A 72,089-nucleotide genomic window follows, 5' to 3' on the forward strand; every position below is an offset into this window, starting at 1 on the left:
CGTTGCTACCAACACCTCTGCCGCCATTTTCACCACTACTACCCCCTTCACCACTACAGCCACTTCCCTCCACCACTACAGCCATCCCCTCCAAGACTACAGCCATCCCCTCCAACACTACAACCATCCTTTCCACCACTGCAACAACCTCATCCACCTCAGCAACCATCCCCTCTAACTACCACAACAATCATCCCCTCCAACCACTACAGTCACCCCATGAGATCGACACCATGCCCAGCCCTTCTAGGGTAGGGTAGGTGCCTGAGCCCGAGCCTTTAGCTCATAAGACTGTCATTCCCATTTGTCCCCTTGGGGCGGGGATGGCAGACCAGAAAGGCCTAGCTTGTGGCTAGGACTGGGGACAGTTGGTCCCAAAGATGAGGAGGTACTTGTGCCTCCTCCCATGGGAGACTTCGGTCTCAGACACTCCCTAAAGAGGGAGCCAAGGCCGGGCCACCACTTGGAAAAAGCCCGGGCCGGGAGAATACCGGTGAATCTTTAATAATAATAATAATAATAGTCACCCCATCTCAGGAAAGATCACTTCCAGCAAGACAGCATCACCATTTAATTAAACACTGTACTGTATACTGTATTGTGGTTCCACTGCTTAATTAATGTCCAAAAATTACTAATCATCTCATACTAGCATGCACTGCATGCTAGTATGTCAATACATTCTTTATACCGCACAAGGAAATAAAATGTTTGTTTAAATATTGAGTAGATAGTCTCAGTTAAAAATAAATGGAATTAGATATGAAATATTATGGATAACTGAGGCATCTGATTAAGTTAGATTAGGTTAAGTTAGGTTAGGTTAAGTTATGTTAAGTTAGGTTAGGTTGGGTTAGGTTAGGTTAAGTTAGGTTAGGTTAGGTTAGGTTAAGTTAGGTTAGGTTAGGTTAAGTTAGGTTGGGTTAGGTTAGGTTAAGTTAGGTTAGGTTAAGGTAGATTAGGCTGGGTTAGGTTACGTTAGGTTTGGTTAGGTAAGATTCGTCAGGAAAGACAAGTGTTTCCAGACTTGTTATATGTTATATGATGACCCGCCATTACGAATACAATACGGATAAATTTTTTTATTTATGCGGTACAAATAATGTAGTTTACATGTAAGACAGCACAAAAAAGGCATAAAAAAGGTCACTAATATGCAAAGCATTTGGAGCTTTTGGTCATACCTACCTGCCTGCAGGCAGGCTGGCAGGAATGACAATGGCCTTTCACTGGTATAACCAGTGTACGTCTTTAAAAAATTATATTCTCTAAGGCATCTAAATACTATAACATGTCTGGGAAAATATGGCTAATGTCGGGTTTAGTATGGGGCTCGAATTTTTTATATAAATTATTCAGTATTAAGTTGGTTATGCACTGGGGACAGTTATACTTTTTTTTGTTAACCCACAAATAAATGCAAACCAACCCAACCTTACCTAAAATTTACCTTTAAATCTACCTTAAATTGTTTGGTAATTTTTTTGGTCTACCAATGGAGGGGTCCTCCCATACCCACAAAATATAACTGTCTCCATTACACAGTTCACTTTAAGATTTTAGAATTTACATAACAGATTATCCCTAACTCATTGACGCTACCTGGGAGTTTAAAGTGTATTCCGTCTTTAATAATTTGTTCATCCTATATGTATATATATATATATTTTTTAATTTAAATGGTTGTAGCACTGACTACAGCCTCTTTTAATTCACTGACCTTCCATTCTGATTGCAAAGAATAATTTTCTGATATGTTTTCTGCTCCACGCTTTCTTCAGTTTCCAACTGCGGATTCTTATCTATATTGCTGTTATATTTTTTTATCTAATATTTTATGTCCTTTGATGACTGTGGAAATTTGCATTTATCTGTATGTATAATTATGTATATAACAATAAATGAGCATAGATAATTATTATTTATCAGTTAGACAAGTAGGAATTTGGGACACCTAGGTCGCAAAAAATGTCCCCTTCGATACCTACCACTGTCATAACCACGAGTTGCTCTGGACCTATTAATTAAATGAAATATACATACACCAGGAATACTGGTAAATATATAAATTTGTGGACTGTATATTAAAAATAATAAATGGTTATATATATACACAATTACATAACAGAAGGAAAATATATCTTAATATCACTCACCAATTTAACTGGATATTAATGTTGTATCATACTCAGAAAAACCTCACTAACTAAATTTATGAAAACACTGGCCAGAATTATACACAAATCTAGAGAGCTTATCTGAGGTTCCTGGAGCTGTCTTGTCCAGTCGTCTGATATCTCAAGTTATGCAGGAATGCATGTCCAACAATTTTGCCTCCTATTTGAGAGGTGTCAGCCCAATTTTAACCTCTAGAGCACGAAAATTCCTTCCCATTACACTAACGTTGTATCCAATTCAAAACCAAGATGGCGAGTCCCGTCTGCGCAGACGCAGGCTTTTCGTTTTCTATGACATAAATATTATTAAATACAGTATGGCCATCTATTTACATATAAATACTGAATTTCTGGAAAATATATACAGTATTTTCCACAATGACCTTATATAAGATTATCATGTCTCCTCTCATCATGGTATCAGCCAGTGTGGGCTCAAGTGCTTTCAGACTTTCATTATAACTTATATTCTTTTTCCCTCTAACAACTATGCTAGCCATAATAGAAGCCCTCTTTGCATTGCAACCCAACTATTGTAAATACAAAAACTCAATGTACTGTTTGCAAAGACATTAAATAAATAAATAAATAAATAAATAAATAAATAGCTCTTTTAGACATTCTAACTTATTCATGTTTTTTTCAGATGTGGGCACCACACCACCATTACATATTCTAGTTTTGGCTTAAAATATATGCTGGAAAGGCCTTTTTGAGCATTTCCCCATCCATATATTCGAAAACTATTTTATAACTTGCCTGAGTAGAATATAAGTATCTCATAATTTCAATTACATGATCTTTGGTGACATTTTTTTGTTATTAACTTCTGAAAACCCACGCATTCAATGGTTTGTTTGCAATTGTGTTATGATTTCGTGAGTCTCGCTGACAGTTTTAATATTGTATTATCACATGGTCTGTAGTCTTCCTGTGGATTACTTGCCTCGTGTATTCATTTCTAGCATGTTTATTTCTCTGATATTGCCCTGTTATTTTATTATTATTATTAAAGATTAGCCGGTATTCACCCGGCCCGGGCCTTTTCCAAGTGGTGGCCCGGCCTTGGCTCCCTCTTTAGGGAGTGTCTGAGACCTAAGTCTCCCATGGGAGGAGGCACAAGTACCTCCTCATCTTTGGGACCAACTGTCCCCAGGCCTAGCCACAAGCTAGGCCTCTCTGGTCTGCCATCCCCGCCCCAAGGGGGCAAATGGAAATGACAGTCTTATGAGCTAAAGGCTTGGGCTCAGGCACCTACCCTACCCTAGAAGGGTTAGGCATGGTGTCGATGTATTGCCCTGGATTAGCTTCCTTTCTATATTGTTTCCGAAATTCTTTGCATAACTATGGGCTTTCTGTATGCACAACTAAATGCCACCCATCTTCGTACGAACGTATTATGCTGAAATAAAATTATAATTATAATTATAATTATTATTATTATTATTATTATTATTATTATTATTATTATTATTATTATTATTATTATTATTATTATTATTATTATTGTCCTATTTTTCATAGCTCTGCAACATTTTCCATTGAGCCATTCTTTACTGTTTCTTTTATTACCTAACTTTGGAATAAACTTCACTGTAATACTAACTTCATAAATATTATAGAATTCTTTTTATACATTATTTTTATCAGTTTCTTGTAATTTGTAAGTTAATAGGGAATTGTTCCAGACATTGTATTCTAAGTAAGTTTATTCAGGCACAGGTACACCTAAGTACAATTATTATACATAGTGTAAATTACCTAAGATAACCCCAAAAAGGTCAGACAAAGTAACTTACTTACATTGGGGTCCTTGTTCCCTGGGCACAGATAGCGCCTAGATAGTGTTATTATTCTATACATGCTTTATGTATTACAAGTTAGTACATGTTAAGCTGTTAGGAGCAACATTACGCAGCCTAAATCTTAACACTTTAAGTATTTTTTTTTTTCACTTTAGGTGTTTGACATCACTGCAGCATCATGAGAGGACATTTTTCAGAGTGGAGATGAACTAACTGGGTTAATGGGGTCATTGTTAAGGAGTAGTCCAAGCAGAAGGTGCCTCACGCCATTCAGAGGTCTGAGGTTAGTTATTGCGTTTTGATACGAATTTATTTCACTGTGAGTGAATGACTTTTTTGTGTGGTAACAGCGAAGTTACATAGAAACAGTGAGTCAGGAAGTAATAAATAATTGATTTCTGTCTTTTTTTTTTGAGACAATGTGTATTATATATCTACCATATTAAGTTTAAATGTGTATCTTTGCATTGTGGAGGTACTAATTTCTTTTGCTGTTTTGTGGAAGGTACAGTAGAGTACATAAATCATTATTATAATGAAGGGAAGTGTTCAACCCATATGGATTTAGCACCACTTCATCCAAAAGAAGGGTAGCTCTAATTCTATGGATTAAAAGTCCTTTTCCAGCACGAACTATTCTGGAATGTACATCAGGAAATCTGAAGCCAACATTTTGTATTTATTAAGTTGAGGTATGAGAGGAGAGGTGCAAAATGCTGACCATTTGGAGAAGCTAAACTGATTCTCCTTCCTGCTGCTTTATAACGCTTCCTTTTGATTATAATAATATACAATCAAGGAATATTAAGATATTATTTTAGATTTACCAGAGTGATAGTACATAAATATTGTTAATTTTAATTAAAAAAAACTCATACTTGTGTGGTATTAAACTGTTTAAAGTTGCCTTATAACTATTATTATTATTATTATTATTATTATTATTATTATTATTATTATTATTATTATTATTATTATTATTATTATTATTATTATTATTATTATTATACGCTGATTTAATAATCTAAAAGGATTTTTTTAAATTTTCTAAGGAAATGCCTAATGGAAAAATGTAATTTTTAGTGATGGACTGTTGGAAACAAAACTTGGGTTGAAATTGCATAGCATTTTAGCAATATTAAAAAACTATGTGGTGTCTTTTAATCTCATTTGATTAACAAGTTTATTGAGAAGTTGTGTACAGACGGAAAATTTACTCAGGAAAAAAAAAAAAAGCCTTTGGCCTTTTTTTTGCAAGCTGGTAATTTAGTTCACAGTAAATTCTTCTATAAAGCTCCTCTATATAGTGTTTTTTTTTTTGTAAATCCAATTAATAAGATTACCTGGAGTTTACCTGGAGAGGGTTTCGGGAGTCAACGCCCCCGCGGCCCGGTCTGTGACCAGGCCTTATGGTGGATCAGGGTCTGATCAACCAGGCAAGATACATCCAAAACTGAAACAGCACTTACTATAGTAGAAAAATTTTCCACCCGCAATTAAATTTTGAGTACTTTTTCAATTTCTTTAAAAAATCGTACTATATAAATTATTATTATTATTATTATGGCAGGATTTAGTGCTATAAAAATTACCATAATTATTTTTTTGCTTCCTGACATGTCTTAATAACTCCCTTCAAGGTGGCTCCTTGACGTCAGTGAGGGGCTTTTCATCCAAGGAATTGGCGCTCCCCTTCATTGGATCCAGATCGCCTTCCGTTTTCCCAGGAACTGTATATGACACCTATAGGTTTGGTGTTTTCCCACTAAATATAATAATAATAGAGCACTCTGAAGTTGGTAGCAATTGAAAATGTGGATTCATCGCAAACATACGAGGCTGTTATTTTGCAAATAAATTTTATTTCATTATTTTGAAACATACAAGGCTATTATCTGGTAAATTTTATTTCACTTTTTTTTTTTCGCTGAAGACCTCGCATGGGTTTAACATTTTTCGTAAATACTGCATAATACATTGATAATACAGTAAGATGTCTTACGAAGTTACATCTGTATAGGGAACTTTTTCGTAAATGCAATTAAAAAGTATATCCAAAATTAAACAGCCCGCATTATGAAGGGATTTCGAGTCTTATTCAATTTTGGATGCACTTTTTTAATCGTATTTACAAAAAATCCTATATATAGGAGAGGATTATAATACTTTTTTTTAGTAATTAATCCACATTACAGCACTAGCTGTGTTGAGCCTTGAAAATATCTCTCACCCTATAGTCACGACCAGTATTCAGTAATGTGCGGTTTCATCCACCTGGTGTTCCTAAGGGTCATTAGCTGGTTCCCTCAGCCCTTGTTGATTGCTATTAGTCTCTCCATCTTGCAGTGTTCCACCTCCTTTTGCGAACAAGCGTCCAGGTCCCTTGTGTTCTTGTGTACCTGTCTCAGGTTGGGTGAGAGTTTCAGCAACACCAGGTAGCCACTGTCAGGAGAGTCCAGATGAGGAATGACCAGGTGGTACTCAGTGATAAGTGATTATTCGTGGTGATGGTCAGTGTTAGTAGAGGGTTGAGACTACTGATGATCAGTGTTAGTGAAGTGTTGAGATTATTGGTCAGTGTTAGTGTTGTTGGGGATGCAATAGATGAGGAAAGTAAACTAACATTAATGAGGGAGAAAAAAGACATAAATCATCACAGATAGAAAGCGAAGACAAACTATCACCAGAAGGAAAGAGAGAAACAAAAGAGGTAGAAAAGGAAGAGGAAGTGATATATCTATCTATATGTATGTATATATGTACATAAGTATGGAGGCACACTGTAGCAGACCTTCTGGTCATGCTACATTGTATACCAACCTGTCGCCACCAATAACGATGACTGGGTAGAAAGGGCTGAAAGCGATGCAGGAGGGGATGATGCGACGTCGTGGGGCGACATTTTGGACGCACAGGGGACGACACTGACGGAGAAAGAGGTCGTAGACATGGATCCTACACTCCTCCGTAACTGCCACCACCACCGTACTTGTGTATGGTGACCACGTGACCCCGGCCACAGGTCCTCCCAGGTCCAGCGTCACAAGCGGTGACCTGCAATATCAACGTCACCACAGGTCATGTAAGGATGAACCTGTATCATTCAAGGTATATAATACCGACATAGGAATGAAATAGCTCCTGGTGAGTAAAAGTGTCATAATAAAACTTTAAACGATGCAGAGGTGTCTTAATTTGAGAATAAACTTGCAGTAGCAAGAGGTCACTCTAAAGTCATGTGATCCTTACTGTGACTTATAACACCAGCCAGAACATATGTCAAACTGTATCCACGGTAACCTGAAGAACGTTAAATCTGTGATATAAAGAAGAATACCAATGAAATATTGACTAGCGTATAGTGCAGGAGTCTCGATCCTTCATCCAGGACGGAAGTAAAATGTTTGAATCACAGGCAGTGATAGAAGTGAGTTTTAAATAGGTATACGTTTGGGAACCGAGAAGTAGGTATATGGTCGTGTATCCCTATTTCCATCACTGATTGAACATAGAGTATAGAGTTGATTTTAAGAGAAAAAATCACATCTCCATTAGTAGAGTAATCGAATATTAAAAAAATGGAAAATGAGAATCAACCACACGCTGTGTACCCACATTTCCAACCCTGGACATAACAATACTATAAGCGTTTGCACAGATTACACTTACTGTAGACTGCACAGACTGCACTTACTATTAGTGTTTGCACAGACTACATTTACTGTTACTATTTGCACAGATTACACTTACTGTCATTGTTTGCACAGACTGCACTTACTATTAGTGTTTGCACAGACTACATTTACTGTTAGTATTTGCACAGATTACACTTACTGTCATTGTTTGCACAGACTACACTTAGTGCTTGCATAAACATTGAGCAATGCTTACTGTGACCGATGCAGCCAGACTTTGACATTCCAGTCCAGGGAGCAAGAGAGGAAGATCTTGTCATGGTGTGTGTTCCACAGAAGTCCCCTGATGGAGGAGGTGTGACCAGCGTAGCGGTAGAGGGAGTGTCTTAAGCAGAAGGTGGAACACTCATACACGTCCCCAGTGTCCACGCCCAGAAGCAGCACGCACTCATTGTCAGGACGGAAAGCTATGCTCGTGGCCACACCTGACAACATCAGAACGACGCCGGTACAAGTTATAAAGGTATGCAAACAGGCACATTCCCCAGTAGCTGGATTAAGCCCTGGTTCTTTCTCTCCCACAAGTGAAACTCCTCTCACAAAGCCTAATTTTATTTCTAACCCATCTTTCATGCTCAAAATAACTCTCCCCAAAGGATCGTTTCCTTACACAAAAGCAAACAGGACACAAATAAAGTGTACTGAGATCCATTATTGATTTTTGTCCACACAGTGGGCTCGGTGCTACGAAAATGTCAGTCAATAAAGGCTCCCACTGAACTGCATTTATACATTTCTATCACGTGGGTACTTTATAACATTTCTCTCTATAAAGATATGTTGGAAAGAGAAACAAAAATGCAAATACTAGGATATCTTATGTGGAAACGTTTCGGTGCTGGGAGTTACTTGAGGTCCAGAGGTACATAATACCGACATCCAGTAAGGGGGCCCCTTGATCCTAGAAAGCGGGAGGTAAGTCCAGTATAATTTTTACGGGTCTAGCGCTTCACCCTAATTAAAATAGAGTAACAATGCCGACAAATGAGAGACATGCGTGAGGTTTGATAAAGTTATTGGTGAAACGTTTCGCCCACCAGGGACTTTATAAAGCTAATGGAGTGCTAGTCCCTGAAAGCTTTCTTTAAGAATGAATTTAACTGTTTCTCTCTTGTATATATTATATCCGATGATATACCCAGCTACAGTACTGAGGTCTGGTACTTAATTGTATTTTCCTTGTTAATAAAATATGCTAATATTCTAGAAGCTTCAGTAAAGATAGGCTGCAGAATTGAGACACTTATGCAACATGTGGAAATCTTTATTGAAGAAACGTTTCGCCACACAGTGGCTTCATCAGTCCTATACAAAGCAGAAGGTATAAGGAGAGGAGGAGTTTGAGGTAATCAGTCCCTCAGCCTGGAGTCGATGTGTTCACTCCATCAGTCTTGTAGAAAGTACAGAACAGGGTTAGGTTAGGTTAGGTTAGGTTAGGTTAGGTAAGGTTCGTCAGGAAACAGGACAAGTGTTTCCTGATGCGGGCCTAAGGCAGATAATGACCCACCTTTGGAGCTTTTGGTCATTCAACCGAGGCCTTCCACTGGCTTACCGGTCCACCCCTTTAAAAATTATGGTCATTTATAACCATTGTTATTGTTACATTAATACAGAACAGGGCCGTAGCAGTGGCTTATATACTGCATTCAGGTGAGGCGAAGCAGGAGGAGGCGGGGTCATAGTGGTACCATCCACTAATCTAAGTATATATTCGTCTAAAGGTTGGACAAGTTTTGAATAATTCTTTGTATCAAGATCCCATGATGAAGCAGTGTCTGACAGATGTGATGAATGATTTTGAAAACCGACAAGTTGAAGAACTGAGACACTTATGCAATATATGGGAAACTTTATTGAAGAAACATTTTGCCACACAGTGACTTCATCAGTCCTATACAAAGCAGGTCAATGTGTGGTGAAACGTTTCTTCAATAAAGATTCCCATATGTTGCATAAGTGTCTTAATTCTACAACTTGTCGGTTTTCAAAACCATTCATCACAAGATAGGCTGTATTACGTATTTTGTATTTCGCTAGGCTTAAGCAGTACTGAATGACCCATGTGTGTTGAACATGCTCCATATACAGTATATAAAAATTATAAGATGTACGGCTATTGATTACACGACTCACGAAATCATAATGACAATTACACAAGTGTCACTAAGTTTACTTCATCTGGACATTAAACTGACGTCACACAATGTCTTTGCTACTAGGTTTAGTCCCGGCTTTTTTGCTTTACTGTATAGCCCTTCCTTCTCACCCCCTCCCTATTCATCTATCTCCACTTTACACTCATAGGTGAGAGAGTCGGCCAGTCTGTGGTTTGGATATGATCAATTTTACAGAGCCCATTTTACGTTAAGACACATGTGCAACATCTGGGTAGCTTTATTGTAGACGTTTTGCCATCCAATGGCTTTATCAATACAAATTCTAGGACATAACTAGAAGACAGTAGAACTATATACAGAAGATGAGGTAATCAGTCCCTCAGCCTTGGAGTTGGTGAAAAGAGCACCGTGGTTGTAGATATTCTGGATCACAGGCAAGGAGGCTGGCGCTTATATGGGCGTCAGTGAATAGGGATGTGTAGTAGACGAGGGCATAGTTACAGGTAGGCAGGATTCCCCAGTGGAAGTAGGTCATCTTGTCGGTATCGTATACTTTTCTTGCACAACTTGTCAGACACTGCAACATCATGGAATCTTGGTTCAGAGGACATCTACTTGATCTTCATGTCTACTACAACTGACCCGTCCCTTTGGGTTATGACCTACTTCCACAGCCTCCTTGCCTGTGATCCAGAATATCTACAACCACGGTGCTCTTTACACCAACTACAAGGCTGAGGGACTGATTACCTCATCTTTTGTGTATAGTTCTACTGTCTTCTAGTTATGTCCTAGAATTTGTATTGATAAAGCCACTGGATAATGAAACGTCTACAGTAATGATACCCAGATGTTGCACATGTGACTTAACTTTCATTTTGTATACCTTTCTTGCACAGCCCATTTTACGTTTGGCACTTCATGGCCCATGTGTGTTAAGTTTTTGTAAAGTTATCTTTACCAATGAGGTGTTTTACCATATCCTGAAGGGTTTACATGGAGGTGTGTCTGAAAGGTGGAATGTTTGTACACCGAGTGTTTCAATGTATGGCTCTGTCTCTAATTATCAGAAAATAAGGTAAGTTGACATAATTTACTCCAAGGTTTTTCACGATCTTCTTTCATTCTAGTTTTTTTTTTTTTTTTTTTTTTTTTTTTTTTTTTTTTTTTTTTTTTTTTTTTTTTTTTTTAATTGGGAGCGAATAGAGGGCAGCAATGTGTTACTTGACTTCTTCCCTCTTGAAATTTTGCTAATGAAAAAGCGAAATAAGTATGGAGTATTATACACGAATGAAACAACACATGAAAAACATGCTTATAATATGAGACGAGAAGAATCCAGCCTCCAGACAGAGAGCCTGAGATCCTACCTCCTAGGGTGACCCTGTCTAGGGCTGGAGAGCTGGTGTAGGACTCTCCCTGGCTGCCCAGGTCTAGGAGGTCAGTGTAGGTGAGGCGTCCACATCGCCTCACACGCCACTGTGTGAGGCGGCCGTCCAGTGATATAGAGAAGAAGCTCAGGTCTTCCCCTGGCGAGGTGTGCACCCACCGCACCTGCTGGTGATGGTGAAGCAGTGATGGTAGTGGTGATGGTGAGAGGTGATTAGGGTGGCAGTGGTGATGATAAAGTAATGCTCTTGGTAGTGGTGATGGTGAGAAGTGATGATAACGAGGTATAATGGTGGTAGTTGTAATTGGTGAGGTGGATGATGCTGGTGATAACGACGATGGGGGGGAGATAATGGTTGGCAGTGGCGACGCTAGTGGTAAGGGAAGAACGCTGGTAGTGGTGGTGATGCTAGTGCTAGAGGGTGAAGGGTAAAACATAGTAGCGCTGATGATGACTAGTGACTTAAAAATCTAAATATTGCTGTAACAATTGAGTATTTTTTCCTCTTACCAAGTGACTGTTAACCTCTTAACACCAGTTAAAGTGCCCCGACTCACGAAATCGCAATACCACGATTGCAAATAAATCACAGAAAGGGTGGCGCTGGAATCCATGGCAGGTGAGTCAGGCCAGTACGATATTAGAGCCATCTTGTCAAGTGGTTAACACACTGGCCTGTGAGTTTTAGGGCTCACCTGCCATGGATTCAGACCCCACCCGTTCTGTGATTTAAGGTGTCTTACCTGAGAGACGGAGAGGAGATGCTTGCCGTTGTCAGTGGTGGAGTGGACGATGGAGGCGGTGGAGTCTCTGGAGGATATATCATATACCACCACTGTACCATCACTGCAACCAGCTACCACCAGTCTTCCTACCTGTGACCACCAACACATGCACTTTACTCTCCTTCTTACATGATGCTACACATACAAATCTACTCAAAATTTTTGCTAGTGATAAAGTAAAGTCTAGTGTAAAATACAGTAGTCTATCTTATATAGCTCCTGTATATGTATATATATATATATATATATATATATATATATATATATATATATATATATATATATATATATATATATATATATATATATATATATATATATATATTATGTATATATATATATATTTTTATTTATTATCACACTGGCCGATTCCCACCAGGGCAGGGTGGCCCAAAAAAGAAAAACTTTCACCATCATTCACTCCATCACTGTCTTGCCAGAAGGGTGCTTTACACTACAGTTTTTAAACTGCAACATTAACACCCCTCCTTCAGAGTGCAGGCACTGTACTTCCCATCTCCAGGACTCAAGTCCGGCCTGCCGGTTTCCCTGAACCCCTTCATAAATGTTACTTTGCTCACACTCCAACAGCATGTCAAGTATTAAAAACCATTCGTCTCCATTCACTCCTATCAAACACGCTCACGCACGCCTGCTGGAAGTCCAAGCCTCTCGCACACAAAACCTCCTTTACCCCCTCCCTCCAACCTTTCCTAGGCTGACCCCTACCCCGCCTTCCTTCCACTACAGACTGATACACTCTTGAAGTCATTCTGTTTCGCTCCATTCTCTCTACATGTCCGAACCACCTCAACAACCCTTCCTCAGCCCTTTGGACAACAGTTTTGGTAATCCCGCACCTCCTCCTAACTTCCAAACTACGAATTCTCTGCATTATATTCACACCACACATTGCCCTCAGACATGACATCTCCACTGCCTCCAGCCTTCTCCTCGCTGCAACATTCATCACCCATGCTTCACACCCATATAAGAGTGTTGGTAAAACTATACTCTCATACATTCCCCTCCTTGCCTCCAAGGACAAAGTTCTTTGTCTCCACAGACTCCTAAGTGCACCACTCACCCTTTTCCTCTCATTAATTCTATGATTCACCTCATCCTTCATAGACCCATCCGCTGACACGTCCACTCCCAAATATCTGAATACACTCATCTCCTCCATACTCTCTCCCTCCAATCTGATATCCAATCTTTCATCACCTAATATTTTTGTTATCCTCATAACCTTACTCTTTCCTGTATTCACTTTTAATTTTCTTCTTTTGCACACCCTCCCAAATTCATCCACCAATCTCTGCAACTTCTCTTCAGAATCTCCCAAGAGCACAGTGTCATCAGCAAAGAGCAACTGTGACAACTCCCACTTTATGTGTGATTCTTTATCTTTTAACTCCACGCCTCTTGTCAAGACCCTCGCATTTACTTCTCTTAAAACCCCATCTATAAATATATTAAACAACCACGGTGACATCACACATCCTTGTCTAAGGCCTACTTTTACTGGGAAATAATTTCCCTCTTTCCTATGTACTCTAACTTGAGCCTCACTATCCTCGTAAAAACTCTTCACTGCTTTCAGTAACCTACCTCCTACACCATACACCTGCAACATCTGCCACATTGCCCCCCTATCCACCCTGTCATACGCCTTTTCCAAATCCATAAATGCCACAAAGACCTCTTTAGCCTTATCTAAATACTGTTCACTTGTATGTTTCACTGTAAACACCTGGTCCACACACCCCCTACATTTCCTAAAGCCTCCTTGTTCATCTGCTATCCTATTCTCAGTCTTACTTTTAATTCTTTCAATAATAACTCTACCATACACTTTACCAGGTATACTCAACAGACTTATCCCCCTATAATTTTTGCACTCTCTTTTGTCCCCTTTGCCTTTATACAAAGGAACTATGCATGCTCTCTGCCAATCCCTAGGTACCTTACCCTCTTCCATACATTTATTAAATAATTGCACCAACCACTCCAAAACTATATCCCCACCTGCTTTTAACATTTCTATCTTTATCCCATCAATCCCGGCTGCCTTACCCCCTTTCATTTTACCTACTGCCTCACGAACTTCCCCCACACTCACAACTGGCTCTTCCTCACTCCTACAAGATGTTATTCCTCCTTGCCCTATACACGAAATCACAGCTTCCCTATCTTCATCAACATTTAACAATTCCTCAAAATATTCCCTCCATCTTCCCAATACCTCTAACTCTCCATTTAATAACTCTCCTCTCCTATTTTTAACTGACAAATCCATTTGTTCTCTAGGCTTTCTTAACTTGTTAATCTCACTCCAAAACTTTTTCTTATTTTCAACAAAATTTGTTGATAACATCTCACTCACTCTCTCATTTGCTCTCTTTTTACATTGCTTCACCACTCTCTTAACCTCTCTCTTTTTCTCCATATATATATATATATATATATATATATATATATATATATATATATATATATATATATATATATATATATATATATATATATATATATATATATATATATATATAATATTTTTGTTATCCTCATAACCTTACTCTTTCCTGTATTCACTTTTAATTTTCTTCTTTTGCACACCCTACCAAATTCATCCACCAATCTCTGCAACTTCTCTTCAGAATCTCCCAAGAGCACAGTGTCATCAGCAAAGAGTTGTGACAAACCTCTACATCGGACCATTGCTTCTGTATCAGTGAAAGTGCAGTGTGCATGTTGGGATTTGGGAAGTAGCGGTGGTGAGGGGATCCTGGCAGTGGAGGTGTGGAGGAGGTTTTGTTTACATCTGTGATCGGCCGGGGTGGTGGGTTGGGGAAGGAAGTGGCCGCCCACGACACGGTCATTGGATGGCGAACAGAACACCTCGGTTAATAGTGTGAGCATGGTGATTAGTGTGCCAAATGGCGAGTGGTTTTTTCTAAATGGAACAATAAGTGTATAACAATTAGCAAAAGTTAGTCAGTGATGTGCGTCTTGAGCGAACACACAGGGCCACTCCCTCCCCCCTCCCCCATCCCAGATCCCCTCCCCTCATCCCAGCCTAGGCCCACTGACTTCCTGACCAAGGGTGTTGCCGTTTAGTGCCCCACCAATTACAAGTTCCGCCGCTCGCTACTCCCCCACCCTCATCCCCCATGCATCCATGCTGCCCTTCACCCGTCACCCCACAGCTGGCGCCCTCCCACCCCCACGATATCAGCAATGTCACAAGTAGTCGCGGGTTCCCAGGAATCTTCACGACAGAGCCAAAGCTGTCGTTCACGAGGCATCTGCCGGGTGTGTCACAGGGAATGTGCACTCAATCCCACATCTGGCAACATCTGTGCACACAATAGATGTCTAGGCTCCAGGAGAGCTCCAAATGAGAACAACCAACAGCTTCCCCCAGCAGACAGGGCTGACAGCTACCGTGACTTCACCTCTACAGTGGACCTCAAATCTGCAATCAAATTAACATCCACCAGGACTCTGACACACATCCCCAAAGCAGCTCGCCCTCAAGCTGCTAGCAAATTCACTGACCTTCTGAAGAAAGTCAACGATGCTCCTTCAAACAACAGATCCTGGCACAACTTGCTGCTTTTTGGCAATGCCTGTTTGGCATTGCAACACATGTTATTAGGGCAATAAATGCATTCCCAAGGGATGACAACCTCGTCCGTCTCCCCCCTAGGGCGACAAACACCCGCCGGGCAAATGCCAACAACAGGACACCCGACACCTCAAAAATCAGAGCCCAAATTAGCAAAAAAATAGAAGAGGGTAATACTATTGGAGCTTTGAGACTTATAACCAGTGAGGATACCATCGCTCCCAAGGACGTCAGCACGGCGCAAGCTCTGAAGGACAAACATCCACCCAGGGCTCCCAGTACCAACATTGACCTCCCTGACATTGCAGCAGGCGAAGAACATCTAACCTTACAGGATGCTGATGTGTATAAAGCTGCTATGTCATTTCCACAGGGTTCAGCAGGAGGTTTCACCGGTTTAAGGCCTCAACACTTAAAACAAATACTCAATCCAGCACTTGGTGAGGTTTCAGAGAGGCTGCTGTCTGAACTCACCAAATTTTCCAACCTGTGCCTGGCTGGCGGTGTCCCAGAGGCCATCAGACCCTTTTTCTTTGGTGCCTCATTGTGTGCCCTCCGGAAAAAGGATGGCGGAATCAGGCCCATTGCAGTGGGTAACATCCTTCGGCGCCTAGTCGCCAAGGCTGCAGTAAGAAGGGTGAGTCAAGAGGCTGCTGCAATGCTGAAACCAACTCAGCTCGGTTTTGGCGTTCAACAGGGTTGTGAAGCAGCTGCCCACGCAGCACGAGTATATATCAAAAACATGTCCTATGAAAAAGCCTTGGTCAAATTGGACTTTGCCAATGCTTTCAACTCAGTCAGAAGGGATGCTGCTCTCCAAGCAGTTTATAGAAACTTCCCTTCCCTTTATCCCTTCATAGAATCGTGTTATAGTGTGACTTCCAAACTATTGTTTGGGGACCATGAATTTGACTCGTGTGAGGGCGTGCAACAGGGGGACCCTCTCGCCCCCTTTCTATTTTGTTTAGTCATCAAGGAAGTCACGGAGGCACTCTCCAGCGAGCTCAATATCTGGTTCCTGGACGACGGTACCCTAGCTGGCACAACAGAATCTCTCCTGGAGGACATCAGTAAAATTAAAGACATGGGAGAAAGCCTGGGCCTTTCTTTAAACCCCACCAAATGTGAAATAGTTTCTACCAATCAACAGATGATCCAGAATATTAGTACTGTTTTACCAGGAGCACGAGCCATTGATCCAGCCAATAGCACTCTCCTCAGTGCTCCTCTTGGGTCCAATGCCATCGATCTGATCCTAGGAAAAAAAGTCTCAGACCTCCGGACGATGGAAAGTAGGATGAAAGACATTGACACACACGATGCCTTCTACCTACTCACCAGGTGCCTGTCAACCCCAAAACTTACCTATTTTCTGAGATGCTCCCCAGCCTTCAGCAGTCCAAAACTCAAGGAATATGACTCTCTCCTGAAGGCCATGCTAGAGAGTGTATTGAATCTTTCCCTTGACAATGGACAGTGGTTGCAAGCCTCACTTCCGGTCAGGCTTGGAGGGCTAGGAGTACGCAGATCCTCCCAGATTGCTCTACCAGCTTTCCTATCCTCTTCCATTGCATCGAACGAGTTGATAAGACAAATTCTTCCTGACACCCTCAGTGACTCAGCAGGAATAGAAGACCCTAGCTATGTCAGTGCCATCACCGAATGGGAGACTCTGGCTGCTCCAGCACCAAACCCTAGTGCAGCACTGGCTCACAAACAGTCAAGCTGGGATAGCCCAATTGCTGAAAAGGTGCTTGCCAACATGCTCAGGGCTGCAACATCAGATAGGGAGATTGCCCGTCTCCAGGCTGTGAGTGCACCTCACTCCGGGGACTTCCTCCAAACAGTTCCCATATCGGCAATGGGAACGCGACTCGACCCTAAGACCCTCCGTATTGCAGTGGCTCTGCGCCTTGCTGCCCCAATTCACACAGAATATATGTGTATTTGCGGCGAAGTGCAAGCAGACCAATACGGGCTACATGGTCTTAACTGTTCCAAAACCAAGGGCTGGCATGCAAGACACAATGAGGTCAACGACATCATTAAGAGAACCCTTGCTACAGTTGGATGCCCTGCCGAGAGGGAGCCACGATCACTTGCAGCAAACAATACCCACAACCCAGCAAACCGCCCCGACGGGATCACCATCTATCCTTGGAAGAATGGCAAGCTCTTAGCATGGGACTATACCTGTGTGTCCACACTGGCTGACACCTATATCCATCACAGTGTGGGGCGACAGGGAGGAGCTGCTGACCACAGGGAGGAGTACAAGATCAGCAAGTACAGGGACATTAGCCAACAGTATCAATTTGTCCCAGTGGGATCAGAGACCTTGGGATCATGGGGAAAAAATGCCACACGTTTCCTTAAAGAATTGGGTTCCAGACTCATCGACACCACCAGGGACCCAAGGGCAGCCACTTTCATGTTCCAGCGCCTCAGCGTCGCCATCCAGAGGGGAAATGCTTGCTGCATACTTGGCTCATGTCCAGCCTCGGAGGAGCTGGAGGAAATTCATCATCTTTGATACATTGTGCCATTGTATTCATGTTTATGTTTTTTTCTGTAAATGTATTTTGTTTATTAATAAATGTTCACATAGAATAAAATATATATAGGGGGTGGTAGGAGAAGAAAATATTCAAACAGCTCCGGGGAGAACCTTGAGTTTTCTCTGAGGTACGTTTATTGTCTTCTCTGAGGATGAGGGTCCCCATTCCAGCTATAGAGGTGGTACTTCCCTATATATAATATATACATATATATATATATTATATATATATATAATATATATATATATATATATACATATATATATATATCTATAAATATATATATTATGTATATATATATATATATATATATATATATATATATATATATATATATATATATATATATATATATATATATATATATTGAGGTGGTTTGGGTATTTAGAGAGGATGGAACAAAGTAGAATGACTTGGAGAGTGTATAAATCTCTAGGGAAAGGAAGGCGGGGTAGGGATCGTCCTAGGAGAGTTTGGAGGGAGGAGGTAAAGGAGGTTTTATGGGCGAGGGGCTTGGACTTCTAGCAAGCGTGCGTGAGTGTGTTAGATAGGAGTGAATGGAGACGAATGGTTTTTGGGATCTGACGAGCTGTTGGAGTGTGAGCAGGGTAATATTTTGTGAAGGGGATTCATGGAAACCGGTTAGCCGGACTAGAGTCCTGGAGGTGGGAAGTATGCCTGCACTTTAAAGGAGGGGTTTGGGATACTGGCTGTTTGGAGTAATATCTAAATTGTCGTATCTGAGCGCCTCTGCAAAGACAGTGATTATGTGTGAATGATAGTAAAAGTGTTGAGTGATGAAAGTTTTTTCTATTTGGTTTTTTATTTCTTTTTGGGTCACCCTGCCTTGGTGGGAAGTGGCCGACATGATTTTTTGTAACTGTGGTTGGAAAAATTATATCCAAAATAGAATAACACTGAAAAGGCCTTATTAATACATGGTGTCTGCTTTTTGAATGCGCCTCTTTTCAGTACAGGTTTACAAAGGGGTGCTCTTGCTTTACAAATTTACTAACCATTTACAAAGGGGCATTCTTGCCTTATGAATTTACCACATTTTTCAAACTGAGGTAATCGATGTAATAGACTGACATAAAGAATAAGATGTGTATAATGACACCAGTAAGGCTTTGGTAAAGTTCTACACAGAAGATTAAGTAGCGGAACATGGAATGGGGGAAATTATCTCTTGTGTCGAGGCATGACTGAATGATAGGCAACAAACAACTTGATAGCTCGATTAGTAGCGCACTCGGCTCACACGCTGAGGTCCAGGGATCGATCTCAGGTATGGGTGGAAATATTTGGATGTGTTTCCTTAAGATCCCTGCTGTCCTGTGTTTACCCGTCAGTAAAATAGATACCTGGGTGTTAGCTGACTAGTGCGAGTCGCATCCTGGCACAGAATTGACCTAATTTGCCCGAAATGCTCTGCATAACAAGAGTCTTACTATAGAGTAGTATGTCATAAATGTCAGCTAGGCTGTATACCTTGTAGATATAAATATTATTATTATTATTATTATTATTATTATTATTATTATTATTATTATTATTATTATTATTATTATTATTATTATTATTATAAGAATTAGACACCTGTGTAACATTTGGGTATCTCTTTTTTGTAGACGTTTTGCCATACAATAAAGATACTCGGATGTTGAATACGTGTTTAATTCTTCATATTGTCGGTATCGTATACTACATGAGCAACAAAGAAATCGGAATGGGGACCTATGACAGGTGGTGTGTAACAGGGGTCAGTGTTGGGACCCTTGTTCACAGTCCATATAAACGACACTGATTATGGTATAAATAGCAACATAAGTTTGTCGATGACACAAAAATAGGCAGTCAAATAATGAATTAAAAGGCACAGTACTGTGGCTAGAACAATACACAAATACCCGTACATAGGAAAATGAAATTTATGATGATGTTTTGGTCTTACTTGGACCAAAACATCATCATTGGATTAATTTCTGGCGAGGACACTAGAAGGCTACAGGATGACCTTGGTAAGTTGATGTGGTCGGGGAAGTGGTAAATGCATTTCATTGTAGATAAATGTAAGGTTCTAATCCTAGGAAAGGAAAAGATATGACGCAAACTAAATGTAGATCCCGTAGTACTCAGCTCACACACTAAGGTCCGGAGTTCGAATCTCTGGTGCTGCTGGGCAACATTAGGATGTGTTCCCTAATACACCTGCTGTCCATGTTTACCCATCAGTAAAATAGGTACCTGGGTGTTAGTGGACTGGTGTGGGTCACATCCTGGGACAAAACTGACCTAATTTGCCCGAAATGCTCTGCCGTGCCACCGTGTTCTTTCGTGTTTTTTCACGGTCTCTCTTGCGTACTAGAACTTTAAACTGTGCCAGTGAACTTATAAGATATATCCCTCCAGCACTTGGAACTAATCTTGCAGAAAATAATATCTACTGAGTCAAAAAAGGAGAATCAGTGTACAATAAGGCAGCATAACCATACTCTCAGAGGGGAACTTTAGGCCTAGTGTGCCAGTGAAAATAATGTTAGAACTTTTTTGTCAGAGGAAAGACAGTCTCCCTGATAATAGTGTTATACATAGTGTTGTAGTGTGTACCACAGTGGTACCCTAGTATATGGATAATAAATGATAAGGTGAAATTTAAAACTGAAGTGTTAGGCCCAAAGAGGCAGGTTCATGTTGTAAACAGTTGCCAGCAGTCGTCAGAACCTCCCACACAGGTCTGCTAGTGTACCTGACCTATAATTAGTGATACCAGGGAGTAAAACATTACTGTTGAAATACGAAGAGGTGCAAAATCTCCAGGAAATACGAAAGGTGTACAGTTTTGTAGAAATATGATAAACAGTGTATAGTTGTTAGTACTGTTAGTGCTGTCCTGGGAGACAGTAATGGTGAGGATGGAGGTGCTGTCCTGGGAGACAGTAATGGCGAGGATGGAGGTGCTGTCCTGGGAGACAGTAATGGTGAGGATGGAGGTGCTGTGTGGAAATTTATTTGGCCCCTAAAGTTCCACTGGACAGACACGGCGAACCAAGGGATCCCAGCATGGCTGTAATGGAACAGCTGAGCTGGGTGGGCCTTAAACCCACCCAAACAAAAAGCGTTCTCCCCGAACATAAACACATTTCTCTCCCCGAGTTGGCGTGGATGAAGGCACTATTTAATTTATAGATTTACCCTTCAGGGAAGGAGTAGGTAGTTTTACTGTTAGTATATTAATATTAGGTTTACTAAGGCAACTGTAGATAATAATAATGTAGACCTAAGACCTTAACATAGGTAGTAATAGGCCGATAATGTAGGCAAACACTAGGTTAAGTTAGCTAGGGAGAACTGGCAGCCCTAGCTTGAATGACGAGGCACGGGTCTCAAAGACACAATAGCGTCCTTCTTAAGACAGACACCAACTGGACAAGACGTGCCATGATCAGCAGACGACGCCCCCACGTGTCTTCACATTCGAGACCTGGGGAAATCTGGTAGAGGCACCTTGATGTACCGTAGATGACCTCCGTCAGGCCCATACAGTAAGACAAGACCTCCACTTTATCTCGTAGATTTCTGGCCAGTGTCTGGGGAGAATTGTGAGTGAGTTGATCTGTAGGCCCCTTTGCGCAGCAGGCAGTGCATGCCCAGTAAGTACCAGTGTCTCTTGTCAGTCTGGAAGCTAGTGTCCATGTCTGCATAGTTATACTAGGGGATACACACCCTCTTGGATATAGGAATTTCTGAGGTGCAGGCAGGTCACTAAAAATGATTGAATATTGCAGGAATTCAGGCTCCCAGTTGCACGTGGTTTCTGAGGGAAAGTCCAAAGGGGCTAAGGCTAAGCTTAGGGAAGTTGAAGATCAGGTATATGCTGTAACACCAAGTAAGTTAGTTCTTTATACGTGCATGCAGGTGAGTTTCTTGCAACATCAATCATTTGTGAAAATCTGTCCTATAAGCCACTTGTGAGGCTGAGGTACCCACCTCAGAGCTCGGTGTCAACAGAGTTTGCCAGGGTAGGCGACTCACTTGGAGGCAGTCCACACAAATTTTCACATGCTGTCCTGGGAGACAGTAATGGTGAGGATGAAGGTGCTGTCCTGGGAGACAGTAATGGTGAAGCTGGAAGTGCTGTCCTGGGAGACAGTAATGGTGAGGATGGAGGTGCTGTCCTGGGAGACAGTAATGGTGAGGATGGAGGTGCTGTCCTTGGAGACAGTAATGGTGAAGCTGGAGGTGCTGTCCTGGGAGACAGTAATGGTGAGGATGGAGGTGCTGTCCTGGGAGACAGTAATGGTGAGGATGGAGGTGCTGTCCTGGGAGACAGTAATGGTGAGGATGGAGTTGCTGTCCTGGGTGACAGTAATGGTGAGGATGGAGGTGCTGTCCTGGGAGACAGTAATGGTGAGGATGGAGGTGCTGTCCTGGGAGACAGTAATGGTGAGGATGGAGGTGCTGTCCTGGGAGACAGTAATGGTGAGGATAGAGGTGCTGTCCTGGGAGACAGTAATGGTGAGGATGGAGGTGCTGTCCTTGGTGACAGTAATGGTGAGGATGGAGATGCTGTCCTGAGTGACAGTAATGGTGAGGATGGATGTGCTGTCCTGAGTGACAGTAATGGTGAGGATGGAGGTGCTGTCCTGGGTGACAGTAATGGTGAGAATGGAGGTGCTGTCCTGGGTGACAGTAATGGTGAGGATGGAGGTGCTGTCCTGAGTGACAGTAATGGTGAGGATGGAGGTGCTGTCCTGGGTGACAGTAATGGTGAGAATGGAGGTGCTGTCCTGAGTGACAGTAATGGTGAGGATGGAGGTGCTGCCCAGGTAGTCAGTAAATGTACGCAGGAGGGAATGCATATAAATGACCTCGAGGGAGACAGGAGCTGTAGTGGGGAAACAAGTGTAGTCATGGACAAGATAAAACCAATATTACAAACTAGTAATACCACAGGAGATAGCAAACAAGGGGACGCCACTAGCAATAGTGAGGATATATTACCAGAAACAACTGGTGAGAGTTCCATTGTTAGTACTAGTGAGGATAGGAATGAGACAGGTAAACATGCACCAACAGGGAATACAGTCACAGAAACCCAAGGGAAACGGAAACCAAGTCTGTGCACATATTATGCTCTTGGTATTTGCAGTCATGGGAAATCTGGAAAAACAGATGGGACGTGCAACTTTGATCACCCTAGAAATTGCCGTGCCCATATGACAACAGGAAAATGCAAACTCACTTCCTGTAAGCTTTTTCACCCTGAAATGTGTACCTCTTCAGTACAGGAAAGACTGTGCTATAATTTAAATTGCCAGGCACACCATCTAAAGGGGACAAAAAGTTACAAAACATCCAGGCCATGGGAAAACCTGGGTAGCCACAGCCACACAAGAGGGAGAGGTTTTTTAGTGCCAGGAAGGAAAAACTGGCAGGAAATGGCAGAAATCGTACGCCAAATCCAGTCATTTCTGGAGTGGAACCACAGTCGATGGTCTCCACTCCAAACCAACAGATACAGATACTAGTGCCGGAAAAAAAGTTTCCCCCAGTACCACCAATACCACCAGTCCGATGGCATTCTTCTTTGCAAATATACAGGGTCTAAAGCCAGCAACGAACAACAAAGTATCTTTCGTCCGTGGACTGCTTGCAGAGGCAAATGCAATGTTTGCGGCTTTCACAGAGACCCACATAAAGGATCACTTGGACAATGAAATATGGATCCCAGGTTACACCCTATGCAGATGCGACAGAGTGAACAGGCAAAAGGGGGGGATGGGGTTGGCCTGTATATCGCAGAGTCACTTGTTTGCACAGAACTGCTTAATGCCTCAAATGATGTAGTGGAATTTTAGTAGTAAAGATCGAGAACCAAAACCTAGTCATTGTGGTAGTCTACAAGCCTCCGGATGCAACATCCCAGCAATTCCAGGAACAGCTGTTAAAAATTGACCACTGTCTGGAAACTCTGCCAGTTCCTGCCCCCAATATCTTGCTCCTGGGGGATTTCAACTTGAGGCACCTAAAATGGAGGAATATAGCAAATAATGTTGTTGCAGTGATAACACCAGGAGGCAGCTCTGACGAGAACTCACACATACACAAGCTTTTAAATCTCTGCACAGAATTCAACTTTAACCAGCAAATAACAGAGCCCTACTAGACTGGAGAATACACTAGACCTCATCTTCACTAACAATGATGATCTGATACGAAATGTCACCATATCAAAAACAATATACTCAGATCACAACATAATCGAGATTCAGACATGTATGTGCGGGGCCCCAGACCGACAAAATGAGATTAGTTACAAGGGAGCCTTCGCCAAATTCAACTTCAATAACAAAAATATAAAGTGGGACCAACTAAACCAAGTCCTAAACGATATAAGCTAGGAAGATAGACTAAGCAACACAGACCCCAACTTATGCCTAGAACAGATTAACTCAGTGGCACTCGATGTATGCTCAAGGCTTATTCTTTTAAGAAAAGGGAGTAGATGTAAAATAGAAAGAGACAGGCGCTCCCTTTACAGGCGACGGAAAAGAATAACAGAGCGGCTAAAAGAGGCCAATATATCTGAAATGCGTAGGGAGTCACTGGTCAGAGAAATAGTAAACATCGAACTTAAGCTAAAGGAATCTTATAGGAGTCAGGAATCGCGGGAAGAACTAAAAGCCATAAATGAAATCGAAAGAAACCCAAAGTATTTCTTTTCTTATGCCAAATCAAAGTCGAGAACAACATCCAGTATTGGGCCCCTACTTAAACAAGATGGGTCCTACACAGATGACAGCAAGGAAATGAGTGAGCTACTCAAGTCCCAATATGACTCCAGTTTTTAGCAAGCCGCTAACCAGACTGAGAGTCGAAGATCAAAATGATTTTTTTCATGAGAGAGCCACAGAATTTGGTTAACACAAGCCTATCTGATATTATCCTGATGCCAAATGACTTCGAACAGGCGATAAATGACATGCCCATGCACTCTGCCTCAGGGCCAGACTCATGGAACTCCGTGTTCATCAAGAACTGCAAGAAGCCCCTATCACGAGCTTTTACCATCCAGTGGAGGAGCATGGACACGGGGGTCGTCCCACAGTTACTAAAAACAATAGACATAGCCCCACTCCACAAAGGGGGCAGTAAAGCAATAGCAAAGAACTACAGACTGATAGCACTAACATCCCATATAATAAAAATCTTTGAAAGGGTCCTAAGAAGCAAGATCGCCACCCATCTAGATACCCGTCAATTACACAACCCAGGGCAACATGGGTTTAGAGCAGGTCGCTCCTGTCTGTCTCAGCTACTGGATCACTACGACAAGGTCCTAGATGCACTAGAAGACAAAAATAATGCAGATGTAATATATACAGACTTTGCAAAAGCCTTCGACAAGTGTGACCATGGCTTAATAGCGCACAAAATGCGTGATAAAGGAATAACAGGAAAAGTTGGTAGATGGATCTATAATTTCCTCACAAACAGAACACACAGAGTAGTAGTCAACAGAGTAAAGTCTGAGGCTATCATCTTGTTTCTCATATCTGACATAGAAGAGGATGTCAGCCACAGCACCATGTCTTCTTTTGCAGATGACACCCAAATCTGCATGACAGTGTCTTCCATTGCAGACACTGCAAGGCTCCAGTCGGATATCAACCAAATCTTTCAATGGGCTGCAGAAAACAATATGAAGTTCAACGATGAGAAATTTCAATTACTCCGATATGGTAAACATGAGGAAATTAAAACTTCATCTGAGTACAAAACAAATTCCTTCCGCAAAATAAAGTGAAAAACCAACGTCAAAGACCTGGGAGTCGGAGGATCTCACCTTCAAGGACCATAACATTGTATCAATCGCATCTGCTAGAAAAATGACAGGATGGATAATGAGAACCTTCAAAACTAGGGATGCCAAGCCCATGATGATACTCTTCAGGTCACTTGTTCTATCTAGGGTGGAATATTGCTGCACACTAACAGCACCTTTCAAGGCAGGTGAAATAGCTGACCTAGAAAATGTACAGAGAACCTTCACGGTGTGCATAACGGAGATAAAACACCTCAATTACTGGGAGAGCTTGAAGTTACTGAACCTGTACTCCCTGGAATGCAGGCGGGAGAGATACATGATTATATACACCTGGAAAATCCTAGAGGGACTAGTACCGAAGTTGCACACGAAAATCACTCACAATGAAAGTAAAAGACTCGGAAGACGATGCAACATCCCACCAATGAAAAGCAGGGGTGTCACTAGCACGTTAAGAGACCATACAATAAGTGTCAGGGGCCCGAGACTGTTCAACTGCCTCCCAGCATACATAAGGGGGATTACCAATAGACCTCTGGCTGTCTTCAAGCTGGCATTGGACAAGCATTTAAAGTCGGTACCTGACCAGCTGGGCTGTGGCCCGTACATTGGATTGCGTGCAGCCAGCAGTAACAACCTGGTTGATCAGGCTCTGATCCACCAGGAGGCCTGGTCACAGACCGGGCCGCGGGGGCGTTGACCCCCGGAACTCTCTCCAGGTAAACTCCAGGTAAACTTGTTGTGATGGAGTGACGTATACAGTGTGTGGTAAACCTGTAGTTAACAGTGTGTGGTAAACCTGTAGTTAACAGTGTGTGGTAAACCTGTAGTTAGCAGTGTGTGGTAAACCTGTAGTTAACAGTGTGTGGTAAACCTGTAGTTAACAGTGTGTGGTAAACCTGTAGTTAACAGTGTGGTAAACCTGTAGTTAACAGTGTGTGGTAAACCTGTAGTTAACAGTGTGGTAAACCTGTAGTTAACAGTGTGTGGTAAACCTGTAGTTAGCAGTGTGTGGTAAACCTGTAGTTAACAGTGTGTGGTAAACCTGTAGTTAGCAGTGTGTGGTAAACCTGTAGTTAACAGTGTGTGGTAAACCTGTAGTTAACAGTGTGTGGTAAACCTGTAGTTAACAGTGTGTGGTAAACCTGTAGTTAGCAGTGTGTGGTAAACCTGTAGTTAACAGTGTGTGGTAAACCTGTAGTTAACAGTGTGTGGTAAACCTGTAGTTAACAGTGTGTGGTAAACCTGTAGTTAACAGTGTGTGTTAAACCTGTAGTTAACAGTGTGTGGTTAACCTGTAGTTAGCAGTGTGTGGTAAACCTGTAGTTAACAGTGTGTGGTAAACCTGTAGTTAACAGTGTGTGGTAAACCTGTAGTGGCAGTGTGTGGTAAACCTGTAGTTAACAGTGTGTGGTAAACCTGTAGTTAACAGTGTGTGGTAAACCTGTAGTTAACAGTGTGTGGTAAACCTGTAGTTAACAGTGTGTGGTAAACCTGTAGTTAACAGTGTGTGGTAAACCTGTAGTTAACAGTGTGTGGTTAACCTGTAGTTAACAGTGTGTGCTAAACCTGTAGTTAACAGTGTGTGGTAAACCTGTAGTTAACAGTGTGTGGTTAACCTGTAGTTAGCAGTGTGTGGTAAACCTGTAGTTAACAGTGTGTGGTAAACCGGTAGTTAACAGTGTGTGGTCAACCTGTAGTTAACAGTGTGTGGTCAACCTGTAGTTAACAGTGTGTGGTAAACCTGTAGTTAACAGTGTGTGGTAAACCTGTAGTTAACAGTGTGTGGTAAACCTGTAGTTAACAGTGTGTGGTAAACCTGTAGTTAACAGTGTGTGGTAAACCTGTAGTGGCAGTGTGTGGTAAACCTGTAGTGGCAGTGTGTGGTAAACCTGTAGTTAACAGTGTGTGGTAAACCTGTAGTTAACAGTGTGTGGTAAACCTGTAGTTAACAGTGTGTGGTAAACCTGTAGTTAACAGTGTGTGGTAAACCTGTAGTTAACAGTGTGTGGTAAACCTGTAGTTAACAGTGTGTGGTTAACCTGTAGTTAACAGTGTGTGGTGAACCTGTAGTTAACAGTGTGTGGTAAACCTGTAGTTAACAGTGTGTGGTAAACCTGTAGTGGCAGTGTGTGGTAAACCTGTAGTGGCAGTGTGTGGTAAACCTGTAGTTAACAGTGTGTGGTAAACCTGTAGTTAACAGTGTGTGGTAAATCTGTAGTTAACAGTGTGTGGTAAACCTGTAGTTAACAGTGTGTGGTAAACCTGTAGTTAACAGTGTGTGGTAAACCTGTAGTTAACAGTGTGTGGTTAACCTGTAGTTAACAGTGTGTGGTGAACCTGTAGTTAGCAGTGTGTGGTGAACCTGTAGTTAACAGTGTGTGGTAAACCTGTAGTTAACAGTGTGTGGTAAACCTGTAGTTAACAGTGTGTGGTAAACCTGTAGTTAGCAGTGTGTGGTAAACCTGTAGTTAACAGTGTGTGTTAAACCTGTAGTTAACAGTGTGTGGTAAACCTGTAGTTAACAGTGTGTGGTTAACCTGTAGTTAGCAGCGGTCGCAATATACACAAGGAAAATCATTATTCCTGCAGTAATCTTCATATACTGAAGCCACCGGCGCCCAAACACGCAAGTTATACTTTCTCTATCAGACTGAACACATATTACTGTTTAATTTTTTTTTCCAGTAGTCCTTTCACGAGTTAGTCCAAAACCAACCAGTGAGCCTAATCTGATTCTGCCGGGATTCATCCAACGACCGGATTCAAACGGATTCGTTGATAACAATGTATCCTCTGACTGGTTTCACTAACTGACGCGCCCTATCAAACATTCAAACAGTAACTACAACAAATAGTTACAACACAGATAGACAGATCTGTTGTTAAGGAGCTTATTAGAAAAAATATATACAATGATCCACTAACTGGATTCTTCCAGTTTCACTGGATTCGGGAAGATTCAAACGGATTTCGCTGGATTTGGGCGGATTCAAACGCTTTTTCTGGAAATAAAGCCGGATTCGGGCGGATTCAAACGGTTTCATTGGAAATAAAGCCAAATCGGAAGAACTGTTACAAAAAAAATAAATACATCGGGGAATTATAGACTAGCTAGCTAGGAGAGTTTTCTAGTATTGTTAAGATGAACACTACCATGAAGATCTATGTAGTCTGCAGGAAGGGTAAGGGTCGAAGACAAGCCTGGATTGCTTAACAAATGTGTGGTCAGTTGTCCCATAGTATATGCACGGATTTTAAACTAGAGGCCACACTTGACATAAACTCAGATGTTTTTGGGTCTGCCCAAACGAGATAAACCTGTATGAGGAAATGACATCTATATTAAAAAACAAGAACACCAATCAAACATCCTTCTTTAAAGACATGTTACAAGACACACCAATCCTGGAGGAAACATCCTTCTTGAAAGACATGTCCTGGAGGACAATGCTGAGGGTGCTAGTGTTGTCCTGGAGGACAGTGCTGAGGGGGCTAGTGCTGTCCTGGAGGACAATGCTGAGGGGGCTAGTGCTGTCTTGGAGGACAGTATGGTCCTGGAGGACAATGCTGAGGGTGCTAGTGTTGTCCTGGAGGACAGTGCTGACAGTGCTGTCCTGGAGGACAATGCTGAGGGTGCTAGTGTTGTCCTGGAGGACAGTACTGAGGGTGCTAGTGCTGTCCTGGAGGACAGTGCTGAGGGTGCTAGTGTGTCCTGGAGGACAGTGCTGAGGGTGCTAGTGTTGTCCTGGAGGACAGTGCTGACAGTGTCCTGGAGGACAGTGCTGAGGGTGCTAGTGTTGTCCTGGAGGACAGTGCTGAGGGTGCTAGTGTTGTCCTGGAGGACAGTGCTGAGGGTGCTAGTGTTGTCCTGGAGGACAGTGCTGAGGGTGCTAGTGTTGTCCTGGAGGACAGTGCTGAGGGTGCTAGTGTTGTCCTGGAGGACAGTACTGAGGGTGCTAGTGCTGTCCTGGAGGACAGTGCTGAGGGTGCTAGTGTTGTCCTGGAGGACAGTGCTGAGGGTGCTAGTGTTGTCCTGGAGGACAGTGCTGAGGGTGCTAGTGTTGTCCTGGAGGACAGTGCTGAGGGTGCTAGTGCTGTCCTGGAGGAGAGTGCTGAGGGTGCTAGTGTTGTCCTGGAGGACAGCGCTGTGCTGAGGGTGCTAGCGTTGTCCTGGAGGACAGTGCTGAGGGTGCTAGTGTTGTCCTGGAGGACAGTGCTGAGGGTGCTAGTGTTGTCCTGGAGGACAGTGCTGAGGGTGCTAGTGCTGTCCTGGAGGACAGTGCTGAGGGTGCTAGTGTTGTCCTGGAGGACAGTATTGAGGGTGCTAGTGTTGTCCTGGAGGACAGTGCTGAGGGTGCTAGTGTTGTCCTGGAGGATCTTGCTGAGGGTGCTAGTGTTGCCCTGAAGGATAGTACTGAGGGTGCTAGTGCTGTCCTGGAGGATAGTGCTATCCTGGAGGATAGTGCTAAGGGTGCTTGTGCTGTCCTGGAGGACAGTGCTGAGGGTGCTAGTGCTGTCCTGGAGAACAGTGCTGAGGGTGCTAGCGTTGTCCTGGAGGATAGTACTGAGGGTGCTAGTGTTGTCCTGGAGGACAGTACTGAGGGTGCTAGTGCTGTCCTGGAGAACAGTGCTGAGCGTGCTAGTGTTGTCCTGGAGGACAGTGCTGAGGGTGCTAGTGCTGTCCTGGAGAACAGTGCTGAGCATGGTAGTCCTGTCCTGGAGGACAGTGCTGAGGGTGCTAGTGTTGTCCTGGAGAACAGTGCTGAGGGTGCTAGTGCTGTCCTGGAGGACAGTGCTCAGGGTGCTAGTGTTGTCTTGGAGGACAGTACTGAGGGGGCTAGTGCTGTCCTGGAGAACAGTGCTGAGGGTGCTAGTGTTGTCCTGGAGGAAAGTCCTCCTGAGGGGGCTAGTGCTGTCGTGGAGGACAGTGCTGAGGGTGCTATAGTGTTGTCCTGGAGGACAGTGCTGAGGGTGCTAGTGCTGTCCTGGAGGAAAGTGCTCCTGAGGGGGCTAGTGTTGTCCTGGAGGACAGTGCTGAGGGTGCTAGTGTTGTCCTGGAGGACAGTGCTGAGGGTCATAGTGCTGTCCTGGAGAACAGTGCTGAGCGTGTTAGTGCTGTCCTGGAGGACAGTGCTGAGGGTGCTAGTGTTGTCCTGGAGAACAGTGCTGAGGGTCATAGTGCTGTCCTGGAGGACAGTGCTGAGGGTGCTAGTGTTGTCCTGGAGGACGGTACTGAGGGGGCTAGTGCTGTCCTGGAGAACAGTGCTGAGGGTGCTAGTGTTGTCCTGGAGGAAAGTGCTCCAGAGGGGGCTAGTGCTGTCCTGGAGGACAGTGCTGAGGGTGCTAGTGTTGTCCTGGAGGACAGTGCTGAGGGTGCTAGTGTTGTCCTTGAGGACAGGCCTGAGGGTACTAGTGCTGTCCTGGAGGAAAGTGCTCCTGAAGGGGCTAGTGTTGTCCTGGAGGACAGTGCTGAGGGTGCTAGTGTTGTCCAGGAGGACAGTGCTGAAGGTGCTAGTGTTGTCCTGGAGGACAGTGCTGAGGGTGCTAGTGTTGTTCTGGAGGACAGTGCTGAGGGTGCTAGTGTTGTCCAGGAGGACAGTGCTGAAGGTGCTAGTGTTGTCCTGGAGGACAGTGCTGAGGGTGCTAGTGTTGTTCTGGAGGACAGTGCTGAGAGTGCTAGTGTTGTTCTGGAGGAAAGTGCTCCTGAGGGGGCTAGTGCTGTCCTGGAGGACAGTCTTGAGGGTGCTAGTGTTGTCCTGGAGGACAGTGCTGAGAGTGCTAGTGTTGTCCAGGAGGAAAGTGCTCCTGAGGGGGCTAGTGCTGTCCTGGAGGACAGTGCTGAGGGTGCTAGTGCTGTCCTGGAGAACAGTGCTGAGGGTGCTAGTGTTGTCCTGGAGGAAAGTGCTCCTGAGGGGGCTCGTGCTGTCCTGGAGGACAGTGCTGAGGGTGCTAGTGCTATCCTGGAGGAAAGTGCTCCTGAGGGTGCTAGTGCTGTTCTGGAGGACAGTGCTGAGGGTGCTAGTGTTGTCCTGGAGGACAGTGCTGAGGATGCTAGTGTTGTCCTGGAGGAAAGTGCTCCTGAGGGTGCTAGTGCTGTCCTGGAGGACAGTGCTGAGGGTGCTAGTGTTGTCCTGGAGGACAGTGCTAAGGGTGCTAGTGTTGTCCTGAAGGAAAGTGCTCCAAAGGATCCTAGTGATGTCTTAGAAGATAGAGCTCGTGAGGGTACTAGTGTTGTCCTGAAGGACACTGAAGACAATCTTATTCAGTCCACAGAGGTTCAAAATAGAGATACTGCTTGAGATAGATCAAAATGGGATGATGCCTCAGGGAATAGTGTCGACGCACTACCAGCAAAACCTGGTGGAAGCACCGATGTCCATACAGGAGTAAAAGATATTGAGGAAACAGGAAAAATATATGCACCAGCAGTGAAATCAGCTACAATAAATCCTAGCAAACAGAAGTACAATCTATGTAAATACTATGCCTTGGGTATCTGCAGGCACGGTGTATCTGGTAAAACAGGTGGGACATGCACCTTTGACCATCCCAAAAAATGCCGCACCCACATAACAGGAGAGTGCAACTTCCCTTCTTGCAGCTAATTTCACCCAGAAATGTGTCACTCATCTATCCATGAAAAAAATGCTACAATGCAAACTGCCAGGCGCATCATCTAAAGGGGACTAGAAGACACAGACCAGCCAGACTATGGGAAACAAAAGAGAGGAGCCACAACCTCTTCAGGGACAGAGGTTTTTTAGGACCAGAAGGGAAAAAAGACTGGCAGGAAATGAAATAGTCTTACACCACCTGAAAACACATCAGGAGCATTATTATTATTATTATAATCAGAAAGAAGCGTTAAGCCACAAGGGCTATTATACAGCGCTGCACTTCTGGAGCAGAGGCACGGACATTGGCGTCTACCCTAGAACAACAAATATTAGAGTCAGCAAATAAAACCTCCCTAAATTCCACCAATACAAACATACAGGGTCGAAAGCCGTCAAAAAACAACAAAATTCCTTACATCAAGGAACTGCTCACCGAGTCAAATGCAATGTTTGCAGCATTCACAGAGACCCGCATAAAGGATCATTATGGCAACGAAATATGGATCCCAGGTTATAACCTATTCCGATGCGACAGACTAAACAGGCAACAAGGGATGTTGGCCTGTGTGTCACAGAGTCGCTCATTTGCACAGAACTACTAAACACCTCAAATGATGTAGTTGAAGTTTTGGGGGTAAAGATCGAAAGCCAAAACCTTGTCATTGTGGTAGTATACAAGCCTCCAGATGCAACTTCCCAACAATTCCAGGAGCAGCTTGAGAAAATTGACCACTTTCTGGAAAATCTTCCAACTCCTGCGTCCTGCCCCAAACATCTTACCACTAGGAGATTTCAACCAGAGACACCTAAAATGGAGGAGTATAGCAAACAATGTTTTAGCAGAGATCACCCTGGGAGGCAGCTCAGATGAAAATTCACACACACACAAACAACTAAATCTCTGCAACAAATTCACCTTAAACCAGCAAATAGTAGAGCCTACAAGAATAGAAAATACGCTGAACCTCATCTTCACTAACAATGATGATCTGATACCTAATATATCTGTATCAAAGACAATTCACTCAGATCACAACATAATAGAGGTACAGACATGTATGCACAGGGCTTCAGACCAGCAAAATGTGAGCAGTCATGAAGGTCTCTTCACGAAATTCAATTTTAATAACAAAAACATACAATGGGACCAAGTAAACCATGTCCTAAATGTAACCAGCTGGGAAGATATCCTAAACAATATGGACCCGAACATCTGCCTTGAAAAAATGAATTCTGTGGTTCTTGAGATCTGCTCAAGACACATTTCATTAAGAAAAAGAAAGAGAAGATGTGAACTAGAAAGAGAGAGACATTCCCTATAAAGACGAAGGCGAAGAGTCACAGAGCTGCTGAGTGGGGTCAATATATCTGAAATACGAAGGGAAGCACTAGTCAATGAAATTGCAAATATTGAACTTAAGCTGAAGGACTCTTATAGGAGACAAGAATCACAGGAAGAATTAAAAGCCATAAAGGAAATTGAAAAACAAAACAAAATACTTCTTCTCTTATGCCAAATCTAAGGGAAAAACAACATCCTGTATTGGACCATTGCTTAGGCGGGATGGGACATACAGATATGATAGCCAAGAAATGAGTGAGATACTGAAGTCCCAGTATGACTCAGTGTTCAGCGATCCACTGCCCACTCTAAGGGTCGACAATCCAAATGAATTCTTTATGAGCGAAACCCAAAATCTGGTCATCCCAAAACTCTCGGATATTATTCTAACTCCACAAGATTTTGATGAGGCAATTAATGACATGCCCATGCACTCTGCCCCAGACCCAGACTCATGGAACTCCGTGTTCATCAAGAACTGCAAGAGGTCCCTATCGTGTGCCTTCAGCATTTTATGGAGAGGGAGCATGGACACAGGGGTCATCCCACACACACTAAAAACAACAGACATTGCCCCACTCCACAAAGGTGTCAGTAAAGCAATTGTAAAGAACTACAGACCGATAGCACTAACATCCCATATCATAAAATCTTTGAGAGGGTTCTAAGAAGCAAGATCGCTACCTACCTAGATAATCATCAGTTACACAACCCAGGACAACACGGGTTTAAAGCACGTCGCTCCTGCCTGTCCCAGCTAGTGGACCACTATGACAAGGTCCTGGATGCTGTAGAGGATAAACAAAATACAGATGTACTATACACAGACTTTGCAAAAGCTTTCGACAAGTATGACCATGGTGTAATAGCACACAAAATGCGGGGTAAAGGAATAACGGGAAAAGTTGCTAGATGGATCTATAACTTCCTGACAAATAGAACACAAAGAGTAATAGTAAACAGAGTAAAGTCCCTGGCAGCCTCGGTAAAAAACTCTGTTCCACAAGGCACAGTACTCGCTCCTATTCTATTCCTCATCCTCATTTCTGACATAGACAGAGATGTAAGCCATAGCTCAGTGTCTTCCTTTGTGGATGACACCCGGATCACCATGGCAGTGACCTCCATCGAAGACACTGCGAGACTCCAAGCGGACCTAACTAAATCTTCGAATGGGCCACTCAAAACAATATGAAGTTCAACTACTCACATATGGAAAACATGAAATTAAAAATGTGTCAGGGTATACCACAAATTATAACCATACAATAGAGCGGAAAAGTAATGTGAAGAACCTGGGAGTGATAATGTCAGAGGATCTCGCCTTCAAAGACCACAACAATGTATCCACCTCATCCACTAGGAAAATGATAGGATGGATAATGAGAACCTTCAAAACTAGGGATGCCAAGCTCATGATGAGTCTCTTCAAATCGCTTGTGCTCTCTAGGCTGGAATACTGCTGTGCACTAATGGCCCCCTTCAAGGCTGGCGACATTGCAGACCTGGAGAGTGTACAAAGAACTTTCAAGGCACACATAAGTACGATAAGGCACCTAAACTACTGGGAACGGTTGAAGGTCCTTGATCTGTATTCCCTCGAACGCAGGCGAGAGAGATACATGATAATATACACTTGGAAGGTACTGGAGGGATTGGTACCAAACCTGCACACGAAAATCACTCCATATGAAAGCAAAAGACTCGGCAGGAGATGCAACATTCCCCCGATGAAAAGCAGGGGCGCCACGAGTACACTGAGACAACACAATAAGTATCCTGTGCCCAAGACTGTTTAATTGCCTCCCAGCATACATAAGGGGGATTACCAATAGACCCCTGACTGTCTTCAAGAAGGCACTGGACAGGCACCTATAGTCAGTATCTTACCAACCGGGTTGTGGTTCGTACGTCAGCTTGCGTGCGGCCAGCAGTAACAGCCTGGTTGACCCTGATCCATGAGGCCTGGTCTCAGACCGGGCCGTGGGGGCGTTGACCCCCAAAACCCTCTCCAGGTAAACTCCAGGTAAACTCCAGGTAATAACAAGGGGCTTTCTATATAGTAGTATGTCATTAATGTCAGTTAGGCCCTGTATACCTTGTACATGTACTGGTAGTAAATGAAGATATTATTATTATTATTATTATTATTATTATTATTATTATTATTATTATTATTATTATTATTATTATTATTATTATTATTATTATCTTAGTCAAAGTGAATGTGAAAAAGATCTAGAAGTTCTGGTTAGCAAAACTTTAAAGACAAGAGAATAGTGCATTAATGTTTGCAATAAAACTAATATATTGAAATGTTGGCTTCATATTAAGAAGTATAAATAATAGAAGTCCTGTGTTACACCTCAGCTTTATACATATTCATAAATCTTTGCTCAGTTTTGGTCTCCATATTACAGAATGGACATAAATGTGCTAGAAAATATACAGAGAAAAGTGACGAAGTTGATTCCATGTATGAAAAACCTCTCGTACGAAAATAGGCACTGAACTTGCACTCTTTGGAATGGCGTAATATTAGGGGAAACTGATTGAAAATTTCAAATATAAAACGAATAAATAAAGGGGATATCAACAGAGCGTTGAAAATATCTAACCAGAACAAGACTTGCAGCAATGGATTCAGGTTGGAGAAATTTAGATTTAGAAAAGATATAGGGAGGTACTGGTTTGGCAAGAGTCGTAGATGAGTGGAACAAACTGCCAGGTAGCATCACTTAGGCAACAACTGTGAGTAGCTTTAAATATAGGTTGGACCGATACATGAGTAGGTGAGGGCAAATTGGGCCTTCCTAACATGGGAAAATAGGCCTGCTGCAATGTTCCTTCATTCTTGTTCTTTATAAGGGATTGACACAAACGGAACACAAAACACGGGCAAGATATGCGACAGGCAAGCACGCGCACGCACGCACACACACACACTTCATAAGGAAGTTATTAAATCAGCATTTATAGAAAAATAAGTGATCAAAGAAGCAAGGAACTAAATAAGTATGCAAGTCAATAAGTTAGTGCACAAGTAATTAAGGGACACCTCAGTTCCCGTTTTATAATGTTTTTTTTTTCCTATAATCTACCCTGTTCATAATTACTGTCGCATTTGCTTTGTCTGCTTTCGTGTTGCAGAAGTCGGAGCTTTGCTCAGGCTTCTGCAACACATTTGTCCTCAAAGATTTGTTAAGTTATACCATAAATTAATGAAAGATCCTGGACTTCACCTTACGAAATAGACAAAGCAAATGTGATAGTAATTATGGACAAGGTAGATTATAGGGAGGGAATAAACATGATATTAAGAGACTGGTTAAGTAATTAAATTAGTGCGCAAGTAATTAAATTAAGAGACCCAGACTTAAGTTAAGCGTGTAAGAAATAGTTACTGAGCAAGTTAAGAAAAACTTGAAAGAATGTAGGTTACCTGAGGATGGAAGTGTAATGTGTTGACACCGCTAGGCACCTGGAAGACTCTGTCTGGCGTGGCTGGGTTCTTCAGTGTGTACACACACACTAGACCAGCATTCTCTCCGTCATACACACCTCCTGCGTACGCAGTTAATACACCTTTAGCATAGTGTGTACACACAATAGACCAGTACATTCACACATACCTCCTGTGTACAGTGAGAACACTTACACACACACATACACGAGGAATTGATTTTACAAGGTGGACAGAGACAGGATGTTCCAGAGATGGGACACAGAAACAAGGGGTCACAATTGGAAGTTGAGGACTCGGATGAGTCAAAGAGATGTTAGGAAGTATTTCTTTGGCATAGAGTTGTCAGAAAGTGGAATAGTCTGGCAAGTGACATAGTGGAGGCAGGAACCTTATATAGTTTTAAGACGAAGTATGATAAAGCTCATGGAGCAGAGAGAGAGGATCCAGTAGCGATCAGTGAAGAGGCGGGGCCAGGACCTATGGATCAACCCCTGCAACCACAAATAGGTGAGCACACACAGGACCAGGAGCTATGACTCGACTCCTGCAACCACAAATAGGTGAGTAGTACACACACACACACACACACACACACACACACACACACACACACACACACACACACACACACACACTCGGGGCCAGGAGCTCGGACTCGACCCCCGCAACCTCAACTAGGTGAGTACATACACTCACATACACACACACATACACACACACATACACACATATACACACACACACACATACACACACACACACACACACACACATACACATACACACATACACACACACACACACACACACACACACACACACATACGTCATGAAATTAGAGAAAGTGCAAAGGTTTGCAACAAGACTAGTCCCAGAGCTACGGGGATTGTCCTACGAAAAAAGGTTGAGGGAAATCGGCCTGACGACACTGGAGGCCAGTAGGGTCAGGGGAGACATGATAACGACATATAAAATACTGCGCGGAATAGACAAGGTGGACAAAGACGGGAAGTTCCAGAGATGGGACACAGACACAAGAGGTCACAATTGGAAGTTGAAGACTCAGATGAATCAAAGGGATGTTAGGAAGTATTTCTTCAGTCATAGAGTAGTCAGGCCATGGAATAGCCTAGAAAGTGAAGTAGTGGAGGCGGGAACCATACATAGTTTTAAGGCGAGGTATGATAAAGCTCATGGAGCAGGGAGAGAGAGGACCTAGCAGCAATCAGCGAAGAGGTGGGGCCAGGAGCTATGAATCGACCCCTGCAACCACAAATAGGTGAGTACACACACACACACACAACACACACACACACACACACACACACACACACACACACACACACACACACACACACCTACACACCTACACACCTACACACCTACACACACACAACAGGCCTAGTGTCTAATCGACATGTGCCTAGGACAAAATGGTAACTAACACACACACACACACACACACACACACACACACACTAGACCAACATTCTCTCCCTCACACATGTTTAAACTGGTGTATTCACCTAATTGTGGTTCCAGGGGTGGATTCATAGCTCCTGGCCCCGCTTCTTCACTAGTCGCTACTACTATAAAAATAAATATATTTTTCGTAAATTTACACTTGGCGTTTTGGCAGCCATCATTGTTATATGATCTAAGCTCGTGGAATCTGTGGTAAAAGAACAATTTAACTACCTACGTGAACTAGGGTGAGAAAAACAATAAGAAAAGTAAAAGAAATGGTGTCTTGATGCTGGGGAGGGCGTTTGATCCAGTGAATTGGAACTACTCCCTCTTCCTCGGATCAAACTGATAATACATCCCATTCAGCATGCGCTATGACTTCCTGCGAGTTCAGCGTTTCCTCTTGAATTTAATTAGTAGCACAAGAGGAAAAAGATGTAGAAGAAAAAAGGAAATACTGACCGGTGGTGTAGGCGGCAGCAAAGATGTCTGGATGAACTGGACTCCAGGAGACGTCAGTGAGGGCGAGGCTGCGGGGGTAGTGTGTGTGTGGACGGAACCTCCAGAGAGGCAGTAAGGACCCCATCATCGGGTGGTACTCGTCACTCGCATCTTCCCAGTACCTGAAGTCTGTGACACCGAGAACAAGGTTATATTATCAGCAGATTACAAGTTGAAAAGTAAGATATAGGTTCAACACTTGGGGATGTTTATTGGGGACACGTTCCGCCTGTAAACAGACTTCTTCAGTCGAGTACAGGGGAATAGAATTACCTGGAGTTTACCTGGAGAGAGTTTCGGGGGTCAACGCCCCCGCGGCCCGGTCTGTGACCAGGCCTCCTGGTGGATCAGCGCCTGATCAACCAGGCTGTTGCTGCTGGCTGCACGCAAACCAACGTACGAGCCACAGCCCGGCTGATCAGGAACTGACTTTAGTTGCTTGTCCAGTGCCAGCTTGAAGACTGCCAGGGGTCTGTTGGTAATCCCCCTTATGTGTGCTGGGAGGCAGTTGAACAGTCTCGGGCCCCTGACACTTATTGTATGGTCTCTTAACGTGCTAGTGACACCCCTGCTTTTCATTGGGGGGATGGTGCATCGTCTGCCAAGTCTTTTGCTTTCGTAGTGAGTGATTTTCGTGTGCAAGTTTGGTACTAGTCCCAAAGACTGTGGAAATAGTTTTGAGACAAGATTACTCCATCACCCTCGAGGTTGGAGAGATTAATCTCTTCTTACCAAGGTTGATGGACTGATATCCTCAGAACTACTTCTACTGTTTCCACTATTCGACTGAAGAAGCCTGTGGTAAATAATTTCCCAGAAATCTATTGTATATTTTTTTAATGTAAATATACATGATTAATGCATTATTGTTGGTCTGAAGTGTATTTTGAAGAGAACCAATAGAGAAGCTGCGCATGCGCCGATGGAGAGAGGGGAGACACGGGAGTGTTTTGAATGGGAGTTAACAGGCTGGGAGAAAATGGGACCAGGAAATTGGCGTCCACGGCGGCCTAAGGATTAATATAGGCCTCACTTCGTAGTAGGAAGTGTTGTAACTGTTCCTGGTGAAGAGTGAGGGAACGTAATTTACGGGACCACTGTAATAAAGTGGTAAAATTAGGGAATAATGGTAGACGCCTGGGGGAAATAGCGCGACGCCATGAAGAGTGTTCAGGGGAAAATACCCGTGATTTAATCATCTCTCATCGGTCTCAAACCTTAATGTATCGACTTCTGACGTGTGTAAAATTAATGGGACATTAAGTCGTACTGTGAACTGTGAGGTAATTGGTGATAATAACACTAAGTTAAGAGAATATGTGAAGTGAAATGAGTCGCCATTCTCCGAGTGAACACGTGAGTGTGCGAGGGACACGGAGTTTTTATGGAGTCACGGCTCCTAAATCGGGACAAACCAGCGGATACTTCATCCTGTTGGAAGAAGATCCGTTTCAGTTGGCAGGATGTCGGGATCTGAGGAGGAAATAAGACAGACAAGGAATGCGACCTCCTCACCCACAGTTAAGTACCATTTCTAGTTATAGCAGACTGATACTGGACACTTAGGTATGTTATAATATGATAGGTGTTGTGGGTGATTCAGCTGCATCAAGTGACCACCAGAGAAAACCTGGTAAGTGGTGGTATTATACAAGTGTTTTCCCTGATGGATGTATGTGTGTAACCCACCCCACCTTTTCCTTCAGTCAGTTTAATATAATCCATACAGTCCACAACTAACTAGTGGCGCCGTACTTGTGGGTGTTATCCACTTCTATACTGGTCTAGGATAGATATGGGTAAGATTTGTGTGGGTTATCGAAGGGGCCACCTGCAGCGACCAGGGGTGGCTTTTAAATTTTCTCACACGCCTACACGGAGTGACGACTGTAAACAATATATGGTTGTAGCCTCCCAATGAGATTACTTGTATGAATGTAATGTTGAGATTCATACAGATAACACCTTATAAATTTTCCATAAAGCCTGTTGTGTAGGGGAAACGTTTCAGCAATAAAGATACTCAAGTGTTGCACCTGTGTCCGATTCTTCCACCAAGTACAAGGATCTGCATCAGGAGTCGTAGCAGGTACACTCCATACATAGTTTTAAGGATAGGTATGGTAAGCTCCACGAAGCTGAGGGCGTAAACTAGGTTATAGCGAGAAAATAGTAGCTGACACTTGAGACAAATGATATACTACCAACAGCATTGAAGACTACGAAGGTAGCTGCGAGAAACATATCTTTGTATCCCATAAAGCCAGTCCTCTCTACCTCAGTGTATGCTAAATGGATAGTACAAAGTGCGGCATGACTCTCCAGTGCACTTAAATATACACGTTAAAGATGTGAAACCAGTCAAGAAGCCTTCACAGGTTATCACAAGGAAACTAATTTCTCAGTTTCCTTAATAAATATGGCAAAGTGGTGCCTACACATCCCAAAACCAATTCAGTCTTTCCACTTCGATACACCATGTTGTTGAAGGATCCTTGATGCAAGGAATTGGAGATGGACACACACACACACACACACACACACACACACACACACACACACACACACACACACACACACACACACACACACACACACACACACATGAATATCTCTCCTTCTGCCAGGCACTGTATGACCCTGAGTGTAATAACCATGCTGATTATTTTTTATACCTCGAAAATTTGTTTAGATATTCAGATTTAATTTAATTTTATTTGTAAAATCCCTGAATATTTCAGTGGACCAGTTGAGTCAGCTGTGACATATCAACATAAAGGGAATTACAAATAGACCCCTGGATGCCTTCAAGAAGGAGCTGGAGAGATGCCCAAGGTCAGTACCCAATCAGCCAGGCTGTGGTACGTACATTGGACTACGTGCGGCCAGCAGTAACAGCCTGGTTGATTAGGTCTTGATCCACTGCAGGGGCGTTGACCACCGGAACTAGTTAGTTTAATATGTTTATTATGCACCCCATACCCATCCTGTGGGCGGTAGTCAAAAGATTACAGAGGTACATAATTGGTCCAGGGACTGGACTCCAAAGTTTTGATAGCTGAGCAAGTTACAGAGGTAATGAACTCACAATTTACAAAGGTAATGAACTCACAATTTACAAAGGTAATGAACTCACAATTTACAAAGGTAATGAACTCACAATTTACAAAGGTAATGAACTCCAGGTAAGTCTGGTCACAATCATGACAAGTTACAAAGGTATTTACAGATTACAGAGGTACGTAATGGGTCCAGGGACTGGGCCCCCAAAGTTTTGATAGCTGAACTAGGTACAAAGGTAATGAGCTCACAAGTTACAAAGGTAATGAATTCTGTAGAATGGTTACTTACGTTTATACATGGCTACAATCATGAACAAATTATAGAGTAATGAGCAATTCACACTTCCACACCCGGTCACAACTGTAATGAGTTATTGGTGCAAATATTGATTGTTGAGTCACACACACCACACACACACACACACACACACACACACACACACACGCACACACACACACACACACACACTCACACACACACACACACACTCACACACTTTAGTTTAATATCTTTATTATGCACCCCATACCCATCCTGTGGGCGGTAGTCAAAAGATTACAAAGGTACATAATGGGTCCAGTGACTGGACCCCAAAGTTATGATAGCTGAACTAGTTACAAAGGTAATGAACTCCAGGTAGATCTGGTCACAATCATGGCAAGTTACAGAGGTAATGAATCAGCTTCACTCCTATACATGGTTACAGTCATGAACAAATTACAAAGTAATGAACCACTGATACGTCCACACCTGGTCACAATTGTAATGAGTTATAAATACAAATATTAAGTGGATCATACGCCCACACTAGCGCGCGCGCACACACACGAGGGAGCACGCACGGACATGTGCACACGAGCGTACTAATATATGCATACACACAAGGAACACAAACACACCCACACCCCACACACACACACACACACACACACACACACACACACAAACACACACACACACACACAGTGTAGTGGGTCACAAGCGCCAGGCTCCGAGAATCTTAGTGCTTTTAGGGCGTGTTTTAGCAGCTAGAAGCAACCAGTGTTAGTGACAACGTCAGTGAACAACCCTACATGTGATAACCAGTGTATTAGCAAACATAAATAAAGTGAAGGCGAGAGAAAGCCTGAAATTATACAACAAAATTTCAAAGCGCCAGTCATTGAGGCCTAGATGGCACCTGTTGCCACATTGTTACACATATACAAAGTACAAATCGAGTGACTAAAGAGAAAAGACCAAATAGAATTAAGAGAGGCATAAAGTGATAACCAGTGTATTAGCAAACATAAATAAAGTGAAGGCGAGAGAAAGCCTGAAATTATACAACAAAATTTCAAAGCGCCAGTCGTTGAGGCCTAGTTGGCACCTGTTGCCACATTGTTACACATATACAAAGTACAAATCGAGTGACTAAAGAGAAAAGACCAAAGAGAATTAAGAGAGGCATAAAGTGATAACCAGTGTATTAGCAAACATAAATAAAGTGAAGGCGAGAGAAAGCCTGAAATTATACAACAAAATTTCAAAGCGCCAGTCGTTGAGGCCTAGTTGGCACCTGTTGCCACATTGTTACACATATACAAAGTACAAATCGAGTGACTAAAGAGAAAAGACCAAATAGAATTAAGAGAGGGTGGCTAACGACAAAATGTGATGTAGCACACAGAGTGAACAAGCTAGCCAGAAAGGGGATATATATATATATACATACATATACATAAATATATATAAGCAGAGGTGGTGGCAGCAGTAGGCCTGAGGGAGTAGCGCCGCCATAACAGGCTGGGTGTCATCACAAATAAGTAGTGTACTTACCCAAAGTGAAGTGTAAATTATAAAAGTAGCAGTATACAAGTGATAAGTGTGGTAAATGAGGACTCAAAAGGGCAACGAGATAAGAATAGCGAAGAAGCCAGCGGCGGAAGGGCGAGGTGCACGAGTCATCGTACAGCAAGCATCGTACAGCGAGCATCGTACATCAGGCATCTGGATGGACGTCCCCTCTGACCAGTAACGTACAAATCACCTGTTTTGTGGTTGGCGGGAAGTCTGAGTGATAGAGCCGGCCCAGCGGTCACTGGTAACTCGATATCTAAACCCTGCTCCAGAGCGATTATCATACACACAACACCTAGCAGTAGTAGGAAGATAAACTTTGTAGGAGTAAGGATTAAGCAGGAGGATTAAGTCGTGGCTAATGGGACTACAGCTCTGACAACAGTTTCGAGAGATAATGGTCTAGGACACAAAGACAGTACAATCTGAGAAGCAAGTACTGGGTACACATGTAGTAAAAGGTAGTACATAACTAGGTGAAAGAATGACTTGTTAACACACGCTAGTATTATAATTATTAGAACTACTTTCAGTGTTAATGGTATCTCATTAGTATTACGGATACACAGAAGTGAATTGTATTTCTGGGACATATAAACAACTGACGTGCTCACACACACACACACGCGCGCACACACATACACACTCGGGGCCAGGAGCTGGGTCTCGACCCCTGAAACCACAACTAGGTGAGTACACACAGCTGATCCTTGGAATTTGACCGCCTCCCCCACAGACCTCTTACCTTTCCCCTCCCTCGCGTTTCTCCCTCTCAGTACCCTCTTTCCCTCCTTTCTCTCTCTCTCTCTCTTTCTCTCCCTCTCCCTCTCTTTCTCCCTCTCTCTACCCTTTCTCTCCCCCTCACATTTCTCTCTCTCCCCCTTGGTCTTATCCCTCACCCCCATACTCTCTCCTCTCTCTCCCTCTTTCTACCCTTTCTCTCTCCTCTCTCTCCCTCTTTCTACCCTTTCTCTCTCTCCCCCACACCCTCTCCCTCCTCTACACATGTAGTAAAAGGTAGTACATAACTGGGTGAAAGAATGACTTGTTAACACACGCTAGTATTATAATTATTAGAACTACTCTCAGGGTTAGTGGTATCTCATTAGTATTACGGATACACAGAAGTGAATTGTATTTCTGGGACATATAAACAACTGACGTGCTCACACACACACACACGCGCGCACACACATACACACTCGGGGCCAGGAGCTGGGTCTCGACCCCGAAACCACAACTAGGTGAGTACACACAGCTGATCCTTGGAATTTGACTGCCTCCCCCACAGACCTCTTACCTTTTCCCTCCCTCGCGTTTCTCTCTCTCATAGCCTTCTTCCCTCCTTTCTCCCTCTCTCTCTCTTTCTCTCCCTCTCCCTCTCCCTCTCTTTCTCCCTCTCTCTACCCTTTCTCTCCCCCCTCACATTTCTCTCCCTCCCCCTTGGTCTTATCCCTCACCCCCATACTCTCTCCTCTCTCTCCCTCTTTCTACCCTTTCTCTCTCCTCTCTCTCCCTCTTTCTACCCTCTCTCTCTCTCCCCCACACCCTCTCCCTCCTCTAGCCTTCTGTCTGTGGTAATAAAAAGTAAAAAAAAAAAAAAAAAAAAAAAAAAAAAAAAAAAAAAAAAAAAAAAAAAACAAAAAAAATGGGTGGCCTTAGAGGACGGAAACCCAGAGATCTGGTGGACGAACCAGGGAGGAAAGACTGGGAGCTAGAGCTCCAAAAAAGGGAGGAAGAGTGGGGAAGGAAGATAGTAGAGCTTGGTAAGAAAATGGAGGAGCGGATAGCTGAAGAGTGCAGGAAGTGGGAAGTACAGGTCTTAGCAGCAGAAGCTAGGATACAGTGCTTAGAAGAGAAACTGCAAAGCCTGAAACAGATTAGAGAGACAAATGACAATTCAGGTGTGACATCAGGAAATTCAAAGTCAGGCGCAGACAAGGGGATGGTAAGCAACAACGGAGACATGCCGAACATGAAGGCCCTATCAGACCCACGTGGGGCCAGGGAAAAGACGACGAGCACACTAAGATCAAACGACAGGTCCGAAGACAATGAAGGTATGCTATATGCAGAGATTCTAACAGCCAACTGCAGTAGCAAGGGACAGCTGGTCAGGAAAGACAGTCCACTGAGAATAGAAGTTTCAGATATGACAGGGACTGAAGGCAAGAACATGTCAATGGAAGGAAATAAAATGCCTCAGAGGACGCAGATGGAGACTCAGTGGGAGGAGGAAAGGGCGAGGTCAGTTTTTGTGTACGGGCTCCAAGAAGCCAAGGGGGCCAACTTTGAAGAAATAAAACAGGAGGAGAAAAAAATGATTGAAGGCATCATGAAAACAATAGGGGAGGGCAATATGACCCAGGTGACAAATTTTCAGAGAATTGGGTGGTTTGCGAGTGGAAGGATACGGCCTGTCAGAGTAACTTTCAAGGAAGAATCAGTTCGAACCAGGATTCTGCAAGAGAAAGCAAGACTGAGGGACAAAGAGGGGTACCAGAGAGTATACCTCGACCGCGACAGAACACAAGAAGAAAGGACTACACTGAAAGAGAGGGTACAGAGACGCAAGGAGGAACGAGAAGCAATGAAAATGAGCAGGACCCAGACACAGGAGGAAGGGCAAACACACCCCACAGAATCTCCCACCAAAAGACTCCACCCGCGACATTCCCAACGCAACTGAGCAACCTATACTACAACCCACTCACTGTTCCCTCTGCCACCAATCCCCATATCACAAACCTCACCCCAACAGCTGTCCCTTATGGGCATTCTGACCCCACCCCCATCAACACAAACCCCACCTACACCACAGCCCCATATAGGCCCCCACCAAGGCTCTCGCTCCCCCAACCCCAATATTCTTGCATGACCACAATGATAGAAAAGAAACTAAAGGTTTGGTACACAAACGCGGATGGAATAATGAATAAACATGAGGAGTGGAATGAAAGAATCAGTGAAAAATCCCCAGACATCATAGCAGTCACAGAAACAAAACTCGCTGAGACAATAACAGACACAATCTTCCCAACAGGATATCAGATCCTGAGGAAAGATAGAAGGAGTAGAGGGGGAGGAGGGGTTGCACTGCTCATAAAACACCGATGGGGATTTGAGGAAATGGAAGGCATGGACATGATTGGAGAAAGAGACTACATTGTAGGTACAATTCAGTCCGGAGAACATAAAGTAGTCATTGGAGTGATGTATAACCCACCACAGAACTGCAGGAGGCCAAGAGAGGAGTACGAAGAAAACAACAGGGTGATGGTGGACACACTGGCTGAGGTGGCAAGAAGAGCTCACTCGAGCAGAGCAAAGTTACTGGTAATGGGCGATTTCAACCACAGGGAGATCGACTGGGAAAACCTGGAGCCACATGGGGGTCCCGAAACATGGAGAGCCAAGATGATGGATGTGGTACTTGAAAACCTCATGCATCAACATGTCAGGGACACAACCAGAGAGAGAGGGGAGGATGAGCCAGCAAGACTGGATCTTGTGTTCACCCTGAGCAGTTCAGACATTGAGGACATCACTTATGAGAGGCCCCTTGGAGCTAGCGATCATGTGGTTCTGAGTTTTGACTATATAGTAGAGTTACAAGTGGAGAAGGTAACAGGAACTGAAGGGGACAGGCCAAACTATAAAAGGGGGGACTACACAGGTATGAGAAACTTCCTGCAGGAGGTTCAGTGGGACAGAGAAATGGTAGGAAAATCAGTAAACGAGATGATGGAATATGTGGCAACAAAGTGCAAGGAGGCAGAGGAAAGTTTTGTTCCCAAGGGAAACGGAAATAATAGGAAGACCAAAACGAGTCCTTGGTTTACCCGAAGGTGTAGGGAGGCAAAAACTAAGTGCAACAGAGAATGGAAAAGGTACAGGAGGCATAGGACCCAGGAAAACAAGGAGATTAGTAGAAGAGCCAGAAACGAGTATGCACAGATAAGGAGGGAGGCCCAGCGACAGTATGAAAACGACATAGCATCGAAAGTCAAATCTGACCCGAAACTGCTGTATAGCCACATTAGGAGGAAGACAACAGTCAAGGACCAGGTGATAAGGCTGAGGAAAGAAGGTGGAGAACTCACAAGAAACGATCAAGAGGTATGTGAGGAGCTCAACACGAGATTTAAGGAAGTATTTACAGTAGAGACAGGAAGGACTCTGGGGGGACAGACCAGATGGGGACACCAGCAAGGAATACACCAACAAGTGTTGGACGACATACATACAGATGAGGAGGAGGTGAAGAAACTGCTAAGGGACATCGATACCTCAAAGGCAATGGGACCAGACAACATCTCCCCGTGGGTCCTTAGAGAGGGAGCAGATATGTTGTGCGTGCCACTTACCACAATCTTCAACACATCCCTGGAAACTGGGCAACTACCTGAGGTATGGAAGACGGCAAATGTAGTTCCCATTTTTAAAAAAGGAGACAGAAAAGAGGCACTAAACTATAGACCTGTGTCATTGACGTGTATAGTATGCAAAATTATGGAGAAGATTATCAGGAGGAGAGTGGTGGAGCACCTGGAACGGAACAGGAGTATAAATGCCAACCAGCACGGATTCACGGAAGGCAAATCCTGTGTCACAAACCTTCTGGAGTTTTATGATAAAATAACAGAAGTAAGACAAGAGAGAGAGGGGTGGGTTGATTGCATCTTCTTGGACTGCAAGAAGGCCTTTGACACAGTTCCTCACAAGAGATTAGTGCAGAAGCTAGAGCATCAGGCGCATATAACAGGAAGGGCACTGCAATGGATCAGAGAATACCTGACAGGGAGGCAACAACGAGTCATGGTACGTAATGATGTATCACAGTGGGCACCTGTGACGAGCGGGGTCCCACAGGGGTCGGTCCTAGGACCAGTGCTATTTTTGGTATATGTGAACGACATGACGGAAGGGTTAGACTCAGAAGTGTCCCTGTTTGCAGATGATGTGAAGTTAATGAGGAGAATTAAATCTGATGAGGACCAGGCAGGACTTCAAAGAGACCTGGACAGACTGGACACCTGGTCCAGCAAATGGCTTCTCGAATTTAATCCTGCCAAATGCAAAGTCATGAAGATGGGGGAGGGGCACAGAAGACCACAGACAGAGTATAGGCTAGGTGGCCAAAGACTGCAAACCTCACTCAAGGAGAAAGATCTTGGGGTGAGTATAACACCGAGCATGTCTCCGGAAGCACACATCAATCAGATAACTGCTGCAGCATATGGGCGCCTGGCAAACCTGAGAACAGCATTCCGATACCTTAGTAAGGAATCATTCAAGACACTGTACACCGTGTATGTCAGGCCCATACTGGAGTATGCAGCACCTGTTTGGAACCCGCACTTGATAAAGCACGTCAAGAAACTAGAGAAAGTACAAAGGTTTGCGACAAGGTTAGTTCCAGAGCTAAGGGGAATGTCCTATGAAGAAAGATTAAGGGAAATCGGCCTGACCACACTGGAGGACAGGAGGGTCAGGGGAGACATGATAACGACATATAAAATACTGCGTGGAATAGACAAGGTGGACAAAGACAGGATGTTCCAGGGAGGGGACACAGAAACAAGAGGCCACAATTGGAAGTTGAAGACACAAATGAGTCAGAGAGATAGTAGGAAGTATTTCTTCAGTCATAGAGTTGTAAGGCAGTGGAATAGCCTAGAAAATGACGTAGTGGAGGCAGGAACCATACACAGTTTTAAGACGAGGTTTGATAAAGCTCATGGAGCGGGGAGAGAGAGGGCCTAGTAGCAACCGGTGAAGAGGCGGGGCCAGGAGCTAGGACTCGACCCCTGCAACCACAAATAGGTGAGTACAAATAGGTGAGTACACACACACACACACACACACACACACACACACAACACACACACACACACACTGAAGAAGTGACGTCACGACAAGTTGTGTGCCATTATACATATAAAGTGAAGTGTATATAATGTGAAGTGTATACTATCATCAGTGAAGAGTGAAGTGAGGAAGCGGGATGTAGCGAGAATATATGGTTATAATCATCACGGGTGAAGGATCTCCAAAATAGGGATTTAAGGCCTACGTACGACTACGTCATCAGCAGCTGGCAACTGTCAACCGCAAGTTTATTCGCCTAGTTGTGGTTTGCATGTTGACGGCCCTGGCTGGCCTTGCATACTGTTTGATACTGGTCACTCACTCCTGCAAGCTATTACCAGAATTAGAATAGAAATAGCATAGACATAGAGAATATAGTGTTGACGAGTGTGAGAAGGTAGGTGGGACAAGCTTTTAAGGGCAACATTGTAAGACGGTGCTAGGGTCAGGTCCCAGGAGGGTTGTGTCAGGTCACAAGAAGTTGCGGCCAGTCATTACACCGCACAAGACTCTCACACACACACACACACACACACACACACACACACACACACACACACACACACACACACACACACACACACACACACACACACACACACACACACACACACACACACACACACACACACACACACACTCACACACACACACACACGCACACAGGCAGTGTTACTACCGGTAGTTATTAGCAGTAAGAATACTTAGGAAGCTAGGAAGTCCTCTCTCAATGTGAACAAGGAAAATGATAATAACCAGCAACAATTAACACGTAAATCCAGAAAGGGCAATAAGTGGAGAGAGTAGCATAATTGGGAAAGATAAATGAGACTAAATTTGTGCCTACACGACGGATCTTTCAACCACACCACCTACCCCCCCCCCCCCAACCCACCCTCCCTCACACACAAGCACACACACACACACTACACACATTCACACACACACACACACACATACACACACATACACACTACACACACACACACACACACATAAACACACAAACACACACACACACACACACATACACACACACACACACACACACAACACATACACACACACACACATACACACACATACACACACACACACACACAAACAAACACACACACAGTGTTGGAGACAGTGTAGTGGGTCATAAGCGCCAGGCTCCGGGAATCTTAGTGCTTTTAGGGCGTGTTTTAGCAGCTAGAAGCAACCAGTGTTAGTGAGAATGTCAGTGAACAACCCTACAAGTGATAACCAATGTATTAGCAAAAATAAATAAAGTAAAGGCGAGAGAAAGCCTGAAATTATACAACAAAATTTCAAAAGTGCCAGTTCGTTGAGGCCTAGTTGGCACTTGTTGCCACACTGTTACAAATATACAAAGTACAAAGCGAGTGACTAAAGAGAAAATATCAAATAGAATTAAGAGAGGTTGGCTAACGAGAAACTGTGATGTAGCACACAGCCAACGTGAACAAGCTAGCCAGAAAGGGGATATATATATATATATATATATACATACTTATACATAAATATATATAAGCAGAGGTGGTGGCAGCAGTAGGCCTGAGGAAGTAGGCCGCCATAACAGGTTGGGTGTCATCACAAATAAGAAGTGTACTTACCAAAAGTGAAGTGTAAATTATAAAAGTAGCAGTATACAAGGGATAAGTGTGGTAAATGAGGACTCAAAAGGGCAACGAGAAAAGAATAGCTGAAGAAGTCAGAGGTGGAAGGGCGAGGTGCACGAGTCATCGTACAGCGAGCATTGTACAGCGAGCATCGTACATCAGGCATCTGGATGGACGTCCCTTCTGAGGAGAACGTACAAATCACCTATTTGTGGTTGGCGGGAGGTTCTGAGTGGTAGAGCCGGCCCTACGGTCACTGGTAACTCGCTATCTAAACCCTGCTCCAGAGCGATTATCATACACACAACAACACCTAGCAGTAGTAGGAAGATAAAATTTGTAGGAGCAAGGAATAGGCAGGAGGATTAAGTTGGGGCTAATGGGACTACAGCCCTGACAACAGTTTCGAGAGAGAATGTTTTAGGACACAAAGACAGTACAATCTGAGAAGCAAGTATTGGGTACACATGTAGTAAAAGGTAGTACATAACTGGGTGAAAGAAAGACTCGTTAACATACGCTAGTATTATAATTATTAGAATTACTCTCAGTGTTAATGGTATCTTATTAGTATTACGGATACACAGAGGTGAAATGTATTTCTGGGACATATAAACAACTGACGTGCTCACACACACACGCACGCACACACATACACACTCGGGGCCAGGAGCTGAGTCTCGACCCCTGAAACCACAACTAGGTGAGTACACACCCACTCATTCACACAGCTGATCCTTGGAATTTGACCGCGCCCCTCCCCCCCCCACCCCCCCACACCTTTCCCTCCCCACAGACCTTTCCCCTCCCCGCTCTTGCCTTCACTCCCTCCTATCTTTCTCTCCCCCTCCCTCGCATTTCTCTCTCTCATAGCTTTTTTCCCTCCCCTTCCCCTACTCTTCTTTCTCTCTCTCCCTCTCTCTCCTCTCTCTACTCTCTCACTCTCTCCCTCTCTCTCTCTCACTCTCTCTCTCTCTCCTCTCTCTCTATCTCTCTCTCTCTCTCTCTCTCTACTCTTCTCTCTCTCTCTCTCTCGCTCTCTATCTACTTCCTACCCTCCCTTTTTCCATACTCCCCTCATTTCTCTCTCTGCCTTTTCCCTCACCCTCCTTTCTCTGTCTCTGTCTCTGTTTCTCCCTCTCTCTCTCTCTCTCTCTCTCTCTCTCTCTCTCTCTCTCTCTCTCTCTCTCTCTCTCTCTCTCTCTCTCTCTCTCTCTCTCTCTACCTCTCTTTCTCCCTCTCTTTCTCCCTATCTCCCTATCTCTCCCCCTCCACATTTCTCTTTCTTTCTCTCTTTCTCTCTCTCCCTCTCTCTCTCTCACTCTCTCCTCTCTCTCTCTCTCTCTCTCTCTCTCTCTCTCTCTCTCTCTCTCTCTCTCTCTCTCTAGGCTTCTCTCTCCATCTCCCTATTTCTATATATCTACCCCTCCCTCTCATCTCTCTCTCATTTCTCTCTCATGCCTTTTCCCACACCCTCCTTTCTCTGTCTGTCTCTCTCTCTCTCTCTCTCTCTCTCTCTCTCTCTCTCTCTCTCTCTCTCTCTCTCTCTCTCTCTCTCTCTCTCTCTCTCTCTCTCCATCTCCTTTTTCTATATTTCTACCCCTCCTGCATTTCTCTCTGTCTGCCTCCCTCACCCTCCTTTCTCTGTCTGTCTGTCTGTCTGTCTGTCTGTCTGTCTGTCTGTCTCTCTCTCTCTCTCTCTCTCTCTCTCTCTCTCTCTCTCTCTCTCTCTCTCTCTCTCTCTCTCTCTATATCTCTCTCTCTCTCTCTCTCTCTCTCTCTCTCTCTCTCTCTCTCTCTCTCTCTCTCTCTATCTCTCTCTCCCTCTCTCCCTCTCTCTACCCTTTCTCTCCCCCCCTCACATTTCTCTCTCTCACCCTTGGTCTTATCCCTCACCCCCATACTCTCTCCTCTCTCTCCCTCTTTCTACCCTTTCCCTCTCCTCTCTCTCCCTCTTTCTACCCTTTCTCTCTCCCCCTCACACCCTCTCCCTCCTCTAGCCTTCTGTCTGTGGTAAAAAAAAAAAAAAAATGGGTGGCTCTAGAGGACGGAAAACCAGAGATCTGGTAGACGAACCAGGGATGAAAGACTGGGAGTTAGAGCTAGAAAAAAGGGAGGAAGAGTGGGGAAGGAAGATAGTAGAGCTTGGTAAGAAAATGGAGGAGCGGATAGCTGAGGAGTGCAGGAAGTGGGAAGTACAGGTCTTAGCAGCAGAAGCTAGGATACAGTGCTTTGAAGAGAAACTGCAAAGCCTGAAACAGATTAGAGAGACAAATGACAATTCAGATGTGACATCAGGCGCAGACAAGGGAACGGTAAGCAACAACTATCAGACCCACGTGGGGCCAGGGAAAAGACGAGGAGTACACTAAGATCAAATGACAGGTCCGAAGACAATGAAGGTATGCTGTATGCAGAGATTCTAACAGCCAACTGCAGTAGCAATGGACAGCTGGTCATGAAACACAGTTCACTGAGAATAGAAGTTTCAGATATGACAGGGACTGAAAGCAAGAACATGTCAATGGAAGGAAATAAAATGCCTCAGAGGACACAGATGGAGACTCAGTGGGAGGTGGAAAGGGCGAGGTCAGTTTTTGTGTACGGGCTCCAAGAAGCCAAGGGGGACAACTTTGAAGAAATAAAACAGGAGGAGAAAAAAATGAAGGCATCATGAAAACAATAGGTGAGGGCGATATGACCCAGGTGACAAATTTTCAGAGAATTGGGTGGTTTGCGAGTGGAAGGATACGGCCTGTCAGAGTAACTTTCAAGGAATAATCAGTTCGAACCAGGATTCTGCAAGAGAAAGCAAGACTGAGGGACAAAGAGGGGTACCAGAGAGTATACCTCGACCGCGACAGAACACAAGACGAAAGGGCTACACTGAAAGAGAGGGTACAGAGACGCAAGGAGGAACGAGAAGCAATGAAAATGAGCAGGACCCAGACACAGGAGGAAGGGCAAACACACCCCACAGAATCTCCCACCAAAAGACTCCACCCACGACATTCCCAACGCAACTGAGCAACCTATACTACAACCCACTCACTGTTCCCTCTACCACCAACCCCCATATCACAAACCTCACCCCAACAGCTGTCCCTTATGGGCATTCTGACCCCACCCTCATCAACACAAACCCCACCTACACCACAGCCCCATATAGGCCCCCACCAAGGCTCTCCCTCCCCCAACCCCAATATTCTTGCATGACCACAATGATAGAAAAGAAACTAAAGGTTTGGTACACAAACGCGGATGGAATAACGAATAAACATGAGGAGTGGAATGAAAGAATCAGTGAAAAATCCCCAGACATCATAGCAGTCACAGAAACAAAACTCGCTGAGACAATAACAGACACAATCTTCCCAACAGGATATCAGATCCTGAGGAAAGATAGAAGGAGTAGAGGGGGAGGAGGGGTTGCACTGCTCATAAAACACCGATGGGGATTTGAGGAAATGGAAGGCATGGACATGATTGGAGAAAGAGACTACATTGTAGGTACAATTCAGTCCGGAGAACATAAAGTAGTCATTGGAGTGATGTATAACCCACCACAGAACTGCAGGAGGCCAAGAGAGGAGTACGAAGAAAACAACAGGGTGATGGTGGACACACTGGCTGAGGTGGCAAGAAGAGCTCACTCGAGCAAAGCAAAGTTACTGGTAATGGGCGATTTCAACCACAGGGAGATCGACTGGGAAAACCTGGAGCCACATGGGGGTCCCGAAACATGGAGAGCCAAGATGATGGATGTGGTACTTGAAAACCTCATGCATCAACATGTCAGGGACACAACCAGAGAGAGAGGGGAGGATGAGCCAGCAAGACTGGATCTTGTGTTCACCCTGAGCAGTTCAGACATTGAGGACATCACTTACGAGAGGCCCCTTGGAGCTAGCGATCATGTGGTGCTGAGTTTTGATTATATAGTAGAGTTACAAGTGGAGAAGGTAACAGGAACTGAAGGGGTCAGGCCAAACTATAAAAGGGGGGACTACACAGGTATGAGAAACTTCCTGCAGGAGGTTCAGTGGGACAGAGAAATGGTAGGAAAATCAGTAAACGAGATGATGGAATATGTGGCAACAAAGTGCAAGGAGGCAGAGGAAAGTTTTGTTCCCAAGGGAAACAGAAATAATAGGAAGACCAAAACGAGTCCTTGGTTTACCCGAAGGTGTAGGGAGGCAAAAACTAAGTGCAACAGAGAATGGAAAAGGTACAGGAGGCATAGGACCCAGGAAAACAAGGAGATTAGTAGAAGAGCCAGAAACGAGTATGCACAGATAAGGAGGGAGGCCCAGCGACAGTATGAAAACGACATAGCATCGAAAGTCAAATCTGACCCGAAACTGCTGTATAGCCACATTAGGAGGAAGACAACAGTCAAGGACCAGGTGATAAGGCTGAGGAAAGAAGGTGGAGAACTCACAAGAAACGATCAAGAGGTATGTGAGGAGCTCAACACGAGATTTAAGGAAGTATTTACAGTAGAGTCAGGAAGGACTCTGGGGGGACAGACCAGATGGGGACACCAGCAAGGAATACACCAACAAGTGTTGGACAACATACATACAGATGAGGAGGAGGTGAAGAAACTGCTAAGGGACATCGATACCTCAAAGGCAATGGGACCGGACAACATCTCCCCGTGGGTCCTTAGAGAGGGAGCAGATATGTTGTGCGTGCCACTTACCACAATCTTCAACACGTCCCTGGAAACTGGGCAACTACCTGAGGTATGGAAGACGGCAAATGTAGTTCCCATTTTTAAAAAAGGAGACAGAAAAGAGGCACTAAACTATAGACCTGTGTCATTGACGTGTATAGTATGCAAAATTATGGAGAAGATTATCAGGAGGAGAGTGGTGGAGCACCTGGAACGGAACAAGAGTATAAATGCCAACCAGCACGGATTCATGGAAGGCAAATCCTGTGTCACAAACCTTCTGGAGTTTTATGATAAAATAACAGAAGTAAGACACGAGAGAGAGGGGTGGGTTGATTGCATCTTCTTGGACTGCAAGAAGGCCTTTGACACAGTTCCTCACAAGAGATTAGTGCAGAAGCTAGAGCATCAGGCGCATATAACAGGAAGGGCACTGCAATGGATCAGAGAATACCTGACAGGGAGACAACAACGAGTCATGGTACGTAATGATGTATCACAGTGGGCACCTGTGACGAGCGGGTTCCCACAGGGGTCGGTCCTAGGACCAGTGCTATTTTTGGTATATGTGAACGACATGATGGAAGGGTTAGACTCAGAAGTGTCCCTGTTTGCAGATGATGTGAAGTTAATGAGGAGAATTAAATCTGATGAAGACCAGGCAGGACTTCAAAGAGACCTGGACAGACTGGACACCTGGTCCAGCAAATGGCTTCTCGAATTTAATCCTACCAAATGCAAAGTCATGAAGATAGGGGAAGGGCACAGAAGACCACAGACAGAGTATAGGCTAGGTGGCCAAAGACTGCAAACCTCACTCAAGGAGAAAGATCTTGGGGTGAGTATAACACCGAGCATGTCTCCGGAAGCACACATCAACCAGATAACTGCTGCAGCATATGGGCGCCTGGCAAACCTGAGAACAGCATTCCGATACCTTAGTAAGGAATCATTCAAGACACTGTACACCGTGTATGTCAGGTCCATACTGGAGTATGCAGCACCTGTTTGGAACCCGCACTTGATAAAGCACGTCAAGAAACTAGAGAAAGTACAAAGGTTTGCGACAAGGTTAGTTCCAGAGCTAAGGGGAATGTCCTATGAAGAAAGATTAAGGGAAATCGGCCTGACGACACTGGAGGACAGGAGGGTCAGGGGAGACATGATAACGACATATAAAATACTGCATGCAATAGACAAGGTGGACAAAGACAGGATGTTCCAGGATGGGGACACAGAAACAAGAGGCCACAATTGGAAGTTGAAGACACAAATGAGTCAGAGAGACATTAGGAAGTATTTCTTCAGTCATAGAGTTGTAAGGCAGTGGAATAGCCTAGAAAATGACGTAGTGGAGGCAGGAACCATACACAGTTTTAAGACGAGGTTTGATAAAGCTCATGGAGCGGGGAGAGAGAGGGCCCAGTATCAACCGGTGAAGAGGCGGGGCCAGGAGCTAAGACTCGACCCCTGCAACCACAAATAGGTGAGTACAAATAGGTGAGTGAGTACACACACACACACACATACATAAACACATACACACACACACACACACACACACACACACACACACACACACACACACACACACACACACACACACACACACACACACACACACACACACCACATACACGCCACATACATACCACACACACACACACACACACACACACACACACACACACACACACACACACACACACACACACACACACACACACACACACACACACACACACACACACACACACACACACACACACACCCACCACACACACACACACACACACACACACACACACACACACACACACACACACCACACACACACACACACACCACACACACACCCCCACACACACACACCCACACACACACACACACACACACACACACACACACACACACACACACACACACACACACACACACACACACACACACACACACACACACACACACACACACACACACACACACACACACACACACACACACACACACACACACACACACACACACACACACACACACACACACACACACACACACACACACACACACACACACACACACACACACACACACACACACACACACACACACACACCCTCCACCACTTGACACAAACACGTACTCCCCCTCCCCTAACCACCCCTCCCCCTTCCCTAACCACCTCACCTTAGCCACCTACCCCTCCCCCAAACCACCTACCCCCTCCCCAAACCGTCTAACCCCCCCAACTACCTCCCTCCCTCCAATAACCATCCTCCCCCTCCCCCATAACCATCCATCCCCTCTCTCCCTCAAACCATCTAACCCCCTCCCCAACTATCTCTACCCCTCCAATAACCATCCTCCCCCTCCCCCACAACCATCCATCCCCTCTCCTCCTAACCATCTATTCCCCTCCCCCTAACCACCCGTCCCCCCTTCTGTGGAGCAAGGGGGGAACCTAGAACCAGGATGAGGACAAGGGGCTCCAAGGACGAATCTGGGAGGGAGGAATGGGAGGTAGAGCTCAAAAAAAGGGAGGAAGACTGGGGAAGGAGACTAGATGAGCTGGAAAGGAAGATGGAAGAGAGGTTAGCAGCAGAATGCAGAAGGTGGAAGCAACAGGCCACAGCAGCAGAAATCAAGATAGAGAGATTAGAAGAGGAGCTGAGACATCTGAAACAGCACAGAGACAAAGATATTACAGAAGTAGCATCGGCAATGGCTACATCAAACACAGACAACAGGTCTGAAGGAAGCATGGAAACTAAACTGTATGCAGAGGTCCTGTCAAACCCACATGGGGCCAAAACAAAGACAGGGAGCACACTAGGACAGAATGAGAGGTTGGAAGACATTGAAGGAACTAGGACATGTGCAAGGACCTTACCAGATACCTGTGGGGGCCAGGAACAGGTGAGCAGGAAGGACAAACCAAGAAGCATAGGGGCCATAACTAGGGAAGGGACTGAAGGAAGGAACACTCCATGGGAAGGAACTAAAACACATCAGAGGATGCAATGGGAGTCACAGTGGGAGGTGGAAAGGGAGAGATCCGTGTTTGTCTATGGGCTAGACGAAGCTAAAGGGGAAACTTATGATGAAAGAAAGCAGGAGGAGAAAAAAGCGATTGAAGATATCATGAAGGTGATAGGCGAGGGGGACATGACCCAGGTGGCAAATTTTCGGAGAATTGGGTGGTTCACAAAGAAAAGGAATCGGCCTCTCAAAGTAATTTTCAAGGCAGAATCAACCCGAACCATGATCCTGCAGGAGAAAGCACGGCTGAGAGGCAAGCAGGAGTTCCGGAGTGTGTACCTCGATCGAGACAGAACACAGGACGAAAGGAAGACGATGAAAGAGAGAGTTCAAAAACGAAAGGAGAAATGGGAGGAAATGAAAAAGGAGAGCAGAATAACCCAGGATCAAATGGAAGGACAAGCACACCCCCCAGAAACACCTGCAGAAGGACTCCAGCCACGACACCCCCAAGGCAACTGAACAATCCAAACCAACCATCACACACCGATCCCTCTGTTTCCACCCCCCGCACCACAGTTACAGTATTAGAACAGAAGTTGAAGGTTTGGTACACAAATGCAGATGGATTAACGAATAAACATGAGGAATGGCAAGAAAGAATCAATGAGAAGTCCCCAGACATCATAGCAGTTACAGAAACAAAACTCACGGAGACAATAACAGATGCAATCTTCCCACCAGGATACCAGATCATGAGGAAAGATAGAAGGGGCAGGGGGGGGGAGGTGGGGTTGCTCTGCTCGTAAAAAACAGATGGAAATTCGAGAAAATGGAAGGCATAGATGAGACGGGAGAAAGAGACTACATAGCAGGTACACTTCAGTCTGGGGAACACAAAGTGGTCATTGCAGTGATGTATAATCCACCACAGAACTGCAGGAGGCCAAGAGAGGAATATGAAGAGAGCAACAGAGCAATGGTGGACACACTTGCTGAGGTGGCAAGAAGAGCTCATTCCAACAGAGCAAAGTTGCTGGTTATGGGGGATTTCAACCACAGGGAGATTGACTGGGAAAACCTGGAGCCACATGGGGGTCCCGAAACATGGAGAGCCAGGATGTTGGACGTGGTGCTGGAAAACCTCATGCACCAACATGTTAAGGACACTACCAGAGTGAGAGGGGAGGATGAACCAGCAAGATTGGACCTTGTGTTCACCCTGGGCAGCTCAGACATTGAGGACATCAAGTATGAGAGTCCCCTAGGAGCTAGCGACCACGTGGTTCTGTGCTTTGAATACATAGTAGAGCTGCAAGTGGAGAGAATAACAGGAGTTGAATGGGAAAAGCCTGACTATAAAAGAGGGGACTACATAGGGTTGAAGAACTTCCTGCGGGAGGTCCAGTGGGACAGAGAACTGGCAGGAAAGCCAGTAAATGAAATGATGGAATATGTAACAACAAAATGCAAGGAGGCAGTGGAAAAGTTTATTCCCAAGGGCAACAGTAACAACGGGAAGACCAGAACGAGCCCCTGGTTTACCCGACGGTGTAAGGAGGCAAAAACAAAGTGCAATAGAGAATGGAAAAAGTACAGAAGGCAGAGAACACACGAAAATAGGGAGATCAGTCGCAGAGCCAGGAATGAGTATGCACAGGTAAGGAGGGAGGCCCAGCGACAGTATGAAAATGACATAGCATCGAGAATCAAGACTGACCCGAAACTGTTGTATAGCCACATCAGGAGGAAGACAACAGTCAAAGACCAGGTGATCAGATTAAGGACAGAAGGTGGAGAACTCACAAGAAATGATCAGGAGGTATGTGAGGAGCTGAACAGGAGATTTAAGGAAGTTTTTACAGTAGAGACAGGAAGGGCTGTGGGAAGACAGCACAGAAGGGAACATCAAGAGGGAATATACCAACAAGTGTTGGATGACATACGAACAACTGAGGAGGAGGTGAAGAAGCTCTTAAGTGACCTTGACACCTCAAAGGCGATGGGACCGGACAACATCTCCCCATGGGTCCTTAGAGAAGGAGCAGAGATGCTGTGCATGCCTCTAACCACAATCTTCAACACATCCCTTGAAACTGGGCAACTACCTGAGAAATGGAAGACAGCTAATGTAGTCCCCATATTTAAGAAAGGAAACAGAAACGAGGCACTAAACTACAGACCTGTGTCTCTGACATGTATTGTGTGCAAAGTCATGGAGAAGATTATCAGGAGGAGAGTGGTCGAACACCTGGAAAGGAACAAGATTATAAATGAAAACCAGCATGGGTTCATGGAAGGCAAATCCTGTATCACAAACCTCCTGGAGTTTTATGACAAGGTAACAGAAGTAAGACACGAGAGAGAGGGGTGGGTAGATTGCGTTTTCCTAGACTGCAGGAAGGCCTTTGACACAGTTCCCCACAAGAGATTAGTGCAGAAGCTGGAGGATCAGGCGCATGTAAAAGGGAGGGCACTGCAATGGATAAGGGAATACCTGACAGGGAGGCAGCAACGAGTCATGGTACGTGAAGAGGTATCACAGTGGGCGCCTGTTACGAGCGGGGTCCCACAGGGGTCAGTTCTAGGACCAGTGCTATTTTTGATATATGTGAACGACATGATGGAAGGAATAGACTCTGAAGTGTCCCTGTTCGCAGATGATGTGAAGTTGATGAGAAGAATTAAATCGGACGAGGATGAGGCAGGACTGCAAAGAAACCTGGACAGGCTGGACATGTGGTCCAGTAACTGGCTTCTCGAATTCAATCCAGCCAAATGCAAAGTCATGAAGATTGGGGAGGGGCAAAGAAGACCGCAGACAGAGTATAGGATAGGTGGACAAAGACTACAGACCTCACTCAGGGAGAAAGACCTTGGGGTGACCATAACACCGAGCACATCACCGGAGGCACACATCAACCAAATAACTGCTGCAGCATACGGGCACCTGACAAACCTGAGAATAGCGTTCCGATACCTTAATAAGGAATCGTTCAAGACACTGTACACTGTGTATGTTAGGCCCATACTGGAGTATGCAGCACCAGTCTGGAACCCACACCTGGTCAAGCACGTCAAGAAGTTAGAGAAAGTACAAAGGTTTGCAACAAGGCTAGTCCCAGAGCTCAAGGGAATGTCGTACGAGGAAAGGTTAAGGAAAATCGGACTGACGACACTGGAGGACAGAAGGGTCAGGGGAGACATGATAACGACATACAAGATACTGCAGGGAATAGACAAGGTGAACAGAGATAGGATGTTCCAGAGAGGGGACACAGGGACAAGAGGTCACAACTGGAAGCTGAAGACTCAGACGAGTCACAGGGACGTTAGGAAGTATTTCTTCAGTCATAGAGTTGTCAGCAAGTGGAATAGCCTAGCAAGTGAAGTAGTGGAGGCAGGAACCATACATAGTTTTAAGAAGAGGTATGACAAAGCTCAGGAAGCAGAGAGAGGACCCAGTAGCGATCAGTGAAGAGGCGGGGCCAGGAGCTGAGTCTCGACCCCTGCAACCACAGTTAGGTGAGTACAGGAGCTTGGAATCGACCCTTGCAATCTCAACTAGGTGAGTGCACACACACACACACACACACACACATGGTAATGCATTATTTACAGCTAGCAAAGTCAGGGTATTTCTCCAGAATGGTCTGTAATATACCACTGTGGATAAAATACTTCGCCATTTCTTGAACACTTCTGAGTGAGTTGTTTCTAAATTCATTAATTTTATCGCACTCCAGTACATAATGACGCAGAGTGTGACAATAGTCCATCTGGCAAAGTTTACATTTCGTTTGGTCTACATCTGGTGGTGGTGATTTAACCTGCCAAAGATACTTGTAACCCAGCCGGAGCCGGGCGGTAGTGATATCCAAGAGTCTGCTTATTTTGTTGGATGCACCATAGACATGTGGCTCCTCCTGCATGATAGAATGATGATAGGTGGACTGACTGGTGTCAATCTCCCTGAGTCTTAAGTCAATAAAATTCAGTTGAAGTTCTTTTCGTATTATTGTTCTCAAACTACTACATGACAAGCCAAGATTGTAATCTACTCCCTCTTTGAAAGCATACAGCTTAGCCAATTTATCAGTTCTATCATGCATCTGAAGACCAATGTGAGATGGAATCCACAGCACGTACACTCTGACTCCACTGTCCACAATCTTACCATACCTGTGTCTGGCTTCTGACACAAGCATGCCACAATTTATACTTAATGAGTTGAGAGCATTTATGGATGACAGAGAATCAGTTACAATTAAACTGTCAATCTTAGATACATAGATGCATTTCATATGGTATAAACCTTGGTAATAAATACCGACAAGTTGGTTTAGAAAGACACGTAAGCAAACACTATAACATATTTATTAGAAAACGTTTCGGTCCTGGGACCTTGATCACTTCTAACATACATGTATGTATGTATAATGTTCGCCAAGACCGTAGTCCTGGCACGGGTCTCAATCTTGCGATGACCCGTCTCTGGCTCCCGAGGGAGAAAGGTTTCTACAATGATGCGACATATGCTGTTCAAGCACTCTTCTGGTCAGTTCAACTGGTGCATCTCATAAGCGACAACACCGTATGTACTCCTAACTATGGACACTAGCGAGGAGGAGGATATGTCGTTATCACAGGTAACAGCTTGTCTGGTTCGTTGACTCCATGGTACACTAGTGTGGCCGCAGTCATCTCTGGTTCCTCTTCGGGAGGGAATATCACTCCTAGTTGCCTGCGGAGCGTCTCAGTAACTTCGCACTCCAGAAGATAGTGTGTTAGGGGCCGCTGGACAACGTGCTGACAGTACTGGCACATCTCCTCCTCAGCCTTGTCTACCATCATCTTGGCTGTGGGAAAGCCCAAACGAAGCCGATGGATGGCGGTACACTGCGCTCTGGACCAGCTTCTATCATATGGAGGGGGTTCTCCCTGAGTCGCTGCTCGGTACCACTGTTGAGATGGGGTATCACCTAAGACCTCCCCCATAAGTTTCATGGCTCTGGCAGCCACCAGTTTGGTCTGTCGTAGGCTGATTGGGACAGTAATCCCAACATGTGGATAGTCTGTTGCTGCCTTGGCTGCATCATCTGCCGCCTCATTTCCCCGGATGCCAGCATGGCTGGGGATCCAGTTCAATGTCGATCTGTTACCCTGAACTTCTAAGGCTGTCATTATGCTCAGGATCGATGTGATGAGGTGAACATTGTCCTGTGGTTGAGGATGGGAGAGGGCATTGATTGCAGACGTGGAATCAACATGTATGACAGGTCGGAGTCGATGTCGTAGGGCATGTGACAATGCCTGCTGAATCGCCACCAGCTCAGCTTGAAGGATCGTGCAGTGGTCAGGGAGTCGCCAGCCTTGTGTGTGACCATTGTGGTACAGTCCAGCTGCTGCTCTCTTCCTGTCAGGGTCGACAGAACCATCTGTGAAATACACTGCACATGTGCCTCCCTCTGCCAGTGCCATGCTTGTCTCAGCATGATTGCTGAGAGTGTCTTGACTGCAGAGACGCTTAGAGATGGGTAGCTGCATGATGCAAACATCGGCTGGATCTGGGCGCCAGGGAGGTGGTGGATGGTACCCAGCAACAGGAAGGTCACAACTCTTCTCAAGGAGTAGTTGTATAGGCAGCAGCTTCCGCCCAGCAGCACAAAACGAACGAATCCAGGAGTAGTCCGTGAAGAGTGTGGGATCTTGTGCCATGGTTGTCAATATCCGTCTCCTTAGTGGGGTACCTTGCTGCCTGTGCAGAATCGTGGCCACTTTGCAGGCGTTTATGTATCTTACTCTGTCAGCCAAGGAAGGAAGCCGGGCCTCAGATCTGAGACATACTGTGTTGGTCCAGATGGGGGCCCCAAGCATAGTTCTTATCGCCTGATTTTGTACGACCTCCACTCTTTGCCTGCTCTGCGGGAAGAGATGAGCTAACGCCGGTGCACCGTAGTCAATGAGCGAGCGTATAGCTTGTATATAGTACAAGCGAAGTACATCTTTGCTTGCCCCTGCACGGTGCCTCGTCATGGCTCTCATGGCGTTGAGTCTGAGTAGAGCACGTGACCTGACATACTCGGCCTGTTTCTGAAAGGTCAGCTTTTTATCAATGTAGATTCCCAAGTACAGGTAGGAGCCTGTCCACTCAAGTTCTATATCCTGAATACGTAATCTATTCACAGGATCTGGTCCCTTGAACATCATTGCAAGAGATTTCTCGGCCGAGATCTTGAGGCCTAGTTCCTTGCAAGACTGCGTAATTAGGTCCAAAGCTCTCTGAGCCTGTCGTTCTAAATTGCCTTTCCCATTCACTACGAGTGCAAGATCATCAGCATAGCTGAGGAGCTGTGTACCACTATGAAAGGGAAGGCTCACAAGTTCCTGCATAAGGATGTTAAACAGGGTAGGACTGAGCACACCTCCTTGTGGCGTACCGTTTTCCAGGGATTTAAAGGAAGAGTAGTGTCCCTGAAAGCTGACACAGGCCTGCCTGCCCCTAAGGTAGGACTCTATCCAGGCCAGGAGGCGTCCTTTGATTCCCTTCCGAGCTAGTATTGCCAGAATTGCTGTGGGGCTGGCTAGCTCAAATGCCTTTTCAAGGTCGAGGTAGACGACAATACTAGGTTTTTTGTTACTGTCAGCAATCTGGCTTAGTAGAGTGGTTATGCACTCTGCTGTACCCACTCCTTTGGTGAAGCCAAATATGTGATGATGAGAGGGTCCAAGTTTCCATAGGAGGCGGTTTAACACCATCCTCTCAGCAGTCTTGGCTAAGCAGCTGGTCAGCGATATGGGTCTCATACTGCCTGGGTCCTTGGGCTTTGGAATTGGTACGATGGTAGCTTTCTTCCAAGCTGCTGGGAGTGTCCTGGCCCTCCACGACTTGTTAATGACGTCTAGTATGGCCTCCCATCCACTCTGCCCAGCCCGTGCAATCATGGAGTATGTAACACCATCGATGCCCGGGGCAGTGTCACCTGTGTTCTTAATGGCACGTCGGAGTTCCAAGTCCGTGAGGTCTTCATCAGTCACATCTTCCGACTCACATGCAGCTTGTATCGTTAGCTGGCGCTGTGGCAGAAGATCCGTCTGTATATTCCGGATGTCCTGTGGGAGCTGAGTGGATGCTCCCCTGGAAGTGAAAAGCTCCACTAGTTTCTCAGCTTCCTGGGATGGGTTCGGGTGTGCTGGTGGCCTCGGCTTGCTCTTGCCAGTTGCTATGTTGAGCTTGCCCCATATCTCAGATAAGGTGGTGTGATGCCCGAATGTTGAGCACCACTCCAGCCATTTCTCAGTTTTTACTCTGAGAGAGACTCTGCGGGCATGCTGCACAATGGCTCTCAGAGTATTCCTGTTCTCTGCCGTAGGGTTACGCCTGTATAGCTTCCTAAAAGAGTTGATGCGGTGGTTCTGCTCCCGCACCTCGTCGTTGTAGAACCACCAGTCTCTTTTGTGAGTGCGTCCTGCGGACTTCTTTGGAATTGCGCACTCTGCTGCCTGGATGAGAACAGTGATTAGCTCCTGTTCAGCCGTATCACAGTCTTCAGATAGAGAGTATGTGGACCACCAGTCATGAAGATAATCCTGGAACACCTTCCAGTTGGCCCTCTTTACGTCCCATCTAGGAGGCAGCACAACTGTGGGAGGCCTGTTGATGTTGAAGGTGGTGATCACTGCAAAGTGGTCACTGACAAGGTGAGGATGGGTTTCCCATGTGGCTCCTGCTGCGAGTTGTCTTGACCCGAAGGTAAGGTCGAGGCAGCCACCCAACAGGTGTGTGGGGTCTCCATTGTTTAGCAACTTTACCTCTGGAATATCGTGTAGGAGCATTGCTATGTGTCTGCCAGCAGCATTGGTTGCTGAGTGAGAGTGCAGCATTGGGTGATGTGCGTTGAAATCTCCACCCACAATAATACACTCAGTGCGTGCTAGTGCGAGGAGCTCTGCAATGTCGAGGGTGTGTCTTGGGTTCTTGTAGATGTTATAGATGGTAATGGGCGCCCCAGGTATGTGCACAAGGATGGCCTGTACCTCGACATCCTCCCCACAGTCCACAGGGTTGGCTATAACCTCGTGAGGTATTGTATTGGATACAAATACAGCTGTGCCTCTGCAGTGAACGCCCGGGTCCGTGTGCCGAAAATACCCAGCAAAACCGGGTAGTCTTGGGCACATAGTCGGGACAGTCAGAGTTTCTTGTAGCAAGACGATATCAACCCGATCCCGAATTACTGCCTCCAGCAAGAGGTGCTGTTTGCCCCTCAGGCCCTGAATGTTCCACTGTAGGACCTTGAGGGTGTGATTTGGTACCGAGGTTATTCCATCGATGTTGTTTCCTGAGCTGGAGACTGAGTCCTGCCCGCTCTGAGAACCTGCAAATTCATGGCATCCACTGTCTCCTCTTCGGTCAGAAAGCACACTCTCAGGAGCGTACTGACCATCTGCCGGAATGCGCTCTGTTGTTCCGTGGAGTTGATTGTGTTGCAAATAAGATCTGTGAACACCTTGATGAGTGCTACGAGATCCTCCCTGGTGAGGGCCTGCTTTGGAGTTGGGTTCGAAACAGTGGATATTATCTGGGTTGTTGTGGTCTGTAGGGACTGCTGAGGGTTGGATTTCTTTATTGTATGCACCGTGGTCTGTTGCTGTATACCAGGTTGGGTAGCCGGGATCTGCTGGTGAGGTGCCAGTTGAGTCTGCAAAGCGCCTGTGCCGGGTAAGGAGTGCCTGCGTTGTCGTGCTATGGCCGGTGGGGGCTCGTTTAGTGCCGCCTGCTGATCGCATTGACCAGATGCACCCTGTTGACGCCTCCTGTTCCTCTTGTTTCTGTTTCTTCGTTGAGGTAGGGGTGCAGGAGGTTCTTGACCTTGACGCCTGGTTGAGGCTTCTAGGGTTGGGAATTCCTGGGCATTGACTTGGGTTAGCTGCTGAGAGATCTGCGGTATGGCAGGGTTCTCTGCACCCATCGTTTGCTGAGAGTGATGATCCGTCGTAGCCTGTTGCCGAGTTTTTGGCGTCTTCCAGACTTCTTGAATTCTGGCGAGCCTCTCGGGGCATCGAGGATTCCAGGCATGGTGTTTCTGCCTGCAGTTCGGGCATTGTGGAGTGGGTGGCGATGCATTTTTCAGCTTGGTGATGCATTCCTCGGTAGGGTGGTGCTGGCTGCAGACACCGCAGATTACTCTGTTCGGACAGAGTGCACCCAGGTGTCCATAACGCTGACACTTGAAACAGCGAACTGGTTCTGCTGTGAAGGTCCTGATATCGTACCTGCCCCAAGAACCGAGGTCCAGCTGGGATGGCAGTGGTCCTACATGCTGAATGAGGACCTGTCGGGTTGGTGCATTGCCTGCCGTCTTTGCCTTGAGACGTTGAGCTGACACCACACTGGGGTGAGCTGCTACTGCCTCGATGGGCATCATCAGCGGGTATCGCATCACTACACCCTTGGTGATCTTCTGCCGAGAGTCCAGTTCCTCCAGGGTGAATGAGCGATCTGTCTCCATGACTCTCTTCAAGGTGGTATACATTTCCTTGTTGAGAGGAGTCAATATTGGTTCTCCCCTCAAGTTGAACCATATCTTGAACTTCAGGTTGTGTCGTGATTCCAGGTATGAAACAACCCCATAGTGGGTTCTGTGGTCCCCGTAAGACTTCACCTTGAATTTGCCAGGTCGGTTGAGCTGGTTTGCCTGCTCCTTGGACGGATGGCGCTTCTTCTTGTTGTCCACAGTGTTCCATCCCTCTTGGTTTTCGGGGGGTGGGGTGTTTATTTCCGCACCTGTTTCTATTGTCGCTGGCTCCATGGTTGGGACTGTCAGATCTGCTACAATGTGAGCAGGATCTTCCTCTTCCTCTCGCAACTTCTTCGCTAGAATTTCGCCCCACATTTCCAAATCTGAGTCCTCCGTCGTGTTCATGGAGCATCGTGACCTCTTCTTTTCGGCAGAAGCCATGTGCCTATCTTGTGATAAGGTAGTGAACTCCGTGAACTGAGTGTGTGTCAATGGATTGTCGTAATACGATTGTGTTCTAACATACAGAGGTAGAAAGACATTATATATATAGGCGGAGAGTGAGATGTGACGCACGTGACCTGAGGAATGTCATAAGAACATAAGAATGGAGGAACACTGTAGAAGGCCTACTGGCCCATGCGAGGCAGGTCCTTATCAAAACAACCTCTACCTATGATGAGGACGGGTAGACGATGAAATCATGTGACTCCTGTGTTGTTGGGTTGGTGCTGCTTAAGTATCATGTATGCCAATGTTTTTGAAATTTTGTAGTTTCCAGTGTTGCGTTCTATAGTGTCGGTGACGGCGATTAGTGAGGCTTCTAGGCACCGTCGGCGTCTGAGGTCTGGTTCGGTGAGAACGAGTTGTGCCTCATTCCAGTTCATCAAATGCCCCGTGGAGTCTCTGTGGAGGACACAGGCGTACCTTACATCGTCTCTGTTAGAGGCATTTCGATGCTCATTCAGGCGGACTGCAAGATCTCTGCCTGTCTCGCCTACATATTTCTTGGGACAGAACCCACAAGGGATAGTGTAGACGCCTGCTGTAGAAGTTAGAGGTGTGGGGCTGCGTTTCGTAGTGAGGTATGTTACTCATAGCAAGTGCCCGGCGAGTATTCGTGGCAACATCGCCACATGGGAGTACTATGAACTGTTTAGGGGGCTGTTCCATGGGCGGTTTGTTGAGGATAGCTTGTGCCTTGAGTCTGCAATCTCGGATGAAGAAAGATGGGAACTGAAGACGTGTAAAGGCTTGTGTTATGTAAGTGCATTCTTCTTCTAGAAAACAAGGGCTGGAGATGCGAAGAGCTCTCAAGAAGAAGCCAATGAGGACTCCTCTCTTAGTGCGGGTGTCTTGGTGTGAATAAAAGTGTATAAGATCGTCCTTGTTGGTAGGTTTTCTATACACTTTGAAGAGAAGTTTGTCACTGTCGGGAGATCTGCGAGACGTCTCAATATCCAGGCCCTTCTCAACAAGATCAGTGCAAAGTAAAAGGACACAAGTGCAACTAATGTGACATTTATTGTGGCAACGTTTCGCTCTCCAGGAGCTTGATAAAGCTCCTGGAGAGCGAAACGTTGCCACAATAAATGTCACATTAGTTGCACTTGTGTCCTTTTACTTTACATATTGTCGGTAATTCTACCAACTTTATTACAAGATCAGTGCAGTTGAATCATCAATAAAGTTTACACTTGAACTCGAAAATGATGGCAAACTTCCTTTCCTCGACGTTCTACTGTGCAGATCTCCCGACAGTGACAAACTTCTCTTCAAAGTGTATAGAAAACCTACCAACAAGGACGATTTTATACACTTTTATTCACACCAAGACACCCGCACTAAGAGAGGAGTCCTCATTGGCTTCTTCTTGAGAGCTCTTCGCATCTCCAGCCCTTGTTTTCTAGAAGAAGAATGCACTTACATAACACAAGCCTTTACACGTCTTCAGTTCCCATCGTTCTTCATCTGAGATTGCAGACTCAAGGCACAAGCTATCCTCAACAAACCGCCCATGGAACAGCCCCCTAAACAGTTCATAGTACTCCCATGTGGCGATGTAGCCACGAATACTCGCCGGGCACTTGCTATGAGTAACATCAACGTTTCCACCATAAACACATTCTCTATCAAAGACCTCACTACGAAACGCAGCCCCACACCTCTAACTTCTACAGCAGGCGTCTACACTATCCCCTGTGCGTTCTGTCCCAAGAAATATGTAGGCGAGACAGGCAGAGATCTTGCAGTCTGCCTGAATGAGCATCGAAATGCCTCTAACAGAGACGATGTAAGGTACGCCTGTGTCCTCCACAGAGACTCCACAGGGCATTTGATGAACTGGAATGAGGCACAACTCGTTCTCACCGAACCAGACCTCAGACGCTGACGGTACCTAGAAGCCTCACTAATCGCCGTCACCGACACTATAGAACGCAACACTGGAAACTACAAAATTTCAAAAACAATGGCATACATGATACTTAAGCAGCACCAACCCAACAACACAGGAGTCACGTGATTTCATCGTCTACCCGTCCTCATCATAGGCAAGGGTTGTTTTGATAAGGACCTGCCTCGCATGGGCCAGTAGGCCTTCTACAGTGTTCCTCCATTCTTATGTTCTTATGACATTCCTCAGGTCACGTGCGTCACATCTCACTCTCCGCCTATATATATATAATGTCTTTCTACCTCTGTATGTTAGAAGTGATCAAGGTCCCAGGACCGAAACGTTTTGTAATAAATATGTTATAGTGTTTGCTTATGTGTCTTTCTAAACCAATCTTTTGACTACCTCTCACAGGCATGAGAGGTACTCAAATACATTTATGAAACTAACTTTGCAAGTATGGATGTGACTAGAATTTTGGACTCTGTTGGTGGAGCCTCGTTGGCCATACTCCGCTTTTTCTTGCCATATATATATATATATATATATATATATATATATATATATATATATATATATATATATATATATATATATGTATATATATATATATATATATATATATATATATATATACATGTATATATATTTTCCAACAAGTCGGCCATCTCCCACCGAGGCAGGGTGACCCAAAAAAGAAAGAAAATTCCCAAAAAGAAAATACTTTCATCAT

At 44.8% G+C, this 72,089-nt stretch overlaps 2 protein-coding genes across 2 annotated transcripts; both read right to left on the reverse strand.

Annotated features, from left to right (window-relative positions):
• Window positions 1-5,950: 5,950 nt before the first annotated feature.
• On the reverse strand, window positions 5,951-11,625 carry LOC128687241 (dynein intermediate chain 2, ciliary-like). The gene is made up of 4 exons (XM_053774574.2): window positions 11,165-11,625; window positions 7,874-8,102; window positions 6,803-7,036; window positions 5,951-6,424 (listed from the first exon to the last, which is right to left on the reverse strand). The coding sequence occupies exons 1-4, from the start codon at window positions 11,619-11,621 to the stop codon at window positions 6,289-6,291; spliced, it is 1,056 nt and encodes a 351-aa protein (XP_053630549.2). The 5' UTR covers window positions 11,622-11,625; the 3' UTR covers window positions 5,951-6,288.
• A 221-nt stretch (window positions 11,626-11,846) lies between these two features.
• On the reverse strand, window positions 11,847-51,949 carry LOC138854559 (uncharacterized). The gene is made up of 4 exons (XM_070098514.1): window positions 51,913-51,949; window positions 39,347-39,514; window positions 37,394-37,515; window positions 11,847-12,059 (listed from the first exon to the last, which is right to left on the reverse strand). The coding sequence occupies exons 1-4, from the start codon at window positions 51,947-51,949 to the stop codon at window positions 11,847-11,849; spliced, it is 540 nt and encodes a 179-aa protein (XP_069954615.1).
• Window positions 51,950-72,089: the final 20,140 nt, after the last annotated feature.

Source organism: Cherax quadricarinatus, chromosome 62, assembly GCF_038502225.1.
Source record: "Cherax quadricarinatus isolate ZL_2023a chromosome 62, ASM3850222v1, whole genome shotgun sequence".
NCBI lineage: Eukaryota > Metazoa > Arthropoda > Malacostraca > Decapoda > Parastacidae > Cherax > Cherax quadricarinatus.

Bases quoted from the DNA above. Each gene is read 5' to 3' on its own strand.
- LOC128687241 (XM_053774574.2), bottom strand. From the start codon at position 11,621: ATGTTTTACCCTTCACCCTCTAGCACTAGCATCACCACCACTACCAGC. The intron at 8,103-11,164 runs GTAGGATCTCAG...TGATGTTGTCAG, and splicing joins AGACAGGGTCACCCTAGGAG to GTGTGGCCACGAGCATAGCT. The intron at 6,425-6,802 runs GTTGGTATACAA...CTCTCCTGACAG, and splicing joins ATCGTTATTGGTGGCGACAG to TGGCTACCTGGTGTTGCTGA.
- LOC138854559 (XM_070098514.1), bottom strand. From the start codon at position 51,949: ATGCCTGATGTACGATGCTCGCTGTACAATGCTCGCT. The intron at 37,516-39,346 runs GTCAGTATTTCC...CTGCGTACGCAG, and splicing joins TGCTGCCGCCTACACCACCG to GAGGTGTGTATGACGGAGAG. The intron at 12,060-37,393 runs GTAACCTACATT...TGGTGGTCACAG, and splicing joins CATTACACTTCCATCCTCAG to GTAGGAAGACTGGTGGTAGC.